The sequence below is a fragment of the Hyperoodon ampullatus genome (genome assembly GCF_949752795.1).
Source record: "Hyperoodon ampullatus genome assembly, chromosome: X".
Taxonomy (NCBI): domain Eukaryota; kingdom Metazoa; phylum Chordata; class Mammalia; order Artiodactyla; family Ziphiidae; genus Hyperoodon; species Hyperoodon ampullatus.
The window spans coordinates 12,529,946-12,602,034 of record NC_136913.1 but is presented as its reverse complement, the minus strand read 5'-3'; the positions used below and the strand labels follow the sequence as shown (position 1 = coordinate 12,602,034).

The following is a 72,089-nucleotide window of genomic DNA, read 5'->3' as shown; positions in this document are numbered from 1 at the left end:
TATTTGCTGCCTTTAAGCCAAAATAGTCTTAAGATAAACATACAGACTCACTTAGACATGACCATATGTGACACCGAGAAGCAGAATCATTTATTTTGCTCTAATGGAGTAAGTGAAAGACATTCCACTGGAGAAAAAAAAATACACTAAGTATAAAGGCAGAGTGCACTCTTTCTTTCTCTTAATTAAAAGCCACATTTTATCCAGATGAATAATACCAGTTATCCTAGAGAGAACAGAAGAGAAAAAAATCCTCTCTTTTAAGTAGGCAATTGGATCATCAAAGAATTTCTTTGATTTCCAAGAGTCTACTTGAATTCGAGAATTATGTCTTAATGCTCTTCATTCCTGTCATCATCCAGAAAGTAGTTTTTCTCTTTTAAAATGAAAGCACGATTTTTCCCTTTTCAACAAGAAAAGTTAGCAGCTGTACCCAGAAGAAGGTGAAAATGTTGAAAAAAACGTTTTTTAAAATTGGGCATAAGTATATTTTATCTAAATCATGACAACTTACAAAAGTTCTGATATGTTCATTTAATAAGTCTATATTTTAGGAAACTTGGGACATGTAATCCCATGCAAACTGTATGATACAAGGTCAAGACAATTGAAAACCCTATTTAATCCATTAGGTAGCTAAATATATTAAAATGTTATTATAGGGTTTCCCTGGTGGTGCAGTGGTTGAGAATCCGCCTGCCGATGCAGGGGACACGGGTTCGTGCCCCAGTCCGGGAGGATCCCACATGCTGCATAGCAGCTGGGCCCGTGAGTCATGGCCGTTGAGCCTGCGTGTCCGGAGCCTGTGCTCCGCAACGGGAGAGGCCACAGCAGTGAGAGGCCCACGTATCGCAAAAAAAAAAAAAAAAAAAAGTTATTGTAATTCCAACTAATTTCCATGTATTTCTGTGGAAAATTCATCCAGAATGTTCATATGATATGCCTGAAATCTGGCTTCTTGGCAGTAGCATCCTGAAACAGAAGGGCTCTAAGGGGTATAGTAGACAGGTAGTCCAAGAACAAATGTTTGTTAATTATTTACATCTGCATAGGTATTACATAGATATTTTTAATTTAGTTTTTTGAATACATACTAAACTTTCAGGATACTAAGTTCAAAGTTATAAAAGGGCATACAGCAAATGTCTCCACTCACCATGTCCCTACCCACCCATTTCCTCTCCCATGTTATTAGTTTCTTGCATATCATCCAAAGGTTTTCTCTGCACACCCAAGCAAATGTGAATCCATTTTTTCCTTCTCTTTTTATGTCCATATTGTATACCGGAATATCCCTTGCTTTTTTGCACTTAATGATAATGGTCTACTTTAATCAAAGGCTATTAATGAAGTCTTTGAACCTCAAATTTAATTCAGTATCAGAAGAGAAGATTCCCAAACTGACAACCACTGGACAACCAATATCCAAATTACCAAAAGCAGATGTCTGAGCTCAGCTTAGCCTAGAGACTCAGAAATGTGTACACACCAAAGTGTGCGATCTGAAGATATGAGCAAAAGAGCATTGGCTCTGGGTCAAGTAGATCTGCGTTAGATTCAAATCCAGTCTCTGTGTGTGTGCCCACCTTGGGCACTGGGGATAATGGTGTCTACCTCTGTGTCCCTGGGAGGAGTAGAGATGAGATGCGTATTCACATGAGGAAACCATATCAGGCTCTGATGTGTCAGCCCATAGGCACCCACACCAGCATCTTATAGCCCTCTCTCTGGAAGTTCTAGCAGCTCCTCCCACCAACCTCACTTCTGGCCAAGTAGGGAGCTTCTTTGCTGCCCCTCCCTTTCTCGCCAACTTGTTGCCCTCCCTTACCTTCCTTCACGACCCATTAACTGAAGAGATAGTTCATGAGTAGGAGGTCCATGAATAGAATTCTTCCAGCACATTCATTCAGGGGGGTAACAGGCACAAATAAGTAAAGTACATATTACCATAAAAACTGAAAAGCAGGGCTTCCCTGGTGGCGCAGTGGTTAAGAGTCCGCCTGCCGATGCAGGGGACAAGGGTTCGTGCCCCGGTCTGGGAAGATCCCACATGCTGCAGAGCGGCTAGGCCCGTGAGCCATGGCGCTGAGCCTGCGCATCTGGAGCCTGTGCTCCGCAAGGGGAGAGGCCACAACAGTGAGAGGCCCGCCTACCGCACAAAAACAAAAAAAAAAAAAAAAAAAAACTGAAAAGCAAACAAAGAAGAGATAAAGAAAGAGAACACTTTGGGGATGGTAGCTGAGAAAACCTCTCTGCGGAGGTGACATTTCAAGGTCACCCAAAAGATGACCAGTTAATACCAGACTAATTCTCATGCTGAAAATAATTATAAATGTTGAACAAGGTATAGAACACAACCATTTGAACGCACCGCAGGGCGTCCAAGCCAAGCGGGACTAGAAGCCTTGAGAAGAGAGGAGCCCAGGAAGTAAGCTCCACATTCACCCCAGCTTTTCCCTGACAGCACTTCACACTCATGGCCCAAGTGGACAGAAGCTGTGTTACTGAGCTGAGGAGATGGAGATCACAGTTTGGAGCTGCCAAAGTGGCTGGAACTTGAGAGGAAGTTTCAGGGACACTTTGAGCCCCAAACTCTGCACAAAATTTCCTCTCAAGTGATTGGCTGCCTCCTTAGCTGTCTATACACAGGATGAGACTCTAGGAAAACCATCAGAAAACAGCAACTGACAGGTTAACGAACCAGGCAGAGGTGGCAGCAGTCACACGGTACTAGGAAGACAGAAGTGGTGGCTGCAACTCTGCCAAGGTAGAGCGGCCTTGATAAACACCCTAGGCCTGGTAAACACTCCTAGGTCATGAGCTAGCACATGGAAATATGCTCTAGGATTAAGGGGAAAACTGAAATAGACCATCCCTCACAAAACCTAAAACCTGAGACTTGATAAGACCAAAGTAAGCCACTGGCACTTTATCTGCCTGCCCACAGAAAAGTTAACCCTCTTTGAAGAGGAGAACATCATTCAGAGCCTCTACTCTTTATTGCCCACAATATGCAGTATCCACTAAAAAATTACAGGCCATGCTGAAAGTAAAAAACAGGAGCAATTGACCAAAATCCAAGAGAAATAAAAGAAGCAATTTAAACGGAATGGTGGGTGATTCATGATATTAAAATCTTAAGATAATTAAGATTAATTAAAATCTTAAAATAATATGGAAAAGATGAAGATTCAATAGATGGGTTTAACATTAGGTTAGATACAATTGAACAGAGGATGACAGATGAGTAGATATATACAAATTGATGCACAGAATATAAAAAGATAGAAAAGAGCATAATAGCTGTGTGGGACATGGAGAATAGGCCTAGTACATGTGTAATTGGACTCCTAGAAAGAAAAAGAGATAAAGAGAATGGAACACAACCAATGTTCTAAGCAAAGCAATAACAGCTGAGAATTTTTCCAATATTGATGAAACCAGTGAAAGATACCAACACACAGATTCAAGAAGCTCAGTGAACTCCAAGCAGAATAAATACAAAAAAAACCATACATAGGCATATCTTAGTTTAACTGTTGAAGTAGAGGCTTCATGATGTGTTTTTGATCTCTGGTCAGGACAAACATCTCCCTCAAGGAAAAAGATGAGAGCTAGTACAGTCTATGTGTATCAGGTGAGAATATTGCAGTAGAACAAGAAGGTTACTATTACATGTGAGAGAGAAGTAGGGCAGGAGGAGGGGGAGCAGACAGATGATTGAAGGAGTGAAGAAGTGTTCAGCAAGGTATAAGGATGGGATCCAGAGCTCCAGTGCAAGGGTTGGAGGGAAGAGAACCACAGCAACCCAGTGGTCGGTCCTGTGTATTTCTAAGTGTGTGTGCATACGTATGTGGAGTGGGCTTGCAAAAGTGGAGTCATTCTATACATACTGTTTTGTATACTGCTTTTTTAACTTTATGCATTATGAAGGACTGTAGTAAATGCTATTAGGGCCTCTAGCCCTTACCACTTCAATGCCTGTAACCCAACTTCTTACATCATCTCCTGTATCTCCTTTCCCAAAAGGCTCTCTGTGGCGTTGTAGTTGCTTTGACCACCCATGGGCAGAAGTGCCAGGGAATTAATGCCTCCTGGGAGCAGCTCTCAACAAATGACTGATGGGAGTTGGTAAGTAAAAATACCCCAGTTCCCTTGCTCCTGAGCTTAGGTAACTCTGAGATGTGTTGGGTGTTTCTTTTAACATCTTTATTGGAGTATAAATGCTTTACAATGGCGTGTTAGTTTCTGCTTTATAACAAAGTGAATCAGCTATACATATACATATATGAGATACGGTTTTATACTGGCTGCCAGAATCTCATCAGTCCCCATTCATGGTACGTAACTTGTTAATCCTTCACTGCCTGCCTCTCCATTCACTTCTGCTCACTTCCCCACTCTTTACTAGAGTTTCCTTCACCCTGCAAATAAACTACTTGCATTTGAATTCTTGTCTCAAGAGTCTTCTAAGGGAATCCAAGCTAAGACGTCACCTGTCCATAATAGCAAGGTGGAAAAGGGTGTTATAAAGATTAAAGGAGTGAATATCTATAAATTAGAAAATTGCCAGATTATAATTGGCACTGTATGAGTTTGCTCTCATTATTACTACAATCTCTATGTTTAATGGTTGGGAACCTCACTATTAATAATTGTCCCAAAATGCCTCCTACCTTGTTTCACTAAGGACTAGTTTATTCACCAAGCAACTGGAATGCTCCATCATTTACATTCCTGTAGGCTACAGCAGGCCTTTATCCTTAGCAGAATTCTTAGAAATTGAATCGCCTGTATCTGAATTACATTTTTTGTTGTTGTAATCATTCTCCAAAGCCTTCACACTCCTCTCTCACTCACATATGAGGCATGCATTATTAATTAAATGACATTATAGCCAGTAATTGAATTACCCCAGAGTTCCTGCCTGTGGTAATTAACATCTATCAAAATAAAAGAGGAGGAGTTCTGTTGCCCTTATTACAGATGGTTTGGTTTCATGGGGTTTTGATCAAATTAAATAGAATCAAACTATCAAGTGATTGAATTAAGTGAAAGGCATCATCCTTGCATTGCCCTTATTTGTTCCCAAATATGACTGAATATTGAGAGTCCACTTTAGAGTCTACACATTTTTCCTTAACAAACTTCTTCCTTCTAAGTGCAGACTCAGGAACGGGCCTACACTTTTAAATTGATGAATGGTATTCTCATCAGGCTATATTTAGGAGCTGTTTTACACACAAGAAACTACTTAAAAGTAAGTCAAGAACAACCAATTAAATCTAAAAACTATTCTGCAGCCACTGTACCAATTATGGGCATAACCAAGGAGCAGTTTGTAAGCAAGAATACTCATAATATCAGAATGGTGTCAGAATCGGTCAATAGCTATCAATTTTGATTAGTGTAAAGCAAAACAGTAATGCGGGGAAGCGCTGAGCAGGCCACAGACTGAATCAAAGGGAAGTTTTCTCATGAATAGGCAAACAGATGGTCTCTCAAACAGCCACATGGTTGTATACAGAAAAATCAGTAAGAAGAAGACAGACCACCCCCAAAATAGAAGAGCTTTCTACCAAATCACATTCCCATGAGTATTCGGAGCATCATGAACCACAAAAATGTAATGAAATCTGTATCTGTAACAATATTCATGACAGCTGTGGACTTCAGCAGAAACATAGACTACTTTTCTCCTCTACCTGAACTCACAAAGACAAAACCTGCCTTAACTGGAATCTTCCTCTCTTTAGACAGTGTTCCGTCACTCCGGTGCACAGACAAGCATGCAACTGCAGCCCTCACTCGTTGGTTGGCTAAAAGCAGCTTAGATGAACTTGTTCTAGCCTAGACTGCCTGGCATAGTCCCGTTTAAGGCTGTTGTGCTAGCTGAATTAAGAATAGTACCCTTTTCCTTCTCAAAAGTGTCCTCATTTGGAAGAGAAATTATTTGGTCCTATGGTCTCCACATTGAAGGATTCCAACATATATTTTCATTCTCTTCTGATCTGACATAATAAACACTTCTGAATCCCAGGTAGCATTCCTGAATGCTATTCTCCAAATTTCCTTTCAGATGCTAGACCTCTCAGATGCTAGAGCATGGTAGGCTTAGAGAATAGATTAGGAGAGAAGAAAGGGATTAAGAAATGAAAGAACACCTCCTGATCCTCATACGAATTTGAGATAATTTATACAAGTTTCTTGACAAGGTTTTTCTTCTCTTAATACGTAAATGACGGTCTACTAGATAGAAGGCATGGATGAGTAGCATGCCTTTATTCTGAACTAAAGGCAAAGCATTATTATGGAGCTGAGGTGCTTCCATGCTTAAAATTTCTTAAATAATAAAAGGGAGTTGTCCTTAAAGACAAGTGAGTTTCACACATACAAACAGCACTTGAATTTGATCATGAATAATTTAAAAATCAAGCTACAGAAATATCAAATGATGGAGCAATAAGATCAGGTAGGTGAAGGAACATTCTAGAAGTCAGTAACCTCACTTTATCCTCAATATAACAGTATTCTATCTGGCATTTACCTGCCTCAGCAGGATCTTCTAAGCAGTCATCCATCAAGATGATAAAGTATTGAAAGAGGCTGGCTAAAGGAAGTGGTGGGCTCTCTGTACCTTGAGATATACCAGAAGAAAATAAATAACCACCTCTCCTGAGTGCTATGGGATTAATCTTCTGAACCAGCTGATTTTTCAAGTTACTTTCCAGCCTTACAAAATCTTTGCTTCATTGGAAATTTGAAATCTTCTGTAAGCAATAGGCTAACACAAATGGTATAGCATTAAGTACATCCAGGGAAAATGCGACCTTGTGTAGACCTAAATTTGCAAATGGCCAAATTAGAAAAATAGCTCATGAGATTAAACAATAAAACACTTTATTTCTTAAAAATCCATTCTAGTTACTCAAGAAATATGTGTTCACTGGGGAAAAGTTGGAAGACACAGTTACAGCAAATAAGAAAATCACTCAATTCCAATATGGTTAACATTTTGGCTTATGTCTTATGTACCATTGGATGATGAATGTATACTCCCATGTAACTTCCACCAGAAGCAAGTAGTAGAATATTTCCATTTCCCCCAAAAAGGTCCCTGATGGCTCCTTCTGGTCAATCCCCACCCTCCATAGGCAAACATTGATCTGATTTCTGTCACTGTAGATCAGTTTTGCCTGTAAACTGCATAAAAATGGAATCACACAACAAAATGTTCTTGAGATTCATTCATGTTGTTGCATATATAAGCAGTTCACTCACTTCTTGTATTGCTTAGCCATTTTCCACCATATGAATATAGTGGTATTCCACTGTGTGGCTATACCCCCATTTTGTTTACTCTATCTCATATTGATAGCCAAGGGTAAGTAGAATGTAGACTCAGTGGTAGAGGAGAGAACAGACAAGTGTCAGTTATGGCCTCAAACCAGCTGCAGAGATGAAAGCTATAGTACTCACTAACTTTCCTCATTAAGGATTTTGCAGGAAAAGAGACCAACCAGACTTGGAAAGAAGCCGTTCCCAGAACTTATTATAAGATGCAAGGACATCCGGGACTTCCCTGGTGGTGCAGTGGTTAAGAATCCGCCTGCCAATGCAGGGGACAGGGGTTGAGCCCTGGTCCGGGAAGATCCCACACGCCACGGGTCAACTAAGCCTGTGTGCCACAACTACTGAGCCCACGTGCTGCAACTACTGAAGCCCACACACCTAGAGCCCATGCTCCGCAACAAGAGAAGCCACCGCAATGAGAAGCCCAAGCACCGCAACGAGGAGTAGCCCCCGCTCGTGGCAACGAGCCCAATGCAGCCAAAAATAAATTTTTTAGAAATTACATATATATATATATAAAGATGCAAGGTCATCCAAGTGGCACAAAGGACGGATGCTCTGAGGCACCAGCCAGATCCCCACTAAGGACGGAAGCACTCATTTCCCCAACTGCTGGAAGTGCTAGTGGTTGATAGCCCTCAGCTGAAGTGTTGACTCACCCAAGGTTATAGTCCCTCCCTGAGAGAAGCCAGCAGCCAATGAGTGGTCAGATTCAGGGTATAAAAGCCAGGCCTCCCTTACCTCATGGCAGGGTAGTTCTAAAGGGCTATCTTGATTGCAAGGTTCCCTGAGAGGTCGACTGAGGCAGCTGTTTGCAGCTCTTCAGTTTCTCCCTCTGCTTAATCATACTTCCTTCGCTTCTTACAGGTATTGTTCCTTCCAGCTGTCTCCCATAAAGCTTCTGCATGCAAATGTCACAGTCTCAGAACCGTTTCCTCGTGGAATCTGAATCGTAACAAACAAGTTTTCAAGTAAGGTAAAGTTCTCCAGTTTTGTTCTTTTTCAAGATGGTTTTGATAATTCTAGGTCTGTTGCATTCACATGTCAATTTTAGAATGAACTTACCTATTTCTACCCAATAGCCTGTTGGCATTCGGATTGGAATGGTGTGGAGTCTGGATCAATTTGGGGCTGAGGTTAATCTTTTTCCACATGGATATCCGGTTCCAGGAATATTTGTTGAAAAGATTATCCTTTCCTTCAGTGAATTACCGTGGCATGATCATGTCATCTGCAAATAAAAACAATACCATGTTAGATGCAAACTATTATATAGAGAGTGGAGAAGCAAAAAGGACCTACTGTATAGCACAGGGAACTACATAAACCATAATGGAAAAGACTATGAAAAAGAATGTATATATATGTATAACTGAGTCACTGTTGTACAGCAGAAATTAACACATTGTAAATCAATTATATGTCAATAAAATAAATTTTAAAAAAATACAATGTTGAATAGAAGTTGTGAGAGCAGGTATACTTGCCTTTTTTCCAATCTTTGGAGGAAGCGTTTGCTCTTTCACCAGTGAGTATGTTAGCTATAGGTTCCCCCACCATGACCACCAAGTTGAAATACCATCTTTATTAAATACCAAATTCCCCTATATTCATGGGCCTATTTCCAATGATCTGTCTTTTTCTACAACAGCATCACCCTGTTTCATCACTATAGTTTTATTGATCATTTTTATATCAGATAGAACAAGTTTTTCTTTTTTATTATTTTCTTGGTTATCGTCCATTTGTTTATCCTTCTAGAGAAATTTTAGAATACTATTTATTAGTGCAATTTTTGTTGTTGTTCCTCTCTTTCTTTCTTGATGTCTGTTAGTCAAATATTGTTTTATTATTCCATTTTAATTCCTTTACTGACTTTTTATCTATAACTCTCTGTATTATTTTTAGTAGTTATTCTAAACATTACGATATGCATCCTGAACTTATCAGAAATTATGTAGATTTAACATTATACCACTACACATAAAATGTAAGAACCTTGTAACACTCGAATTCTATTAACCCCTCCCTTGTTATGTTGCTATATATATTACACTTATATATATTATTAATGCCAAAGTAAAATATCACTTTTGCTTTAAAAAGTCAGTTGTATTTTAAAGAAATTAAAATTAAAAACAAAAAGAAAGAGCCTTTTACATTTATGCAAATATTGATCATTTCCAGTGCTCTTTATTTCTTCTTTTGTATTTGAGATACCATTTTATGCCATTTTCCTTCAGCCTAAAGAAATTCCGTTTTCATTTCCTGCAGTTCAGTTCTGCTTGGAACAAATTCCTTCAGTTTTTGTTCTTGTCAAACAATATTTTTAATTTTTTCCTTTCATTTTTCAAAAACACTTTCTCCGGGTATAGATTTGTGTTGGGTTTTTATTTTATTTATTTTTTACCGAATATAGAATTCTGGTTGAATTTTTTTTTTCTTTAGGCTCTTTTTTTTTTTTTTTTGGCGGTACGCAGGCCTCTCACTGCTGTGGCCTCTCCCGTTGCGGAGCACAGGCTCCGGACGCGCAGGCTCAGCGGCCATGGCTCACGGGCCTAGCTGCTCCACGGCATGTGGGATCTTCCTGGACTGGGGCACGAACCCATGTCCCCTGCATCGGCAGGCGGACTCTCAACCACTGCGCCACCAGGGAAGCCCTCTTTAGGCTCTTTTAAAATGACATTCCAGGGACTTCCCTGGTGGTTCAGTGGGTAAGACTCCATGCTCCCAATGCAGGGGGGCAGGGTTCAATAACTGGTCAGGAAACTAGATCTCACATGCATGCCACAACTAAGAAGCCTGCATGCTGCAACTAAGAGTCCACATGCCACAACTAAGAAGTCCGCATGCCACAACTAAGACCCGGCACAGCCAAAATAAATAAATAAATTTAAATAAATAAATAAATAAATAAAACGTCATTCCAGGGACTTCCCTGGCGGTCCAGTGGTTAAGACTCTGTGCTCCCAATGCCAGGGACACAGGTTCAGTCCCTGGTCGGGGAACTAAGATCCCGCATCCCACATGCCACACAGTGTATAGCACATGGGTGCAGCCAAAAATAAAATAAAATGTCATTCCATTGTCTTTGGGTAGCTGTTATATCTGATGAGAAGTCAGACATAATTCATACCATTGTTTTCTGATGTATCTCCCTCCCCCAAGCTGCTTTTAAGATTTTCTCTTTACCTTTGGTTCTCAACAGTTTGACTATAATGTGTCAATGTGCCTAGGTGTAGTTTTCTTTGTAGTTTTCCTACTTAATGTCCACCGAGCCTCTTAGACCTATAAAGTGATGGTTTTCACCACTGGGAAATTTTCAGCCATTATTTCTTCAGACATTTTCGTCTGCTCCTTTCTCTCTAAGCCTTCTCAGATACCAATTACACATATGTAAGACCATTGGATATAGTCCCACCTGTCATTGAAGGCTGCTCATTTTTTTTCAATCTTCTTTTTACCTTATTCTTCAATTTGGATAATTTCTATTGATCTGTCTTTAAAATACATTTATCCTTTCTTCTGCCAATTCCAAGCTGCTGTTAAGCCCATCAGTGAATTTTTCATTTCTATTATTGTATTTTACAGTTTTAGAATTTCATTTGGTTCTTTTTTAGGTTTTATTTCTCTGCTTTAGTTTCCCAGCTGCATACTCATTATAATAATTTTTTATTGAAGTTCTTGGATGTGATTATAATAACTCCTTCAAAGTTCCTATGTGCAAATTTTCATCTGTTTCTATTCACTGCTTTTTTTCTGACCTTAGGTCACATGTTTCTGCTTTTTTGCATATCTTGTAATTTTTATTATATATTGGACATTGTAGATGACATGTTTTAGAGAATCTAGACTCTGTTATCCCCTATGAAATAGTGTTGATTTTCATCTTAGCAGGCAGTTAAATTAGTGGCTGATAACCTTGAACTTCTGGAGGCTTGGTTTTACACTTTTATCAGAGTGCATCTGTTTTGATTTGTCCTTAGTCTTAGGGTTAATTTCTTAGTCCTGTTACAAAGTTTTCACACCCTGGGCATGGCCTTTCTGGAGTTTCAGTGGAAAATCCAAAGTACTTGTCTCCCTTGTTGTGTGAGCAGGAGCTTAAATCTCTGCCCACATTTTTCAGCTTTCCAGCTGTTGCCTTCCACTAATATTCTTGGGTGCTCCCTCCTGATTCAGGGATCAGCCAAGGATGTCAGAGGAGATTGTACACACATTTGTATGCATATATGAGATGCATTTGTAGGATTTAAGGGGAGATTACATGCAGCCACCTCTGTGACTCCCTCCTTTCTAGAGTTTTACCACTCAAATTCCAGCCAGTCTTGCATCTCCTAATTTGGTCTTCTGACATCTCTAGCCAATATGATGTCAGTTTTCTGTTTGTGTTTTAGCATAGACTGGAGAATGCCTTTAGAGAAAAAGCTATATAAACTTGGATCTTACCCAGTGCAGTTCCCTTGTTTCAAGAGTCAAATCCAATTTCTGCAGCCTTTTTGTCACTTTCTATTGCCTTCAAATAGTTATTTTGTTAATATTTTGTCAAACGTTTACAATTTATATATGTAGGAGGGTTCGTCCGATCCAAGCTATTCTGCCATCACTAAAACTGAAAATCCTCTATACATACTGTTTGGTAACTTGCTTTGTTCATCTAACAATTTAGCTTGAACATTTTCCTTTACAGTTAAGATTTTCTTCCACAATGTAATTTTTCAGATTTAAGCATAATTTTTTCAAACAAACCTCACTACGTTTGTGTCTGAATCATGGAAACTGCTAAAATATATAACTTTAGTTTCCTCATAAGATTATGATGACAGTCTGGTTTGAGGTGCCGTGGAGATGCTGAGAAAATATTAGGTAATCTTTTGTGGAAATTCGGAATTTCACAAACTGTTCCACTGAGAGTTCAAATAACTTGTTTGTTATTTCTCTCTTCTGGCTGTACATTAACTGATAGACCAACCTTAGGGATATTGAAAAAACTGTGACTCAGGTTCTAAATGGAAACCCCCTCCAAAAAAGTAAATGTTCCCTGCACCTCTCAGATATTTTCCATTTCTCAGCATGTGCTCCCTTTACCCACTAGTATTTTCCTCATGGGAGCTCTAGGAAAAGGTGTAAAGAAGAAAAAATTGACACTAATGGCAACCCTTTACCACACATCAGAGCCCACCATTACTTTATATTTCAAGCACGATCTATGATTTACAAACACAGTAAAACAAGAGAGCTTGACAGGATGTACTAAGTCTGTGGGGAACTCTTCATATCTAATACTGACTTATAAAACCCTATCTATTCAGAGACAAACTGGGGTGCTTCTCTTAATGTACTCTTTGGCAGCCCTCACCACTTAGAGCAGATAAAAATCTCAAGCGTTAGTTATCAGCCCTTACAAGATTTATTTTCAGGGTTTTTTTTTTAATTCCAGAGTTTTCTAGGCAATTCCATCTCCTGGAAAAGAAAATATCTCTTTACAGTTCATGCCTGTGTTTATTATTCACCATGGAGAGTAAACAGCTGAAATTAAATGACTTCAAAATCAGGTTTCCCTTTAGTCATCAGAATGTGGAACACAGCTTTTCCTGGATTATTATTCTGCTATTGGGGTTTCAGAAGTGGAGCTGTGGTGGTGTTTACTCAAGACACCTGAGCCCTTGCATTAAAAATCTAAGCATACTGGAAAATATAAGATTCCCTAGGCCTCAAATCATTAAATCCTCAGCATCAGAATCTACAAGCATCCCGCTGCAGTTCTCTGTCTCTTGGATAGAAATGCTGGCTGAAAATTCAAGTAATAAATTTGACAAATTATGCCATCATACTTATACTAAGCTGTTCTTAAAAGAAGCATATATTTTGAGGGACAAAATGCATGTTTGTCTTTATTATGATCAATACACTTTCAATTAGCCACATATGCTGATGAGCATCTTGGACCAAACACACCACCACCCAGAGGTAAGGTAGCTGAATTGCAGGCAAGGTGGTCATTTTGTTTTGTTTTGTTTATGGATGAATAAAACACTTTCAATTTGAATCTTCAAACTTTAAGTTACCACTTTGTCCATGAGGAAAATCAGACATCTCTCTGATGACCACTAGAGTAGCCTGTACTCTCTGAATTTTTCAGGAGCTGTAATCCAAGTCCTGTGATTCTTAGAATTTTCCCAGCCTGCTCTCAGGAAGAGGCTTGATTCTTATGTACCAGAAGGATCTATAAGTACTCACTCAGCAACAAGAAGCAGGCTGACATAAATAAGAGAGGTGGAAGAAAGGTGCAAATAACATTTCAACCAAAGGCAAAATGTACTGAGTAGGTAATTAGTGACATTTGAGAAGCAGGGGGAATAAAAATGATTGAATATGAAGGTCATTATAGGAGAGATAAGAACAACTGATTGGGTAAACGAGACCCCCAAATAGGTAAAAATAGATGGAAGTTGGGCTCATCAATGTTATGCAATACTCCCACATGAGTTATAACAGAGAGAGAAAAATCTGAGATGGTTGTAGATAAAGATGAAAGACAAGCCTGGGCATTAGACAGCAACCCAGTATAAGTGCTGTACTGCCACAAAGTAGTTCACATCAGTTTGCTTTTCCTAAAAGTGATGCCCATATGTAATTGAGAGACTGGACAGAAGGAAACACCTCATTTTTTTCTTAAGGAGTTTCTGGGTCCTGTGTAGGTCTACAGTGTAAAATGATATAGCTGTCAAATAAGGGTCTGGAAGAAGATTCACTTCCTAAGAAGGAAGGAATATGGCATTTAAGGAATTCCAGCTGTGAACCAGGAGCTTTACATGGTATTTCACTTAATTTTCTTATTTAAAAAAGTGTGTTATGTTCATTTTAAACATATGAAACTGAAGTTTGAGTATCATTTATTAAGCTCTTACTATGTGCAATGCATATGTGCACTTTACAAACATTATTTTATCTTCACAATAACTCTTCAGGTAGGTAGTATTATCCCCAGTTTACATATAATGCAAGTAGTAGCTGGGATGACCCTTCCTTCTGAGATATATATAAGCTTGGTGTGAACCTCCATTTCATGAAAAACCAATGCTAGTAGCCCCTTGATTTCTAAAACTTCTTTGGGGGCTTACTTTCTCATTGTTTCCCCTGCCTCTGAGCTCCTGCTTTTGCTGGATGAATTTAGCTTAGTGACTGTCTGATCATTCCATTTTTTTCCCTTTTCTATTCAGTTCTACTCTAAACATTGGGCCCATTCACTTTACTTAATTCACAGGCGAACACAAACACATACATGTAAACACACACACAAATCCAATCAAGCCATTTGTGTTTACAGCAAATTTCACCAAAGATTCAGAAAGATGGAGTAAGTGTTCAACATGGTAACAGAAGTAAAGGAACTATTACTACCACTCTGTGTTTCTAGAATCCTTTTGGCTACACTTTGTGTAGCCCCAACCTTTCTTACTGGCTCCTCTTCCCCCTTGTTCCTTACTCCTTCTCCTCAGGGCCAAAAATAAATTAATAATTTCTCCCAAAATGACTGGCCTTCCCTGTAGTCTGCATTTCCTTTCCAGACCCTTCTCTGAGGCCTATATTTTCGTAGCCAAATTTTCCATCAAGGTATTTTCCCAAGCAAAGAAAGTTCTGTCCCCAAGGGGAATTCTGGTACCAGATAACAAGAAATACAGATAAGGGAACCAAGGCTTGAAGAAGTTTAGAAATTTGCCCCAGGTTAAGCAGGTAGTAAGTGACAGAATCAAGCTGCATTCTTTAGAGCTGCACTGTCCAGTACAGAAGCCACTAGCCTCATGTTGCTACTTAAATTTACATTGTACTTAATTAAAATTAAATAAAATGGGGCTTCCCTGGTGGCACAGTAGTTGAGAGTCCGCCTGCTGATGCAGGGGACACAGATTCGTGCCCCAGTCCAGGAAGATCCCACATGCCGCGGAGCGGCTGGGCCCATGAGCCATGGCTGCTGAGCCTGCGCATCCGGAGCCTGTGCTCCACAACGGGAGAGGCCACAACAGTGAGAGGGCCCGCATAACGAAAAAAAAAATTAAGTAAAATGAAAATTTTAAGTCCTCACTCTCACTAGCCATATTTCAAGTGCTGAAGAGCTCATGTGGCTGGTGGTTATTGTACGGGACAGTCCAGATATAGAACAGTTTCATCACCCCAGAAAGTTCTATCGGACAGTGCTTCTTCGGATGCTGTACGGTTCCCAGATTCTGCTATCTCTTGCCCAGATGCCACCATTGGAGATGGGAACAGATCCGTCTTTTTTATGTTGGACTGCCATCTGCTGTGCCATTAGAAATGAGAAGAAACACAGTACAGATTTACAAGTATGGAGTCTTTGAAAAAATCAGCCTCACTTCTCTGTCAACTGTGTGAAGGCTGCCTCTCACTCTGCACAGGTGTCCTACCTTTAGGTGAGGAAATCGCCAGACCATGCTCTTCCGATGTTTCCACTGGCCCTGGAGGACTGTTGAGATTACTTGTCCTCCATAAACAAAAGTTTCCCTTCATAATCAAGGCACTGGCCACTTTATGAACCTTACAGAAGCAGCAGGTCTTTTAAAGAGTTGTGTTTCCTGCTCCCCCTAACCCCTTCAGTGATCAAGCACAGTGGTCTCTGAGAGGAGGAGCTCTTAATGGTGTCACATTGATAATAATGTGCCTAGCCCCTCCCTCTAGAACAGTCCACACTGGATTCTTTCTGCTTTCTCTCAATTCTCTTGAATTCTCTGATTCAGTTACTCATGCTGCCACCATTTCTGTGTGTGTGTGTGTGTGTGCGCGCGTGCGCGCGTGTGCGTGCGCATGCGCGTGTTAATCAAGAGGGTGACATAATCAGATATGCCTTTTTTTCACTTTTTTAAATTGAAGTAGAGTTGATTTACAATATTATGTTAGTTTCAGGTATACAGCATAGTGATTCAGTCTTTTTATAGATATACTCCATTATAAGTTATGAGAAAACAATGGCTGTAATTCCCTGTGCTGTACTATATATCCTTGTTGCTCAAGTCTATTTTATACATAGTAGTTTGTATCTCTTAATCCCCTACCCCTATCGTGCCCCTCCCTATTTCTTCATTCTGAGCTTTGGTAGCAGGAGGGATGATTCATCGGGATTGAATGCCTTTAAGCCAGTGGTTCTCAACTTGGCTACCCAGGGCAATCACCTGGGGAGCTTGGAAAAATCGCGATGCTCAGGCTTTCTAAAAAGGGAAACTGAAATACAGCTGGAGTCTAGAGAATCCTCAGTTAGAGAATCCCTATGCAGTGGACACTTCCATTCATAATACAACTTTTCTGCCTCAAAATTAGTCTTTCTCGCTAGCACCCACCCCATTCTGTAACTGAGTCCATGGTCCCAGCATCTTGCCTTATACACTGTAGGTACTCAGTAAGTGTTTGAATATGAGTAGCTAATGTGTAGAAGGATTCCTATTTTCATAATTTGACATTCAAAGGTTTTTTTTTTTTTTTTTTTTTTTTTTGTGGTACGCGGGCCTCTCACTGTTGCGGCCTCTCCCGTTGCGGAGCACAGGCTCCAGACGCGCAGGCTCAGCGGCCATGGCTCACGGGCCCAGCCGCTCCGCGGCACGTGGGATCCTCCCGGACCGGGGCACGAACCTGTGTCCCCCGCATCGGCAGGCAGACTCCCAACCACTGCGCCACCAGGGAAGCCCCCAAAGGTATTTTTAAAGGTCTACTTTTTACAGTCAAAACAGTCCCTTTTGTAACAATCAAATTAGTTCAGTGGCACATCTTTGCATACAAAAGTGGTAAAGTAGAACTTAGGGACATTATTTAAATTAGCAGAAGATGGACCCTGCAAGCTGTCTAATTAATGCATTGGGAATTAATATCATTCCAATTTTAAGTAAATTCTCTGAAGTAAGTGGAAGAGCCTACTGAAACTTTCTTCCACATATCTGTATGAACTTTGCTCTCAAATACCTGTAAACTAACCAGAAGACCAAAGAAAATAGAAACAAATGTTACTTTTTTTCCAAGGGGATTTCCTTGAAGAACCCCTGGCAGTTTCAGAGCGGGGGGTGGGGGGAAGTTGGGGCCTGGCATTTATTAGAACTGCCTGCAGGTGGTTTTTCTCAGGCTTAATCACAGAAGTTTCAGGAGCTCAGAACTGCTAATAATTCAAAGGTGCGCATCCAGGGACCCTGTAGAAAGAGGCAACGGTTATTCCCAAAGAGGAGGATCTTTCCTTCCTCCCTTTTGCTTATATTTTCTGTCATACAATAAAAATCTACTACTAGGTAATAATACATTTACATCTACCAGCTCAGTAGTGAACACTGGGAGTTCTGTTTTTATTCAAGTGGAAATTAGGACCTTTTCATCTCTGTTCAAAGGTGGATTAAGTGGTCAAACTAGTGCTCACTACTTGTTTGGAATCCTCCTCTTTATTGGGAGCTTTCTGCAAATTTAAACCTTTGATGATAAGTATTAATCCATGATAGGATATTTTGTGCATCACACAAAAATTTCCAGTTGGGTATTCCTTTATGCATTCTTCACAGATAAAGACTTCAAAATGGATCTTGAAAGTAGCTTAAGAAAACAATCTAGGGCTTCCCTGGTGGCGCAGTGGTTGAGAGTCTGCCTGCCAATGCAGGGGACGCGGGTTCATGCCCCCGTCCGGGAAGATCCCACATGCCACGGAGCGGCTGGGCCCGTGAGCCATGGCCACTGGGCCTGTGCGTCCGGAGCATGTGCTCCGCAGCGGGAGAGACCACAACAGTGAGAGACCCACATACCGCAAAAAAAAAAAAAAGAAAAAAGAAAATAATCTAAACACTGAAATTCAGTATGCCAGAAAATCTATTGATAATGGTAAAAATGTGGAAGCAAACATCCCACGACAGAAGAGTGGTCTAGGAAATTATACTATAGCCATTTGAAAGAATATGTTGAAGCCATTTTAAATGTTGATTATGAAGGATAGCAACCTGGAAAGTGCATATCAAATAATGTTTTTTAAAAACAATATACAATCAACACCACACTGATATGCCACTTCATAACCACTAGAATGACTAAAATCAAAAAGACAGGTAATACGGGACTTCCCTGGTGGCACAGTGGTTAAGAATCGCCTGCCAGTGCAGGGGACATGGGTTCGAGTCTGGGAAGATCCCACATGCCGCGGAGCAAGTAAGCCTGTGCGCCACAACTACTGAGCCTGTGCTCTAGAGCACTCGAGCCACAACTATTAAAGCCCACACACCTAGAGCCCGTGCTCTGCAACAAGAGAAGCCACCGCGATGAGAAGCCCACGCACCGCAACAAAGAGTAGTCCCCACTCGCCACAGCTAGAGAAAGCCCGCGCACAGCAAAGAAGACCCAGTGCAGCCAAAAATAAATAAATAAATTTATTTTTAAAAAAAGACAGGTAATAACAAGTGTTGGTGAGAATGTGGAGAAATTTGAATACTCATACATCGCTGATGGGAATGTAAAATTGTACAGCCACTTTGGAAGGCATTCTGGAACTTCCTCAAAAGTGCCATGTGACCCAGCAATTCTACTCCTAGATATATACCCAAAAGAATTGAAAACAAGTGTTCAAATACTTGTACACAAATGTTCATAGCAGCCCCATTCACAAGAGCCAAAAGGTGGAAACAACACAAATGTCCATCATCTGACAAATGAATTGAAAAAAATGTGATCTATCCATACAATGGGATGTTATTCAGCCATAAAAAGGAATGAAGTACTGATACATGTTACAATATGGATAAACCTTGAAAACTTTATGCTAAGTGAAAGAAGCCAGACACAAAAGATCACATATTGAATTAATCCATTTATATGAAATGTCCACAATAGGCAGATCTATAGAGACACAAAATCTCCAGAGCTGGGAGGATTGAAGGGAAATTGGGAGTGACAGCTAATGGGTACGGGATTTCTTTGGGCAGTGATGAAAATGTGCTCAAATTGATTGTGGCAACAGTTACGCAACTCTGTGAATATACTAAAAACCATTGAACTGTATACTTTGAATGGGTGAATTGGGTGCTATGTGAGTTACATCTCAATAAACTTCTTGTTAAAAACACTTAGTTATATGCACACTATGACTAGAGAAAAGCACACGCATAGAGAAAAAATTCAAAGTTTAAAATGTTTTGTAATGTGATTATATAATTATAATGACAAAAGTTTTTAATGAATCCAATTAATGGAGAGCAATTAGCACAGGGATTTCCAAGTTAATTTTGTGAGCATTCCATACAGTCTTCAGTAAAGATTCATTTTATCAGTTTCAAGCCAGACTTAGAACATCTGGAGACGAGGACTGGGGGAGTAGGAGACAATCTCCCGAAAAGTCAGATGTAGGTGATCGATTGGAAAGATGACTGGCAAGCACACAGTAGGTCTGCGTTCATATTAGCCAAGCAGAGGTTTCTTGGGTTATAACCTGAGCCCCTTCTCTCTTCTCCCTACACCCCCGCCCTTGCAGTTTCATTCTCTCCTGTAACTTTGATTCCTTCTGAAGTCATGACCCCCAAATCTGTTTCCAGCACGGAGCTCTTCCCTGACTTTCAGACTCCTGTAGCTATCTGCCTCTTGTTAATAATAAGTTTATTAATAAGCCATGTTCATTGCTATTAACTGTCTTCCCTTAGAATCAGCACTTGTAAGAATATCTCTGACTTTTCTTTGACCCATTGCAAGCTTTTTTATTTGAACACTCCACCTCAACACAAGGGTCATGCTAGTGGTAAGGTGCGAGGGCAGCGTGCAAGGTGGGGGAAGGAATTCAGCAGTCTTCTGGGGGACTCTCCTTTGAATTTCCACTTGGAATCCAAAACATGTGCATGTTCCAAGACAAGTCCACCCTGCAACCTCGTTCCCACTCCTGCCGTCAAATAATGAAGTATTAACATTGAGATCGTCAAGAATAGGGTCAAACAAATGATCTCAAGGATGCTGACAAGAAGCCATAAGTGCCCCAAAATAGAAGGAGACATATTTTGGAGATAATTTGCTCCCTGGCACTGTGTTAATGTTTCACATGCATTAGCCCATTTAAACCTCACATCAACTGCAAAGCGAGTGCTAATAATATTCATACTTCCAGATGGATTCAGGCAGGCATAGTAAGTTGCTCAAGGTTACACAACTAGGAAGTGCGAGAATGAGAATTCGAATACAGGCAGTCAGACTCCACAGCCTCACTCTGTAGATCAGAGTTCCTTCACCTCGGTACTAGTGACATTTGGTGCCAGATAATACTGTGCTATGAAGGCTGTCCTGTGCATTGTAGGATGTTTAGCAACAATGCTGGCCTCTACCCACTAGAAGTCAAAGGCAACACCCCAGTGGTGACAATCAAAACTGACTCCTAGGGGGTAAAATTACCTCCAGTTGAGAACCACTGCTATAGGTGGGGAAAAAAACAAACCTAGCTTACAGATTAAATAAATTGCCGATCTATGATAACTAGTAAACAGCCTGTATTCAAAATCTAGGATGACCTCATGCCATATGCTATTAGGCTACATTGATCAATATAGCAGAAAAACCAAGAGCAGGGAAAAAAAAAGGAATAAAAGAAAACATATAAGAGTATTATTTTGGAATGATTTGCTTTTATTTAAAGCAAAAGAAACAGAAAGGGTCCCTAAAGACTATTAAACACACTGTTAAGAGTGTTCAAGAAAGAGCCCCTAACCTACTTAAGCTTAACTGAGAGTAAGCAGGGATTTTCTGTAATGCAGTGTTTCCCAAACTCAGCTACATATAAGAATCACCTCGTGAGCTTTGAAAATACTGGTAACTGAGTCCCAGCCCCAAGAGATTCTAATTTAAATGGTCTGGGATGCGGCCTGGGTTTGGGGTTTTCTAAAGCTCTCCAAATGCTGCTAGTGTGAATTCAAAGCTAAGAACCACTGCTATAAATGATTCAACTAGTACTTTATTTCTATGGGTCTTACCAACTATGCATATTCAATTGATTGCATTTGTTTAGCTTAAAAGAAAACCACTGGTTACCTAATAAATTGAGTACATACATTATTCTCAGCAATTATTGAGCTACTGATCATCAAATTTGTAGATATTCCTAGCATCCTATAGGCAGAAAGGAAAGTATTCTCTAGTTCCTAACCTTTTGGTCATCTTGTCTCCTGTCATCATTTCCAATAGAAAATGAGCAAAAAAAGATGGAAAGATTATTGATTATGTCATAATTTTTTACAACACTCTAAACATGTGATGGAAGAATTTTTAAATTATTGAGTAAAATGTGGTTTGGAATTTTTTCAGGGCTCTAAATACTTTCTTTTTGATTATTCCAATATGTTTGATGAAATTATTTTTCTAAAAATTAACCTTGTCCCTACCATCATGAAAAATCCAGAATTCAATAGATGTATCAGTTTCCAATGTGCGATTTATTCAGATAACAACAGGAAATTGCAGGTTTTCATTAATATAGCTTTCAAACTATGGAAAAGATAACCATAAACTCAACTTTCTATCACAATGAGCAGCCAATCTTTTCTAATCTAGACACAACACTGCTGTTCACTCCAAATATACACCCTTTCATTCCCTGGACAATCTACACCTGCCCATAGTAAGCAATAAAAGAATATAGACCTTCCCATCATTTCTCCAGTACTCATGACCATTTCTAACGATGGTGAACAAAAATTTGTCCAGCAATTTGCATTGATGCTTAGAAGATGGTCACTTCTCATGCACTGATCTCAGTGTAAGTCGCTTCTCACACACAATCCGTGGAATCTGCAAGTTTCTTCAAAACTAAGCAAAGGAAACCAAAAATTATGTCCCATTGCGAATTATCTTTCAACCACTACTCTGAAGATTACAGGGTGGGTTTGCTTATTTTCTCTCATGGTTATTGACAATTTTGTTGTGTATTTTTTGGAATGAAGAGAAGGCTTGGAAGTGTAATAAGTTTTCCCAGACCCAGGAAGTCCATAAATACCTTCAAGAGTGGGGTGGAATTCAAAAATTATGGTAGAAACTCTCTTCGAAAGAATGGCTACAGGGCTTCCCTGGTGGCGCAGTGGTTGAGAATCTGCCTGCCAATGCAGGGGACACGGGTTCAAGCCCTGGTCTGGGAAGATCCCACATGCCGCGGAGCAACTAGGCCCGTGAGCCACAACTACTGAGCCTGTGCGTCTGGAGCCTGTGCTCCGCAACAAGAGAGGCCGCGACAGTGAGAGGCCCATACACCACGATGATGAGTGGCCCCCGCTTGCCACAACTAGAGGAACCCCATGCACAGAAACGAAAACCCAACACAGCCAAAAATAAATAAATAAATAAATTAATTAATTAAAAAAAAAAAAAAAGAATGGCTACACACCCAGTGTGGCCACCGTTGAGTTGAAGTCTTACTTTAGACACAAGAGCTAAAAGAAAATAGCACTGGCCCTGGGTAGCAGAAATAACTGAATTTATATAACACATATATTCCCAGAGAGTTAAGTGTTATTTAATTTAATTAATTACATTTAATTACATTTTAATTGAACAAATGGTCCACTCTACTACAGTTCGTTATTTTGCAAAAAAAAAAAAAAAAAACCAGTCAGAGGAGGGAGCATAAATGCATAGTTCTTTTGAGTCTCCGTGGCATCTAGCAAGCTGCTTTGTATGTTAAAAATATGCCTTATATGTTCAAAATCTGTGGTATTTATTAGTTGGCTAAGGGAAAAGATCCTTGAATCATGTAAATTATTATTCTCTAATTTGTTTTGTACAGTTTCTGCTTTGCCTTGTTCCATTGTTCCTTTCTAAACTGGAGGTAAATTTGTACCAGGAGGAAGTCTATGAATAGAAAGGATGACGTGACACAGAAAAAGAATGAAGCAGATGCAAGGGTGGGCTTTTGATGACTATTGATGGAATGACTCTGCTTTCACTTTCCATTGATCTGTTGGCATTGCCTGGATTTACAACTACTGTGCTTTCTTTTTTTTTTTTTTTACTTTTTTTTTTTAACTGAAGTATAGTTGATTTACAATGTGTTAATTTCTGCTGTACGTGAAAGTGACTCAGTTATATACACATTCTTTCTTTTTTTTATATTCTTTTCCATTATGGTTTATCCCAGGAGATTGGATATAGTTCCCTGTGCTATACAGTAGGACTGTGCTTTGTTTCTGAGAGCCAGTATTTTATTTTCCCTGTAGCAACATGTCTCTTGTGCATAGGTCATTTCCCTGAGACCTCAGTGTATCCAGGAAACAGCCAAGAGCTGAGAAAGAAGCCAAAATACCTTTGAGCAACCAAAATAGATATGGCTGTGTCTCCACTGTCCAAACACTTACACAAAACCAAAAGCCCTTTGGAGCTCTCTGCACATAATTGCAGTAAACTCGATTGTGTGATTTTCTAACAGGGCATATTAGAAGCAGCAAATCTGTAGGGAGATTAGGAAAGAAAGGCTGCCAAAGACTGAGACACTGGCAACCACAAAAATGACACCTGATAGCCTGCAAGAGAGGAAAAGACCAAACAACAAAAAAGAAAACCCGTCAAAACACGAATCAAGGAAATCAAAACTCAGCAGAGGTTAGATCATGCCATGTAGAGGCAAATAACCCTATACCTGAACTACACACGAAGACATCATTGTATTCTAGGGTGAGAGAGAAATTGATATTCATCACGGTAAATGTGAGATAGAAAGAAAAGAATATGATATGTGCAGGAAACTGTAGGAGAAGGCAGGAAAATATGCAATACGTTTTAGAAAGATTTCTAGCCAAAATGGTTTTGTTATTGTTTTTGTGTTAAGAGGAGTAAGAATCAGTTAACAGAAAAATATCAGATTCATAAGTCGTTTACGTATGCCACTTCTTCCCTAGCATACTGGATTCACTAGGCATTACTGTATTTCAAACAAAGCATGGAAATCTCTTTAGAAGTGTCAGGTTCTGCAAATATCACTATGAGAGCAATAATGTCATTTAGGAAGGAGAGAGGCACACACAGAGATAGAAATACAGAAGGAAAGAGACTGCTAACTCTCTGACATGTCAGGGGTTAGTACCATTCCGTCTTTCCTGCCATTTTTTCACAGCCACATATGCTCTCGATTTCAACACAGTTATTAACATGACACATAATTCATTCTGCTTTTAAATAAAAGCATTAGGGCTTCCCTGGTGGCACAGTGTTTGGGAGTCCACCTGCCAGTGCAGGGGACATGGGTTCGAGCCCTGGTCTGGGAAGAGCCCACATACCATGGAGCAGCTGGGCCCGTGCACCACCACTACTGAGCCTGTGCTCTAGAGCCCGTGAGCCACAACTACTGAAGCCTGCGCGCCTAGAGCCCATGCTCCGCAACAAGAGAAGCCACCGCAATGAGAAGCCCGCGCACCACAACGAAGAGTAGCCCCTGCTCGCCACAACTAGAGAAAGCCCTCGCACAGCAACAAAGACCCAACACAGCCAAAAATAAATAAATTTATAAAAATAACAAAATAATAAATAAAAGCATTATTATCATTCACTAGACCATGCACTTATATAATATTCATAATGTTCTTTTTTTTAAATTTTTTTTTTGTCCACACCACGCTGCATGCAGGATCTTACTTCCCGGAACAGGGATCGAACCCGTGCCCCTTGCAGTGGAAGTGTAGTGGCTTAACCACTGGACCACCAGGGAAGTCCCCATAATATGCATTTTGATGCCGGCCTAATATTCCATGTTCCTAAATCACTTCCAATTTCACTAATTATCCATAAACAGTACTGCAATAAGCATCTCTACATATATAGCCATAATGGCCTTTTATTGTTTTGAATTCCTATCAAAAGAGAAATTCCTCAAAATACAATTAGAAATAGATCTAAAGTAAACTAAGAAACATATGTGAAGAGTGACCTACTTTACAAGGCTGCGGTAAAAGAGAAGGTTGGGACACTCATCAAAGCCTTCTTCCCAGATAAGCAGAAATCTAACCTCTCACCTGGAGCCTGCTTCCTTCCACTGCCCTGAATTGCCCAGGAACCCAGAGACTGATTCAGTCAACCTCTTCACAGAGGAAACTAGAGACTCTGGCCGCCATCTGGTGGACACTTCGTGACAGCGGCTGTTGCTTCAGATCCTCTGTCCTGTGGCACAGATGACCCCATGCATCTAAGGAGCACGTATCTTTGGCTCTTACACGTTGAGCACACATCGCCCAGCTGGGAAGAGGGTCTGGTGGGCATCACTGTTCCTCTAGTAACAGATGAAGATAGACTTGGAGAAGTAGTGACTTAAGGTCACACAACCAGTAAGGGACAAAGCCAGATCTTCTGTCCCCTAGAACAATTCTTTGTCCATTTCATGAGCTCTTGTGTACAATATCCATGCCAAGCAAAATCTGAAAATGTTGCGGGGGCACTATGAACCTGATTTTCTCTAAATCTCTAAGAGGGATAGTGCACAGTATCTGTAGGTGGATGTGCTTTACTGCTGTGTCATGACCTGTAAGATATCTTGTGAGAACAGAGAACATGCCATATGTGAACTGATGCTCTCAAAAACCCCTACACGTTGTTGGGCGCCAACGATTTTAGCCGGGTGAAGTTAACAGTATTATTTAGAGATTAACTTTTACCTAATCCTGAGCTTATTGAAGATAAAATAACTTTTAAAAACAATGTGAAAGAAGAGAGCTGGAAGCTCAGTCAACAAAAAATATTTTATGGAACTTTTGATGTACAGTTACACTCATTTATGTGTGATGACATATGTCACTGTAGCATGTGGCCGTGAGAATAACACACTTCCTTTTACTTTAAAAGTGTTTCTCCGTCAATAACTATGTACAGTGTGCCCTCTGCTGGGTGAAGATGGGTACTATTTTGTAGGTTTATCCATAGACATAATACAGTGCTTTATAATCATAGCTATTTAAGCAAAAATTTTTATTACTTGAATTCTGGATAACCTTTCAGAAATTAGTTGGTTCTATCCCACACCAATCCCCTGGTCCTCTTTAAAAATTACTGATAAAGAATGTCATCTACCAAAGATTCAAAACACCGTTAAAGATAAGCTCAGAAAAAAATTAAAGGAAGTGTTTCCAAAAAAAAAGATAAGCTCAGAATGTTTAGTATGATCAGTTGATAGGGACCCTTGTTACTTCTCAAAAAAGTACTGGTCACTTAATATAATAATATAAACAGGGATTAATCTTTTGGAAGTTTCCCACATCTCAGAAAATACGTAAGAAGCCCTTCATTATAGTATTTAAGTTTGCAAATATCCAAATAACCACAATTATTGTCCCATTTCATTTCTTTTTTTTAATTTTATTGATGTATAGTTGATTTACAATGTTGTGTTAATTGCTGCTGTACAGCAGTTATCCATATATATACATTCTTTTTCATATTCTTTTCCATTATGGTTTATCACAGGATATTGAATACAGTTCCCTGTGCTCTACAGTAGGACCTTGTTGTTTATCCATCCTATATAAAATAGTTTGCATCTTCTAATCCAAACTCCCAATCCATCTCTCCCCCACCCTGTCCCATTTTATTTCATTCTTGCGTTTAACCAGTATTCATTCCCAGGTAGTATGGTAGGCTGTGATGACACAGAACCAAATGAGGCCCGACCCTAATTCTCAGGAGCTGTACCATTGAATGGAAGATGGTTTTATATGTTCTTATACACAGGAAAGAGAGTAGCATGCACATGCTTAGATGGATTAGTCTAGAACAAAAATGGGAGGACATACACTCAATATAAAGAGTGGTTATTTTTATACCATATGATATCCCTTATATGTGGAATCTAAAATATGACACAAATGAACGTATCTATGAAACAGACTCACAGACCTAGAGAACAGACTTGTGGTTGCCAAGGGGGAGGGGAGGTGGGAGAGGGATGGATTGGGAGTTTGGGACTAGCAGATGTAAACTATTATCTGTAGGATGGATAAACAACAAGGTCCTACTGTAGAGCACAGGGAACTATATTCAATATCCTGTAATAAACCATAATGGAAGAGAATATTTTAAAAAGAATGTGTATATGTGTATAACTGAGTCACTTTGCTGTACAGCAGAGATCGGCACACCATTGTAAATCAACTACACTTCAATTTAAAAAAATTAAAAGATCTAAGAATAAATCAAAAAAACAAAAGTGGTTACTTTTAAGTAGTGGGAGTGTCTCTTGTTGTTCTCCTTCATGCTTAAGCACATGTGTTTATCTAGCCTTGTATTTTTGTTCTTGTGTTTGTTTTCTTCTTGTGTTTTGTGCATTGAGCCCAGGTTACTTTTGCAGTTTGGTGAGGGAAAATGTGGTAATTGCAAAGAAAGAGGCATGATCAATAGTATGAAACACTGCAGAGAGGCCAAATGAGAGTGGAGAGTAAATAGGAAAAAGTCCGCAGGGAGCCTGGGTCAGACAGATATCCTGTAACGGACGCGCCAGAAGAGAAATGGAAGTGAGTTGAGTGGAAAGAAGGCAAGAGAATCAAAGTCGCCCACTTATTACAGAAGCAGGACCCAAAGGAGAAGCAGAAAGAACAGGACAGAGCGAGAGGTGAAAAATCAACCAAGACTATTGTAAGGATCAAGGAGCCTGAGTGAGGTTGCTGCTGAGGGGGAAGGGAAGCGAGGAATGCTAATATAAGAGAGAGGTGCATAACTGAGGGAGCGAGGTGCCTGTGAGGACGCAGGCCTGGATCCAGGGAATAAAAGAATAGGACCAGCCTAGGCGGAAGCCAAGATACTTCTTTCTCTAAAACAAGAGGACAGTGAATGCGGAGTTCAGATGGCAATATATTTTGAAGTGATGGAATCCGCACCTGGGCACCTTCATTTTGTCCTCCACTGAAAGGGAGAGTGTGGGTGGTGGGACAGGGGCTTTCGAAGGAGGCGAAATCAAAGGGAAATTGGAGGAGAGACCTCAGAGGGGCCGAAAGCCGGGTGTGCTAGGGGATGCTCCTGGGAAATTGACCTTTTCCCAGCTTCCAGGAAAAGACTCGGGACTGTTTCCAGGCAACGGAACTGGCTCCCAACCAGTTTCTCCACAGTACTCAGGTGACAGAGGGGTGCCCGAGGGATCCACAGAGCCCCACAAGATTAGCTATGGCTTCCCAAACCTGGCGGGACCATCCACACCTGCGCATCCCTAAGGGGGACTCTGGGGCTGAGTGTCACACTCTGGGATGATTCTGAGCTACTTCCGGCTTTAGGCGTTGGCGTGTGTAGATTTCATCGCCATGGGGTTTAAAGAAAGGCTACACCCTCTCACCAGGCCTCTTGGCATCTCTCAGTCAACCTCATCTCCAGCTCTCGGGACAAGCAGAAGCAGAGCTATCCAGAGTGTCCACAACAGAATGTGTCATGCTGCAGCTGGAGCTGGAGTTTTCTCCCAGCAGTGTCTTCCCATCCCTCCCAGGCACACCGGTCCCACTCCCAGGATTCACTGACATGAGACTGCCATGGCATATGGCTTCATAGATGGTGGAATTTAGATACTCTCTTTCAAGGAATGGTTCTCAACTGGGGGCGAATTTGTCCCCCCCCAAGGAAGATTTGACAATGTTTAGTTGTCACAAATGGTGCTACTGGCCTCCAGTGGATAGAGGTCAAGGATGCTGCTAAAAATCCTACAGTACAAAGGACCTCAGAAGGTCAGTCATGCCAAGGGTGAGAAACCCTGCTTTGAAGAGTCCCTCCTCTTAAAGGACGCTTTAAAACTTTGCTAAAATCCAGTTAAGGGTTATTTATAATTTGAGGTTTAGGGCTGAGACTAATGAAAGAAAATACCAGACAAGAGGGTGAGGAACGGTAGGATTTCTATATTTCCACCAGATGGCGCCAAAGCACAAGTCAAAAATCCAACCTCCAGCCTCCATTTCAGAATCCAGTTTCTCCTCATGGTCAGCTCTCTGGAGTAACAATGTCCATCCTTTCCAAAAAGATTGTTACTTTTTACGTGCTTAGTTTTCCTCAACATCAATATTTTCGTGCAAGTGAATCACAATGAATGATGATGAAAACTCTGCCTGGAAGATGAAAAAAGCAGGGCCACCTCCTGAATCAGCTATGGAATTTCCATTCCCTGTAGCAACCAGGGTGTGGGAGAATCAGCTAGCTTCTCGCCTTCTTCTTGAGCTCGCTTTTAGCTGGGTACCTGGCCAGCAGACAGTGCCAAGATTCCTTTACCCTTAGGATGGCTGAGTGATGAAGTTCTGGCCATCAGCGGGATTTGAGCAGAAGTGTTGTAGGAAAATAGTTAAAGCGGTGGTTCTCAACTGCTGTGGTGTGGACGGAACGTGGCGCGGACGTGATGTCAACCGCCGGTGGGGGGGCGTCATTTTGCCCCCAGGGGACATTTGGCAATGTCTGGGGACATTTTTGGCTGTCAAAACTGGGGGATGATGCTACTGGCATCTAGTGGGTAGAAGCCAGGGATGCTACTAAATATCCTACAACACACAAGAGAGCTCCCAGAACACAGAATTATCCAGCCTCAAATGTGAATTATGCCAAGGTGGAGAAACCATACTTTAGACGGAAGTGGCATGTCCTGGCTTCACCTTTCTCCCTTCCCACCGGCTAGAAGGTGCAGTGAAGCACCATCTTGGACCATGTGTGCCAAGGCATCAAACCGGGGAGTCTGGACCTACAAGGTAGGTGGAATTTGAGCCCCTGGCCTGGTGGGTCTCCCTTTCGACTCTGAACACCTTACACCCAGAGAGAGAGAATATATACACACACTCGTAGTACTGTTGTATATGAATCATAGTACTCCAGTAACTACTCAACCTGAAACACGTCCACTCCAGGCCTGCTTTGTTCTGCTTTTACCAGGGGCCCCCTAAGCTCTTTCTCCCTGGTATCTTACCCCTCTTCTCTCTTCCCTTCCTCCCGTGATGTGGTTTCTTCCCTCTGGCAAAGACTCCACCAGGACCCAATTGATTTATCAGCCTCAATCCATCCCTGACTTCTTCTAGAAGGCACCCCTGCTATCCCCCCACCCTTCTATCCACAAATATCTTAGTTCCTCCCACATCCACTTTCTGGAGGACGAATCTTGTCTAAAATAACCACCCTCAAAATAAACACACTTTCTGGCCCTTACCCTGCTATATTTTCTGCAAAGAGCTTATTACCGTGCTGTACAATGATGTTATTTACTGTCTGCACTCTACTCAGTGGTGCTCATTTTAGGAGGTCAAAAACTGTCCTGTTTACCACCATATATCCAGTAAATGGAATACCGCTGTCCAATAGACATATATAATTATATATTGCGTGCCCCATATAGAATGCTGAATGTTCTAGTAGCCACATTAATAAAGTAAAAAGATAAAAATGAAATTAATTTTAATCTTATATTTTACTTAACCTAAACAGTCCTTCTCTAACATGTTGTTACTATTTTAAAATGAGGTATCTCACATTCACTTTTTCAAACGAATTCTGTAATAGCCACTGTGTAATTTACCCTTCCAGCCCACCTCAGTTCAGACTACATCTCAAGCTCTCAGCAGCCATGTATGGCAAGTGGCTGCAATGGACAATGCAAATGTGGAATAATACTTGACACACAGTAGGCATCCAGTACTAATTTGTTAATATTCTTCTATAGTATTTGATTCTTCTTGAGTATAGGAATAACATGGTAATAATGTTCACACCATTGATAAAGTCTAATTGAGTTAGCCATTTACTCTTATTAGGCATTTAAGTTGTTTCCACTTTCCACTTTTTGAAATAATTCTGCAATGAGCATCCGGTTTACGTCTGTTTTTCCTTGGAATAAATTCTCGGAAGTGAACATTCTAGTACAGAAATATGCCCCCTTTTAGGGCTCTTGGCGCAATTTGCCCATTTACCCCAGAAAGGATTATGCCACTTAGGCTTTGAGTGATTTATTCTTGGTTATTATTGATCCTCTGCGATGCTAACAGGACAGGTATTGCTGATCATGATTGTGATGATTTAAAAAATGTTAATTAATAGGCACCAATTTTTGTCAACTATCACGCACCAGGCCCTGTGCACCAGGTATTTCTCACCTCTTCGGGGCGAGAACCCGAGGCTTAGGGTGGTTAATAAACTAAGCGCTAGAATCGCACTCAAACTCAGATCTGGGTGACTATTTTCAAAGCCTGGGCCACGACCACCCTCCGTTTTAGTTTTTTAAAAAAGCAAAGGCTAACTAAACACAAGGGAACGGAAGTGAGAAAGTTCAGAGCGAAGAGTTAAATGCCAAGGAACTGTAGCGGAGGCGGAAGCCGTGCAGAAACGACCGTCGTCTTCCCGACCCACCGCCCGACCCCGAGGCACAGGAGTGCCCCCCCCCCCACCCCGCGCCCCGAGTGCCGCGATCTGGTCACTACACCCTGCACCGGCCGTCCCCACGCTCCGCCCCGAGAGGCGGAGCCCCCATTTCGCGCCACTCCCGCTGCGTGGTGCGGAACGCGGCGAGGACGTGACGTCAACCACGGGGAGGGACTTCCTGCGCGTCATGGCCACGTGACCCTCACCGGACGTTCACGTCTAGTCGCCCCGGCAACAGCCTCTCCCACGCTCCACGTCTCCTGTTTCCCACCGGAAATAGGTCCCTGCTCGCCCACCGCCCAGGATTCGCAAGCTACGCGCCCTCGAGGTGACTCCGGGGGCGTCTGGGTTTCATTTGGGGAGTGAAGGAGGACCCTGGAGGCCCCTGAGCCTGGCGGCCTCTGAGCCTGACGGCCTCTGAGCCTGACTTTCTCTGAGGCCGGGAGAGGAGAGGGCTTGCCTGTCACGTTATCGTCGTAATTATCAGCATCCCGCTAATTGTGAGAGGGAACTGGTTCCAGAGCCCCTCGGCTCTGCCGTGCGCCAGAATCACTGGATGGCTTTTAAATGCCCGGGCCTCCATCCCAGACCAGTTAAATTCGAATTTCTAGAAGTGGGCCCCCGGCATCGGTATTTTTATGAAAGCTCCCCAGTGTGATTGTGATGTGCCAGGTAATACTATGTCAAACTAGGTCTGGAAGGTGAATTCGGACTTTGCCCATCCAGCCCAGAATCAGAACAGATCACCCAGGTCAGCCTCATCCTTAGAGGGAAGTCTAGGATATTGGCCCGTCTATTCAAAAATTGGGGGTTTCTTTTCCTCTCTTTTCCCTCGCACGTTGACCTCTGTGGGAGGTCAGAGGTTTTGATGGCAGTTATCTGGAGAACATTTGGCACCTGCGGTCTTCTGTGCGCCTTACCTGTGGAGGTGGAGAATGTCTTTTCTCTCTGTTCTTCCTCAGTAGTTAAGTGAAGTTGCACCAGTGGCCAACGAAGTACCTTTTAGCTCTGAAATCCTGAGAGTCCCTTAGTACAGACCAGATGGTTCTGAACAATTTTATTTTTTTCAGGAATGATTTTTAAAGTTGTTTCACAGGTTAGATTCTGTATTCAGCTGTTTTGCACCTTAAGTCAGAATAACATTACTTGAAAGTTTAGACTGAAGATTAATAACACAAATAACATTTCTGGAGTTACTCTCAGAGTTCCCATGAATTATGGGGTGGGGGTAACCTTTACACGTACAGTTTTTACTAATATAGTTTATAGGAGTAACAGCCCCTTTGGGATGGCAATGTGAACAGAAACCATATATTTTCCAAGACTGCTAGCTAGTAACTATGGATAGGCATAACTGAAGGCAAGTTCACAGTAAGGTGTACAGATCTCCCCTGAGTATTCGTTGTTGTGCTGGGAAAAGATATAAACTGACGCTCCAGAGAGAATTTTCATTCTAAAAGTGTTTTCCAGAGGGTGAAGGATTATTTTGGTTTTTAGGGTGCAACATTTAAGGATAGGGTGAAATGAGAAGGATAGGGAGGAAAACTGAACAAGTAAGCATAGAGTAGAGGTTGGAGAATTCACAAAATAGATGCGGAACTCTGGAAACTTCCTTCCGCATTCGCGGATACGTAGGGCCGACTATACCACGCCATTTTATGTAATGGACTTGAGCATCCGCAGATTTTGGTCTCTTGCGGGGGGAGGTCCTGCAACCAATTCCCCACGAACACCGAGGGACGTCTGTACTTCTCTACAATAGGAAATCCAGCTATAGAACAGTGTAAAAAAGTGAACAGGTGAAAAAAGAGCATAACTTGTTGATCAAAGGTCAGATGATCTGAAAATATCTTTGAAAACATATTAATGTATTTAGATATCTACTTTCCGAAAAGATTTGGAGCTTTATAGCCAGAGTTATTTGAGTTACTAGCTACTCAATGATTTTAGGGAGGGTAGAGGTTGGAGGAGAATGTTAACAGGAAATGGCGATCCCAACAGCATCCAAGGGCAGGAAATATTAGCTATGATTTTTTTATGCTGGAAGGAAAAAAGGAAATTTAAAAGGAACAGATGGCAGAATCCAGGCCTACAAGTAACTGATTAAATGCCCAAATGAGAGGGGCATAGTGAGTGCCGTTTAAATTCAGAAAAGAGAGATTAACGTGGAATTACCCTGTATGTGTTTATGGAAGGAAAATTTGAAATAAGGTTCCTGACATCCAGTGGTGACTTCAACCACTTTAAACCAGTCGTGGTTTATGCTCTTAACTTGTGTTACCTACCTGTCCAACCCTTATTCCTTCATGGTCACACTAGGTTTTGCTGTTTGAAGAATATACTTGCAGTGAAGGGAACTTACCTGTTTCCTCTTTTGCGTTGTATTCAGTCCTTGTCGGTTACCCCAGTTTTCAGCTTTCACATTGCCTGTTGTGTTCAGGAGTCAGGGGCTAACCTTGTTCTGGGGCTGTCCTCATATTTCACTTCTGATTCTTATGTTAGTCACATAGGGATTTGGTGAACCTGCAAATAAATCCATTCCCAAATCCATCACCCTTGCTCACAAATTAAACAGTGCCGTTCTATGGGTAGAATATGGTTTGTATGAAAAAGAAGAATTGTTAACTACGTCCTTTCGGCCTTCCTCCTTCCCCATGCTGTGCCTTCATTGTGACATTGCTTCTTATTGCAACAGCCAGAAGGGTAAATTGGGGCTTGGGGTCGAGAGAATGAAAGGGAAATGAAACTCAAGTTTGAGGCTCCCTCACCCATCAGTTTTAACTGTTATAGGTGGACAGAGGCAGGCCTTCTAAACACAGTAGCTTGTGCACTTGTAGGAGGCCTGTGTCTGGAGGAAAGACGGAGCTTGGACTGCTGAGGGTGGGCAAAGGCCGTTCAGACTTGAGCCATCTCTGATGTCTGAATCACTAAGCCGGGACCACGCCAAGCCACAGGAGGGAGCCTCTGAGGGCAGCAAGCCAGATGAACTTGCCAGCCTCAGATCGAAGCTGGGGGTGATGGCAAGAAGCAGGGCTCTCCAAAACACCTCATTTTCTCATTTGTCTTAGTTGAGGAAGTTCCTACCAGTGTGTGTGTTTATTGGGAGACATGTTCTCTGATAGGGTTATTACCGCATATACCGAGATTCCGTAGAACTGCATATGACTCAATGAATGTAATTCAGATTTCTCACCATACCGTCAATATTTTGAGCCATCTCCAACAGACCCCGTTCCTTCTACCTTGAAACCGTGTGTCCTGAAAGCCTAATTAGATCCCCCCAATTCTCTGGTTGGCTCAGAGAAGCAAGTTAGGGAGAGCCTTATGGGCAAGTTGCGTATCTTATTTAACGACCAATGTTGAATGTGTTTCTATGCAAAAATCAAAGCCGATGAATTTTCATGTATTTAATTTTCAGAATTCTAGTGGAAAAGGAGGATAGAGAGGAAAATCCAGTTACAGAGGATACGTTATCATTTCGAAGGGAATTTGTGTTTTATTTATCTGGTTGCTATGATGCATCCTAGATCCTATATTTATAAGAATCTAAATAGGCAGTAAAAAGAATTTGTACAAGGAATTCCTTGGTGGTCCAATGGTTAGTACTCCGTGCTTCCACTGTCCGGGGCACAGGTTCAGTCCCTGGTCGGGGAACTAAGATCCCACAAGCTGTGCAGCTCGGCCAAAAAAAAATAAAAATGGAAAATGTCACTCCCTTTCAACAAAGCCACATTCCTTATTGGTGGAAATGTTTAATGACTCAATGGAAATAGTCACATTTTATCCATTGAAAGCCACAAAGCTCATGTCTGTTGTTGTTCATGTATATTTATGCGTTTAAAAATGTGTCTCCCAGGATAAGCAGAGTCACTGAAGAATGAGTGCAGTTCTTAAGAAAGGCTATACGGAAAAATATACCATTCGAGACTCAGAGGCACTGCCTTTTGCCTGTGGGCCTCGGCAGTGTTTCGTGAATGACCTCAACGCTGTTTTTTTCCTTCCTCTTCTGGTGGCTGAGGACAGACAATGAATTCGGTCTCTGTACTAGCCCAGGCTCAGCTGGGCAGTGACTGTCGTGCCATTGTCCTCCCTGGGGAGGGCTGCCCAGTTGGTAGTGCCGTGAATCCCGGCCTTCCCTGACATTGACCCTCTCTTTTCCTTCAGCTCCCCCATCCCATTAGGAGAAAAGGTGCTGCGCGGTACACGGAGCTGGGTGCCAGAAAAGAGTAGGAGACACTCCGGGGAGGTGGGAATGAAAGATAAAATTAAAAACCATTGAAAGGGCAGCTCAATCTGCTGCTACCTTAAGCTTTCTTTTCTTTGAGCTGGTGGTGGTGTGTGACAGTATTGCTGTAGTGTCTAGAATTATTTTAATGTTGGCTTTTCAGAAGCCCAGGCATTTTTATTAGGTCCTTAAGCTCCTTTGTGGAACCCAGCTTTGAAAAGTTAACAGGGCCCATTCTTAGAGTAGGGTCTCACCTTCCCTTGGGTGCTAACTGATGCAGTCAGCCGGGAAGGATATGGGTTCCTTCTTCCAGGGAATAAACACTCGGAACTCTCTCCTGCTTCCCAGTTCCTGCTTCCCGTCCTTGTTGGGTTCCTGCCTAGCCCAGGGCAGCTAGTAGAATCTCCATCAGAAATCATGGCCCTACATATGCTTCCTAAGCCCTGTTGATTGATCCTGTTTTGCAGGAGTTAGGGTGGGGTTTTTTTTGGTTTTTGTTTTTCTTAATTAAGTCTTTAAATGTCTATGGAGCTCTTTAAGAAATGGTCCGATTTGCTTATTTAGTCACAGAGAGGATTCTTTTGTCCCCAGTGTTAGGAACTGGTCACCAAATTGCTGTTGGTCATAATCACAGTTTTCTCGCTTCCACTAGTCTTATTCTGAGCCTAATAACTTATGAGACGGGTGAGAATCTCAGAGTTCCTCCACTGATTTCCAAGTGCAAAGCGAGGAACAATTAGGATGCTCAACACACTGAGGGCAGAGTCTATGGAGGCTCGTAATGCATTAACATAAAGCAGGGGTGGGCAAGTGATGGCCCACGGCTAAGAATGATGTTTACATTTTTAAAGGTTGTTTTTTTAATTTAAGAAAAAGAGGACGGCTATGTAACAGTATATGTGACACACAAGCCCGGAATATTTACTATTTGGCTCTTTAGAGAAAAAAATTTGCTGGTATAAAATACCAACAGTAATACTGGAAATAGCGAGCTCATAATAAAGTTCTATGCAAGCTGCTCTTTCTTTAGATGTGTTTTTCTATATATATTTTTTTTTTTTTTTTTTTTTTTTTTTTTTTTTGCTGTACGCGGGCCTCTCACTGTTGTGGCCTCTCCCGTTGCGGAGCACAGGCTCCAGACGCGCAGGCTCAGCGGCCGTGGCTCACGGGCCCAGCCGCTCCGCGGCATGTGGGATCTTCCCGGACTGGGGCACGAACCCGTGTCCCCTGCATCGGCAGGCGGACTCTCAACCACTGCGCCACCAGGGAAGCCCTATACTTTTTCTTATTTGATTTGAGAGAGACTGATTAATTTGTCATTCATTCTCAGGATTATTTTGTTCAACTTGAAGAAAATTTTATTTATTTATTATTTTTATTGAAGTATAGTTGATTTACAATGTTGTATTCGTTTCAAGTGTACAGCAGAATGATTCAGTTATATATTCTTTTGCAGATTCTTTTTCCTTATAGGTTATCACAGAACACTGAGTAGACTTCCCTGTGCTATAGAGTAGGACCTTGTTGTTCATCTATTTTATAGATAGTCGTGTGTACCTGCTAATCCCAACCTCCTAGTGTATCCCGCCCGCCCTTCCCCCTTTGGTAACCTTAAGTTCATTTTCTGTCTGTGGATCTCTTTCTGTTTTGTATACAAGTTCATTTATTATATCATTTGTTTTTAGATTCCACATATAAGCGATACTCTTTTTAATTGAGTATCTACAGGAGTTTAGGAATCTTAAAGATACTTAAAATGTACAAGGATATGATACATAGGCTTTGGAATTTGGGGAGGGAAAATAATAAATCCAAGGGTGACATGAGCAGCATATTGAACATAGAGCCTGAGGACTCTAAACATGCTGTAAGATGGCAGCAGATTTGATTATAAGTGTCCCAGTGGCCAAAGCAGTGAGGAAAGCATAATCAGAAGAAAATCGATGACAAAGGTGCCTGTGTTCCATGATTAATGTAAATTCATCTTTCCTTAATGGCCTGGGTCTTAAAAGAGGTCAGCATCTCGGCAGATTAGTTGATATGCTTTATAGGTAGTCAGCAGCCTGCGCTGAATCTGAACGGCTTCCGGTCCAAATGCTGGGACTGGCTTTCTTCAGCCATCCCAGCTCTTAGTCCTGGCTGCTTTCTTGCAAAAGTGCTCAGAGTGCCTTTCGTGATTTCTGACGCAGTGGAACGTGGCAGCCGTTCTATCAAATTATTTGTTGAATCAAAGGCATAAGTAAGTAACCACTCCTCAAATTAGCACTCCCATCCCTTTTTAATCACAGCCATTGGCATTTGAACAGCCTGGGGCACTCGTTGAATTACACTTGAACCTCTTAAACAGTTGTTTACTCTACCACGCATGCCTAACTTCTAGCTCTGCAGAAGGGAGCCTCTCATAAGCCATCTTGTGCATTTTCAGAATACTGGTACTACTGCTTCTAAAGCCAGGCTGGATTTTCCCAGTTATAAATAAAAACAGGATCGTCTGAGGTCTGTAGTAGTGTTCAATCACAATAGTATTTATTGCATATCTGAAGCTGTCAGATCTCCCAGTTCGAGATAAGTAATATTTACATTGATCTGGTTCTAAGTACGTATTTTATAAGGCATAGAAGTCTGGATTCAAAACTCTTAATTTCCCCAAGATGCACAGATGTCTCATAGGCTTTTTTAATTTAATTCCTATGTTAATTGTTAATCTCTAAAACAAATTTGATTAAGATACACATGGAGTTCACTTTAATGTCATTTTGTGCTTCAGGCACTCAGAAAGCTGTTCAGATTTCAGTGGTAGACATATAAAACCTGGCTGGAGTGAATTAGCCACTTAAAGGCTGCACCTTACACTTTAGCACTCAAGTGTATACTGATTTCTACTGTAATTTCTTTTGTGTTGGTTTTACTTGTGTAGGTGGTTAGCCCCTTAGTTGTATTGACTGTTTTTATATGTATTTCTTCGGTAGCCTATAAAGCACATAGCAGTTAGCCAGGTTTTCAGGTAATTGTTTATGTTTTAAGCCTTTAAGTTATAGTTGTAAAGTAATGTGAACAATAATTTACACTTGTATTTTCACTGTATTTGTTAGCTTTTCCCCGGTTTACATTCACTGCATGTGTGTGTGTTTGTGAATTTAGAACAGGGAACAGGAAGTGTGGGCTGTGTTTAAGATAAATTTACAGAAGACCGTGTCAGCCCTCTTGGAAATACCCTCTTTGAAAGCTTATTATATTTAAAAAGAATGTGAATCGTTCTCTTTAGGCTAAATCTTAAAAGATGTGGTCAATTTAACATCTCAGTGTTCCACATTAACCATAGCAAAACATCTGGTGGAGATTACAAAATAAGTCAAATTTATTTCTTAAGGCTTGGAGATTTTAAAATTCTACCCTATAATTAAGTAAAGTAGGAAAAATAGGACTCCTTCAGTATCTGATTTCCAGAGTTTCAAAACCTAAGTACCTGTTTGCTCAGCATCACATTGTGTTAGGGGTTTTGTCTCATAGATGCTTAAATTCTCATGCATTTTAGGCTATTGCTTTTGTTTAACTTTTAAAGTACATTCTGGTGTCGGCTGGCACTTGAGCATCTCTGAACCCTTGAACAGAAGGGAAGAAATTGAAGTGTGTTTTAAATAGGTTGTAAAAGGTGCAGATGCAGATTAAACTTTACCTTGAGGTGTTTCCTGCCATATCAGTAAATCACAAGAGGTATATAGTACGGAAGGGAGTAAATCCTGGTAGAGCAAGGCTGTTGGGCAAAGGTATTCTACGCGATCACTTGGTGGAGTCTCCAAGTGACCAGTTCCTCCTCCCGCAGAGACGCAGCGTGAGTAGGCAGGGAGTGTGTAGTGTCACACGCTGGCTGGAAGATGCTTTTTGCAATCAAAACCAAAGCAAGGTGCATTTGGGGGGCTTAAAGCCCAGGGTACAACCCAGCCGAGAGAGTTGTTTTATTTAGAGAGGCTTCTCTCCAAGTCCCAGGCCTGCAGCAAGACCCAACAAAGGTTTCCAGTGAGTTGGCAAGATGTATCCTATTCTACTCAGGCCTCTGGGAGATCCAGGGTTAATTTATTTTATTTTTTTATGAACTTTTTTTTAATATATAAATTTATTTATTCATTTAATTTTTGGCTGCAATGGGTCTTTGTTGCTGTGCGTGAGCTTTCTCTAGTTGCGGCGGGCGGGGGCTACTCTTTGTTGCGGTGCGCGGGCTTCTCATTGCGGTGGCTTGTCTTGTTGCGGAGCACGGGCTCTAGGCACGCGGGCTTCAGTAGTTGTGGCTCGCGGGCTCTAGAGCACGGGTTTCAGTAGTTGTGGCTCACAGGCTCTAGAGCGCAGGCTCAGTAGTTGTGGCGCACAGGCTTAGTTGCTCCGCGGCATGTGCGATCTTCCCGGACCAGGGCTTGAACCCGTGTCACCTGCGTTGGCAGGCGGATTCTTAACCACTGCGCCACCAGGGAAGCCTTCCAGGTTAATTTAAATAGGCATTGGCATGAACTATGGGTTAGTAAATAAAGTAATAGTTGTACATTTTTAGTTCATGTTCCGCGTATTATTTTTTACATACATATGACTAGCTATTTATGTGGTTACTCTCGTGGACTTTACTTTCAATAGGGAAACAAGTACTATACTTGAAAAATGCAGTGTCCTTTGAGCCACTGAATCACACCTAAGGGGATCCCTCCTTTTCAGACCACTCGCCCAGGTGTCAGTGCTGTCGTGGTGTGTTGCATGAAGATCAGGCACCGTCCTGGGGAGACAGCAGCCTCTGAGGAGCTGCTGTGCAAACCGCAAAATAGCTACAAATATCACAGCCCTGGACTGACCAGACGTCTGCACTCTGCTTGTTCTTTCCTAGTTTCGGCGCTCGTTTGGACTTTCACAATCAGAGATGGCAGCAGAGGTAAGTTTTTTTTTTAACTGATGAGAGAAAAGGTAAGTTTTAGTCTTTAAGGTCTTGGTGTCTCACTGCATGATGGAGAAGACCAAAGAAATACATCAGAAAACTAAAGGGAGAGCACCATCGGGTGTGTTGCTCGTCATCTTCTGTCCCAGGCACTGAGGAGTGGGCCGCCAGCATGTGTTTAGGGGGCAGAGAGGGAGGGACTGGAGAACATCATGTTCACCAGTCCATGTGGTTCTTGGCAGGCGTTTCTAACTTGGAATTAGTCATTTAATCACAGTGGGTAGAAAGGCCCAAGATGATAGACATCAGGTCCTCTTGCCCCCTGTGTCTCATCTAGAAATGATCATTATTAGCCTCTGTCCCCACTTTATAATGGGCCGTAACCTCAAACTAATTGTTCTGTGTGTGCCTCATGTGCGTGTACTTCAGAGCAAGTGTGCACATGCCTGGCGCCCCTCGTGGGCGTGGACCCGTCTTATATTCTCCTTGGCCCCGTAGCACCCTCGTGGAGAGGAGATATTTACTAGATACCCAGTAAACACACAGTTAGTTGATTGAACATTTGAAGGTTTCTCTTGAAGCTGAACCATGTGGTGTCTAGCCTACATTTCTTTTTGTTTTGTAGCCAGCAACAGCGCAAGCTCTGGCGTCTTGGTCCTCTCATCCGGTCTACGCAAGATACTGGCAACATTACCATCAAGCGATGGCGTGGATGCGCAGCCACCAGATTGCCTATCGGAAGGCCATGGAATCTTTCTTCATGTCCCCGTGGTACTCTTCCGCCATGGGCCTTCCCCAGAGCGCTTATGCTAAGGAGGGCAGAAGGCCTCAGTCCCGCTACGAGCGTCCCCCGGCCTCCCGGGGCTCCCACCACAGTCGTTCACATGCTGGCGGGCGTGGACCACGTCCACGCGGCAGAGAAGAGCCAGCTTGGTCCGCAGAGGAGGAGAAGGAGAAAGAGAGCGAGTCCGACGATGGTGGCATAGAATGCGACGTGAGCAACATGGAGATCACGGAGGAGCTACGCCAGTACTTCGCCCAGACCGAGAGGCACCAGAAGGAGCGCCGTAAGTGCAGCCCGCCCCCTCCGCGGCCCCGCCCCGCCCCGCCCCGCCCCGCCCCGCCCCGCCCCGCCCCGCCCCGCCCTGGCCTTGTCTCCTGCCCACATTTATTTTTATTTATTTATTTATGTTGGCCGCCCTGGCTCTTACTTGTTGCATGCAACATCTTCATTTCAGCACTCGCTGGCCTGCAGGCTTCTTAGTTGTGGCATGCATGCCGGATCTAGTTCCCCAACCAGGAATTGAACCCAGGCCCCCCTGCTTCGGGAGCGTGGAGTCTTACCCACTGGACCACCAGGGAAGTCCCGTCCGGCCCTCATTTATAACCTTCTAAGTCCTCCCTTGGGTACAGATAATATTTCAAACCCAATCCTAAGCCTGGAAAAGCTCTGGTGATGTGGTACCTCACTTATATTAGTTTTCAGGGTTGTTTTAATATAGGACTTTTTTTTTTTTAGTTCTAGAACAAAACTTATCCGAATAGTACCTCTGCCATTTACTGAATTTCAGACACTACACCAGATGGGGTGTGTGCATGCATGTGTGTGTGTGTGCATTCCCTACTCTACACAACAGTCCCTCAAGGTTTTAAGCCCATTTCGCATATAAGGAAAGTGAACCTTCAGGAGCTTCATTGACTTGTTCTGTGGTATCAACTAGTAATTTGCTGTTAGGATTCAAAGCAAGGTGTGTGCGACTCCAGTTCCTGTGCTTGTTCCTCTAGCACAGACTCAGGGCTTAGGGCCACTAGGTGCCTAAAATGCTGCTGCCGCCTCACTGGTGCACAGCTCAGAGACTGCCCTGGTGTTGCAGAGCTACCGGCTCTTAAATCTCAAGCTCCCTCCAGAGTAGACACCAGTGGGAACCTAAAAAGAATAACAAAATGCCTGGTATTTAACTTCTCCGGATTGATCCTGTCCCGTGGCTGTCTGTTCCTGGGGTTAGAGAATGGTGATAATGGCCTTAAATCTTCAGTCGGAAAGCAGGAATTTTATTTTTTGAATTTCTTACTAACTTGCCACAAAAAACTAAAACTGCTTTTTGTGCTTTCCTTACTGTTAAGGTTCACCAGCCCATTTACATTTTCAGTGTCTCTAACAGACATACAAATGCTTTTCTCCCTATTACGACATGCCGTCTCAGTATTGTTTTTATTGAGTTCTAATTATATATTTTGCCTAGAACTTTCTAGTAAACGGAGACGTAGAAGCCTGGGGATGGGTGCATTTCATTTACATCTTGATTGATCTGTGTTTTCCTAATGATGGGTGAGCATTTATTGATTCCCCCACTGGGTGCCAGGAACTGAGCAATGGGCTGTGTATAAAGTCTCATGCCTTTTAGTGTCTGCCTATGATTCTTCACTACTCATTCAGCTTTACTTCCCTTCTTTTGATTAAACCTTTGACTTCTTTGATGCATATTAGAAAGTATATGCAAACAAGTATTTTTAAAACAGTACTTTCTATTATACATAGAATGCATGTCTTTCCTTGATCTTCGGGAATAAATTTTACCTTTTTTCAAAATACAGTTGAAATAACTGTTAGTCTCGTTTAAAAGTATGTAACAGATGAGGGAGACTTGGCATTGGAGCGTGTCCATGTGTGGTTGGAATGCTGTTTGTTACAGCTTTTGAAAAAGAAAATATGATGGAGACAGGGCTTGTTTCTGTTGTCCGTACCCAAAGGCAGAAGAACATGTTTTTCCCACGAGGGAGAGTGCCACATTTATGATAGAAGTTGTAATTAAGGATGGGAGCAAACCCCAGCCATCTAAAAGGCCATTTTGAATGACCTGCTAATTTAAAATAAACCTGACAGAGTTATTTAGTGAAAAATAGAGATGAATGACGTGAAAATAGAATAATGAAATGTGTCCTTCACGTGTCAGCAGTTCAGTTACAGATGTCTGGTTAAGAACCATCCCTGTTTCTCCGTCTTGCCATTGTCAGGTCGAATTCTAGGTAGGTTAAGAGAAAGTCATGAAAATTGCCTGCTAAGTTTTGCCTGGCACTTAATATTATTTTGAATGAATGAATGAAGTCTTTCAGTATTAATTATGAGCCTTAAATCAGAACTTTTCAAACCTTATCCCATGAAGTGCTAAACTTGCTGTGGTTCTTTGGGCCATTTTACAAGGTGAGGTAGGCATTGAATATTTTATAAACTTGAGGAACTGCATGTTTCATTTGATATCATCCCTAGATCTGCTTAGTTTACGTCAGGGCTCCAAGTCCTATTATTATCATCACTGTTATGGGTTGAATTGTGTCCGCTAAAAAAAGATTTGTTGGAGCCCTAACCCCCACCCAGACCTCAGGATATGACCTTATTTGGAGAGAGGGTCTTCACAGAGGTAACACATTAAAATGAGATTAGGGTGGGCCCTGATCCAGTATGACTGGTGTCCTTATAAAAAGAGAAAAATTTGGAAACAGAGGCAGATGCGCACCCAGGGAGAGTGGGATGAGAGGACTGGAGTTCTGCTGCCACAAGCCAAGAACTGCCAGAAGCTGGGAGAAAGGCCTGGAACAGACCTTCCCTAGCGCCTCTGGACTGGCACGGCCCTGCTGACAGCTTGATCTCAGACTTCTGTCCTCCCCAGCTGTGAGACAAGACATTTCTGTTGTTCTAAGGCACCCAGTGTGCTGCATTTTGTTACAGCAGCCCTAGGAAACTAATACAGTCACCCTGTCAGAATTTTCTTTGTTTCCAAATGCAGTCTGTGAGTGGGACGTAAAGTGAACCACACAGGTCTTGTCATTGCTGTGAAGAAAATCTGGTACATGTTTGTTTTACCGTGATCTAGATAGCAAACCAACAAAAAAGGGAATTTTATGGAAACTATTACAACCTCCATCCCTACTCACCAATACTTACATTATTGTTAGTAGAATTACACAGGGGTAGCTGTGGCAGGACTGCTGGAATCAGAGGCTTCCAGCCCCACTCCAGCACTTACTAGCTGGAGGTTCTTATCCTGTGCACCGCTACCCTGTGCCTCAGTCTCCTCATCTGTGAAATGGGGATTCTAATGAATGGGGTGGTAACTATGAAGATTAAATGAGATAAGAAAAGTTATACAACAGTGCTCTGTGAGGAAGTCAGTGCCCAAGAAGTGTTAGTGTTATGGTTTATTGCTAATAACTCATCCTTTAACATGGATTATTAACCGTGAACTGGTTTTACTCTGATACTGTCTTGATTAGTGCTTGATTGTTATTTTTTTAATTGAAGTATAGTTGATTTACAATGTCATGTCAGTTACTGCTGCATAGCAAAGTGACTGAGTTGTACATTTATATATTCTTTTTCATATTCTTTTCCATTATGGTTTATCACTGGATATTGAATATAGTTCCCTGTGCTCTACAGTAGGACCTTGTTGTTTATCCATTCTATATAGAATAGCTTACATCTGCTAATCCCAAACTCCCACTCCATCCCTCTCCCACCTCCCCTCCCTCTTGGCAACCACAAGTCTGTTGTCTATGTCCGTGAGTCTGTTTCTGTTTCATAGGTTCATTTGCGTCATATTTTAGATTCCACATATAAGGAATATTATATGGTATTTGTCTTTCTCTGTCTGACTGACTTCACTTAGTATGATCATCTCTGGTTGCTGATCAGTGAGTGCTTGATTGAGATTCTGCATATTTTTAATAAAGTATTCTCTGACTTCGAAAAAAATGAAGTCATATATTTCTGCCCTAGGCAGCACTTTTCAAACTCTTAAATTGATTTAGAATATTTAAAACATAAAAGAATGAAAAGCTTTGATATCTGTCGAATTGAGCCACTAATACAATTTTGTCAAAGTAGTCATTACCACAACTTTTAGTTCTGTTTCGAGGACATTCTTGCTTGATAAAGTTAATATAGTAAATTACACGGGCTGGGGAAATGAACCTGCTTCCACCTTCCTCATAACAGCACTAAACGCATTGAGCTTCCGCTACTTTGTGCTTTAAAAATGTGTAATTGTAACATAATTCAAAATTGCTCGTGCTGGGATCTCTGGTGCTCTTGTGTCCTGCAGTCCGCCCTGAAAGCTTTATCAGGTCCCCGGGAGACATGAGAGTTGTCTGGCGAGGGTGAGAACAGGCTTTGGTGTCGGAATCTAATCTTCCTGCGAAAGATGCGGTCTCTGTGAGAAGCAGCTGCCAGGGCCTGACGCTGCCCCACCAAAAATAATGGGCAGCACTTCACCAGTGCTAGGTTTTTCACCAGCACTTTGAGTGGCTTATAGGATCAATTCGTGTTCCTTGGAGCAGTCCTGAGTGATGGCATTCAGACATAAGGAATCGGAATGCCCGTGGCGCTTTCCCAATCCGTTACCTTCGCTGGAAATGCTCACAGAGGTTTAGTTACATACACAGTTGGGAAATGTTTGAATAAAGAGATGAGGGACCTGAGTCATGTGAATACTCGGTTCAAGTTGTTTTGCTCTTTGAGCCACTAGAAACTACTTATTCAATTAGGACAAATTCAGCCCTGAACATGAATCATTTAGAGAACACAGATTGTATAAAATATTACTAGCAAAGGAAGATGTAGCTAAACTTGAAAGATTTCGCTTTTCAGGACTATTCACCTCCAGAGGAATGTATACGTTATATAATTCATCATCATCTGAGTCTTATTTAATATTTTCTTGGGATAAAATCCTTTAGACTGGACAACGTGTTCTTGTTTGTGATTACTATTCCTCCAGACAGTCTCTCATTTCACATATTTCAGCAATAAAAACCAAAAAAATATTAAGTAGCGTAAACAAAGAACTTTTTTGTGCAGCGGTAACAGGCATGCTTTTGATTATATTATATGTCATCGTTTCCTAGCGAGATATTGCTGTTATTTAAAACTTCACTGGTAACATTACTTATGGGAAAGTAGACAGTTGTGAAGTTTTAAAAGGTCAGCTGTGCTGTCAGTTATGTCTTAGGAAAAATGTTTATTGTTAGGTTAAGGAAGGTATCATTTTTTAGTCATAAATATAACCATCAGTTGAGACTGCGAGGTCCTCGTCCCAATACTTAGAGGGAAAATGAGTGAAAGTTCTCATTCCCCGTAGAGAAGCAGGCGCCCCGAAACAAACCCTTGCCACTGTTGTCTCGGCACGAGCCAATCAGATAGTTGTCACCTGTGTCTTGGGGGTAGATGTCGGGCCCAAACAGGGACATTTCTCAAAGAGCATAAACCCATGTGGGAAGAGAAGACAAAATCAAGTTTAAAATGACACCTACAAGAGCCCTTTATGGTGTGGGCCACGGGTAGTTTTGCAAATGAGGGGACGAGCCAGTGAGTGGGCTCAGTGGTCAGAGGAGCTCCACGGGCTGGTGGTGGAAAAACGGAGTGCACACTAGGCTTTGAGGGATGGGGGCAGTGTGGAATGAGAGGGAAAGAGAGAGCTCAGTGCCCTCCCTGCCCAGCACTCAAAGTGCTGATCTTACCAAGGGCCCAGGTGTACCTTGTAGACACTTGATGGGCGACGTCTGCTCCTTTACGTCATGTCCACCCGAGCAGGAAGGTTTAGACTCTCGTCTTCCTAGCGAGCCTTCAGTCAGTCTGCTGGAACCCGTCCCGCTCTCCCTCATTCCACCCTCACAGAAAACCTAGAAGATGTAACGAAACCTACGGCCCAGCGTTTAGGGAGCTGGCTTAGTTTCGTCAATGAGATTCAAGTGTGGAATCAAACTGATTGAGCACAATTCCGCCATGTGTGTATTTCATCTAGTCCAGATGTTCGGGGCATCAAACCAGTCCGTGAGAAGATACGTGTGAATGGCCATAGAAAAATGGAAGGGAGGGATGGAAACGCACTTTTGTTCTAAAAGTAAGCATGGTGATTGCACACGGACTTGGGGATTACATCTGTCGTTGAGTGAGGGATGTGGGGTGAGGCTGGAAGACCCGTCAGTAATGGCTCCAGCTCTGCTGGCAAGCACCTGTGTTCTGGGTGTGTTGCTGACAAGCCAGAAGCGAGGCATTCGTGATATAAATCAAGTCTGTGCTTTCGCTCGGTTGTGCTGAGGTCATTAATTCTGGCAACACAGCAGAGAATATAATCAGACATGCTAATCCTAGGAAAATGGGGGGAAATCACATTCTTTAACACTCATTTGTCTTAGTGCTTTGTCCTCCAAAATGTTCTGCCTTTGAGCTAATTATCTTGGAATACTGAATGAATGTTTTCCTGCTATGTCAGGGTCTCTGAAGTCCAAGTCACTTCCCATGATTGTTTTTTCCTTTATAGACTTTAAGCCTACATTGGTAACACCATGTAAATGTATAGATTGAGGCAAAAAATATCAAGGTTATATATCCTGAACACAGATGGAGTCCAGTAGAGTTTCTCCTTAATAGTATAATCCTGTTTTTCCTGTTTTAACTCTGTATGCATGTTAACCCCTGAATTAGTTTCCTAGTACTGTTGTAACAAATTACCACAAAGCATGTGGCTTAAAACTACAGAAATTTATTCTCTTACAGTTCTGCAGGCCAGAAGACCAGAATCAAGTTGTCGGCAGGGCCACGCTTCCTCCCAAGGGCTCTAGGGCCTGCCTCTTCCAGCTTCTGGCAGCTCCTGGCTTTCATTGGCTTGTGGCAGCAAGGCTGCCATCTCTGCCGCCATCTTTACATGGTTTCCCCCTGTGTCTGTATGTGTCCTTTTCTGTCTCACATAAGGACACTCTCACTGGATTTAGGACCCACCCTAATCTAGAATCATCTCATCTCAATCCTTAATTACATCCCCAAAGACCCTATTTCCAAATAAGATCACATTCTGAGGTTCTGGGTTGATGGAAATTTGCGGGGAGGCTATTCACCCCACTACAACCCTGTTTTAAAGCTGAAATTGAAAAAGATACTCTGATTTGTGTTAACACAAATTGCCTTGGTCAAATATCCTACAAGAAAAAAGTGCTTGGTAACATTGAGTCCCACAGCCGTTTTGGGGAAAAATGACCGACCTCTGTATGACAAGGCCCCTGTTCAGCTATTTCTGAAGTGTGTTGTTTGACTTCTCTGCTTCAGTCAGATGACTCTCCATCTGGCTGGCTGAGTCCTCACCTTGTTTTGACAGGAAGAAAAACTGCCAGTGATTGAGAATCCTGTCTTTCATTGGGAGGGAGGAAGCAATAAATAGAACCTAGAATAAGTGGATGCCTTCAAATGAGTATTGCATCCTAAGGCTTGCTTGGTCCCCTAGGTCGGTATACGCTAAAGTACTTTCACGTGCTACCTGTAGCCTCCAGCGCGCAGCTAGCCTGAGGGTCTTTAGTTTTAAGCTGACTGGTTTTCAAATTTATAGTCTAATGTTAGAACTTTGTGTGTGTGTGTGTGTGTGTGTAAGTAGAGGCAAAGCAACTCGAATGTAAGGGAGCAAAATCAGACCCCCAACTCAGCGGTGTCCCGTCCTTCCCCCTCCCCCAACCTCTCCCCCATGGAGACTCAGGGACCTGCGGGAGGGGGCTCTACGTAGCGCCTTTTGAGAGTTGAGCATCTCTTTCTCTATCCCTGGGTTGTCATTTTTCTCCAGTAGCATCTGGAAGGAACAGCTGTTTACAAAAAATAATGTCTGGCCTTTGTCTGAGCTCTCTTTTGACAACCTCTGAGCACCTGCTTTGGGTCGGGCATTGCGGCCTCCCCCAGGGCTGGGGAGACGGTGAGTAAAGGCCACAGTGCCCTCCCCCGTAGCGGACTCCCGCGGTGGGCCGCTGGTGCCAGGGGACCCGCTTCCCGTCCCTCCGCTCTATGTTTGAGGGCAACTACCCGCCGTGCAGGAAACCAGGAAACCTCCACACTTCTTGTGAGACTGGGAGGGGACCAGGGTTTGGGCCTTAAATTTTCATGAGGAAACCTGGATGGGAAGGAGATAAAAATAGAGAACCGAGAGCAGAGGGCCGTGTCTTTTATTCTTTTATTCTTACACCGTATAAAGTCTATTAAGAACTAAAACCCTGTGATGGTTGCCGTGATGAGCACATGCTGAGTGCAGACTTGGAAAACAGCACAGGCTTCACTGACGGCCAGCCAGCTGGGGTTGCTTTGGCGTCACGTAGCATTTCGTCCACAGCTGTCAATAAGAGGAAAGGGCTCTTGGCGTATAAATTGTTAGACCGATTGAACGTCTGCAAGATAGTTTTTGTCAGAAGGGCAGCAGAAAGAAGCATCGTTATAACCATGTTGAGTTATAAGGAAAAGAAAAATAAAGATGCAAAAGTAAAAAGGTTAAATTCACATATCCTAACGGCAGAGAGCAACACTTACTAAGACAGCCAAGATTCCAGTGTTTATTAAAACTTTTAAACTGAGACACTGATTTCAACAGGAAGTTGAACATCTGTTGTGTCACTAAATCTGTCAGTGAGGATGATGATAGTCTTGGGACAGATTCGAGAGTGAAAGGCCCGTGGTCTGGGAGCCTCTGTCGTCTACATGCAGAGGCTCTGAGGGATCACGTGGGATCGTCTCCTCGGGGCCGAGGATTGGTAACGTGTCACAGGTGGCAGAGGGGCTCCTCTGTCCCTGGCTAGGGTGGAGATGCCAAGCCTTTGGAAGAGTAGTCCCCAGGGGAGGAGGGAGTACAATTCAGACACCCATGAGAATTGAACGTCTTAAATCCTGAAGTTTCAGATTTACCAGAAAGACCAAAAATGAGAAACAAATGCTTGTTGACCTCCCATTCATTTGCATATCAGGCCAATATTTTGGTTTAGTTCCGCCTTTCACCGTAGGTCAATTCTGTCTTTTTCATGGATAAGGTAACAGTTACATTGCATGTCTTTTGCTTGACAGTCATTTGCCTTGTTCCCATAGTACTTCCTTGTATAAAAACAAACTGCAGAAGCGACGGTGGAGGTCAGTCCCAACCTCCTAATTTTACAAATGAGAAACTCCAAATCTAGTGAGGCAAAGTGCCTTTTCTAAAATTGTAAGCAGTAAAGCTTGATGTAGAGCTGGAACCTTTTATCTTCATGTCCCGCGTTCTTTTCTCTGTTTGCAGGGGAGCAGCATCACCAAGTGTGGGGGGAGATGGTGGCACTGACTCCAGGGGGAAAAAGTTTTTAATTAAAAATAAACTGCAGATGTGCTAAGAGACCAATGGTCGTATGCATTTTTAATAATGTTTCCAAGAGTATAAAACTCCTTCCCTCCAGCTCCAAGGTGCGATTTATAAAGAACGGGATTTGTGAGTGTCTGTGCCTAGCCACATAAATAGCATAGCCATGTAAATATCTTGCCAGTCACTTGATTTGCTCACTGTTGTGTTCCCTTCCATACTCAGCTTTCATTCTACTACTTTTTTTTTAACGAAGGAAAGAATGATTTATATCATTGTTTTATTCCCCTACAACCATCTTCACTCCTTAGTATTTCTCTTGCTAGCGGTGGCTACAGATGTGTGCATTCTGCTACCAGTTTCTCTGTTCTTGACAGTCACAAAATCTGTAAGTTGGCTAAATTTGACCTTATGTTTTGTTGACATTTTTATGTTGTTTCTATTTACATAAGAGTACAAGTTATGATACTAGGACTTGTTACAGTAAAAATCGAGAGGGGAGAATAACCTGAGTAAATCTGTCTTGCTTTACAAGAATCCATTTAAATTCGTAGGATTGGAGCATATCACCTCCCACCTGAAGTTTAGCCTAAGCTGACCTGGCAGGTGACGGGGCAGGTCCCATCCCTCAGTGAGGAAGGGGGCCGGCTGCTGCGGGCAACACAGCAGCAAGACGAGGTGGCCAAGGCCTCCCTGCCATCTGCAGAATTATCCTTTCTTGGCCCTTTTACCTTCGACAAGGGTTGGATCGGTTAGCCTTTCCTTGTGTGGTGTGGTTTGCGTTTGCGACGCACGCAGGGATCATGATCATGGTGGAGTTCTCTAGCTGCTAGCCTTGCCCTTTTCCGGATGACCTCAAACCCATACCTCTTGCAAAGAGGTGACTTTTTCCCCCACCATCTCATTTGTGGTGGGAAGTACTACTTCTTGCAACACTGGACTTTTCCGGGAAGCGTTTCCTTTCCCTACCGGCCTGGTGCAGTGTTTGAAACCATGGGAGCGCCACCAGCCATGCCCCACTGGGCAGCTTGTGGGCAGCGGTGTAGATGAAGAGAGAGACCCACATGGTTGCATTTCTCTCCTCTGTTTTCAGGGCCCGTGGCAGAGGTTGGATAACTTGGGCTGACACGTTTCCTGGTGGCTTGTTGCCACTTCTATTTGCCCGTAGCCCTCTGATAAGTGAGTGAGCGATGCGCCTCCTAACTAAGGAGACAACGATAATCCAGCGCAGGTCACGCCGTAGAGTCCGAGAACCACCCAGCCGGCGGGGCAGGCGCGGGGCACTTAGAGGGGGAGGGCGGAGGGGGCCGGGGGCCAGCCGAGATCACCCGGCTCATGGCGCCGGCGCGCGTGTCACTTGCTTCCCAGGGCGGCAGCAGCAGCTGGACGCAGCGCGCCTGGACGACTACGTGAACGCGGACCACGACCTGTACCGCGACACGCGCCGCCGCTCCGCGCTGCCCCCCGCTGAGCGGCCGGGTGAGCGGCGCCGGGCTGAGATGCGGCACCTGTACGGGGCCAGCGCCGCCAAGATCCAGGCCATGGAGGCGGCCGTGCAGCTCAGCTTCGACAAGCACTGCGACCGCAAGCAGCCGAAGTACTGGCCAGTCATCCCGCTCAAGTTCTGAGCCGCGCCCCTTCCTCTCGCGGTCCCCCTGTCCCCCCGCTCCCGTGGCTCTTCTCTGGGTAAGGCTGACTAATGAGCGTGTTCACCAAAGTCCCCTGGGGGCGGGGGTAATGTCAGCCACCTGGGGGTGGGCAGGACGTGTCCTGCTGCCAACATGAGAGATCTTCTCTTGAGGTAAAGTGAGAATTTCATATACATCCCACTGGTTTTTTTGTTTGTTTGTTTGTTTGCGGTACGCGGGCCTCTCACCGTTGCGGCCTCTCCCGTTGCGGAGCACAGGCTCCGGACGCGCAGGCTCAGCGGCCATGGCTCACGGGCGCAGCCGCTCCGCGGCATGTGGGATCTTCCCGGACCGGGGCACGAACCCGCGTCCCCTGCATCGGCAGGCGGACTCTCAACCACTGCGCCACCAGGGAAGCCCCCCACTGGTTTTTAATGTCAATACGAGCGACCAGTTCATTAAAGTTCTTGCTTGGAGATATTGCCTAGTTGCTGCGTTTCTGTTTTCTTGTATCTTTAACCCAACCGAACTAGGCAGAGGCCTTCAGTGAGTCAGGTGTCCTCTCCCACTCCAAGTCCTTTAGCCCCGCAGAAAAGGATGCAAGCCCGCTGGACGGATACAGCTTCTCCAGCACAGAGCTCAGCGTGCGTGTTCTGTCAAGGGCCTGAGAGTTCCTAGTTTTGGCTTTCAGGCCAGGTGGGCTGTGTCCTGGCTCCTGCGTTCTGCCCTTGCAGCAGGAAAGCAGCCAGAGATGGTAAGTAAACAACCGGGCGTGGCTGCATGCCAATAAAACTTTATTTATAAAAACAGGCCGCAGGCCAGATTTGGCCTGTGGGTGGTAGCTTGCCAACTCCTGCTCTAAAGGAATGAGAATCCCTGTCTGATGTCCTTCTGGTTATCTGCTTGTCTCTACAGAGCTTGAATGTCATCCAGAATTGAGAGCCGAGGACGGTAGTTCCCAAACCTGCTCACCTCTGCTGTCTCCTCTGTTGTAGAAAAGGTATAATTGAGCTCTTACTACAGGGAGCGACTATTGTTTTGATAAAAGAATACATTTCTGAGAACGAAAACCTAAAAATGGACGAGACAGTCCATTTGTAAAAGCCACCTGCCTTTTAAATAAGTTATTACAGTGTGTTGCCGGGTGAGCCGCGCTGACCTGAGAATCTTACCGCGTCCATCAAAGGTTGGTGAAAAGATGTAGTATTAATATGCTTCTCCCTCGGAACACTTAGCTGCACATTTCAGCCCCTGCCCTGAGACAAATGCATTACTTTCATCAGCCCTGGGTGCTTATTTTTCCAAGTTCCCGTTTTATTACTGGAGTTGCAGTTTGTGCTTGGGTATTGCAGACAAAAATCAGAATTAACTTCCCCTGAGGTGACACGTGACCAAAATTTCAAATCTTTACCAGTTCTCTTTTTTTATTTGAAACCCGTACGCCTAAATAGAAAATTAACGTGACTGAGGCACACATACAAACCGAAGTCTATAATTGCAGCAGGTTCTTAGCTATTTGAGAGTGAAGTGTTTCTCTTTCCAAAGGACTCTCCTACCTTCCCCCAGAGAAACCACCAGGCTGGTCCCACCCCTGCTGGCTAGTTACTTCCACCTCCCAGTGCTTGGTGTTCCTCACTCTTGAGGTGGGCATTCATGATTCCCCCACATGCGGTCCTTGTGCGGACCACCTGGAGTTAGTGCCTGGAAAATGCATAGCGCTGGCCACACGGTATATACTCAGTCAGTGTTGACACTTATTTATTCCCTGTCTTTAATTTTTATTTTGGTTGCTCTGGGTCTTAGTTGCGGCTCGTGGGCTCCTTAGTTGTGGTTCGAGAGCTCCTTAGTTGCAGCTTGTCAGCTCCTGAGTTGTGGCGTGTGGGCTCCTTAGTTGCGGCACGCGGGCTCCTTAGTTGTGGCACACGGGCTCCTTAGTTGTGGCCTGTGAACTCTTAGTTGCAGCATGCATGCAGGATCTAGTTCCCTGACCAGGGATCGAACCCGGGCGCCCTGCATTGGGAGCACGGAGTCTTATCCACTGTGCCACCAGGGAAGTCCTATTCCCTGTCTTTAAAAATTGCCAAAGAGTGCCAGCTATGGAACTTCTTCCAGATATGGAGACATGTCTCCCTGTCAGCAATTGGAATGGATGGACTGGCTCTTGACACCTGAGTCCCACCTGTCCTTCTTCCCTGATGTCTCATTTGTGATAGGAGGGACTCATGACTTGTTCATTCATTTACACAGCAGGTGTTTAGTCCTTTCCATCCCAGTTAGCTGGACCATGGCCTCTTCCCTCGGGGAAGTGGCAGCCTGGGAGGGGCAGACAGGTGTGCGATGGTTGTAGTGTGTGCACAGTGGAGAGAGAGGTGAGGGCAGGCTTTGTCGGCCTCAGCATTGGTGACATTCGGGGCTGGATCATCCTTTGTTCTAAAATAGTACATACCATGGATGCATACATATGTACTTGAATTGAGAAACTCTCTTCAAAAAGATTCACACACACCAGCTTCAGAATAGAGGTTAGTTCTGAGCAGGGAGAGGATAGGAGTGCCAATCCAAAGGGGTTTTTCTGTTTCCCTGATGTAATTTCTTTATAACAGAAAAGCTATGGCAGCAACCCAGCTTTGATGGAGGCCCCCAAATTCATCAAACTTCTGACACAGAATAGTTTCTCTTTCACTTCATTTTTAGGGTTAACTGTAACATGAAATGTTTATTTATCAAACACTGATACAGGGTTTACTATGGGCCACATACTTTTCTAATTGCTTTACAAATATTAACTTCTTTAGCAATCAACCTATGACACACCTATGAAGTAGCTATTATAGGTATACAACCTGTTTTCCAAAACTCTTAGGTCAGGTGTGTTTCAGAATTCAGACATTGTACTTTTGAAAAGTAGAACAGCATATTGTGGAACTTGTCCCAGTGGGCTGGGGCAGCAGCCTGCCATCAAAGCCAGTTGCAGTAAAATGGAAGAATATTCTAAGTGGGATAAGTAAAGACCATAAATATCCCCAATTCCATTCACGTCAGGTTTTGTCATCAAATCCTTATAGTCAAGTCAGGTTTGGCTGCCAAACAAATTATTTAAAAACAAAACGTAACACAACTTCCAGTTTCCAGAGATTTGGGGATTTCAGGAAAGTGGTGGAGGAATATTATTTCCATTTCACAGATGAAGAAAGTGAAGCACAGAGAAATTAACCAACTTAAGTTTGCTCTCAGTGGTGGAAGTGAGGGTCAAACCCAGATGTTGTGACTCCTGAACTCCCCACTTTTAGCTGCTCTACCCTGCTGAACTTGGCCTCTACAACCATATTCACAATATGTGTAAAGCACAGTGTATCCAGAGCACGGTGAAGAATCTGGAGCTGATTATGGCCCTCAGCAAGATTCCAGTGTGTTCCATGCTGGAGCACGGGATTAGGCTCTAGTCCTGCTGGAGAATGTGTGACTCTGGATAATGTACTTGTTCTTTGTCTGAATTTTAGAAATGAGCCTATAGCAGCAAGAAGAGGGGACACAGTCGAGCTATGGAAGAAATGGATGTTCTGGGGCTTGGAAATTTGGGGCAGGTGAGGAAAAGTCTAGGATGGCTTGGGTTTCTGTCTTGGATAGTGGTTCTCATCATTGAGCTAAAGAAAACACTGAGAAACAGGTTTAGGAAGAAGGATAATTAACTCCATTTGGGGACACAGTGAGTTTGAATAGCTCACAGGATATCCAGTGACATGCTGTCGGTCACTGGATATTTGGGCTTGGAACTCAGTGGAGAGGGTCCGCATCAAAGACACAGACTTCTGGGACTTCCCTGGTGGCACAGTGGTTAAGAATCCGCCTGCCAGTGCAGGGGACACGGGTTCGATCCCCAGTCCGGGAAGATCCCACGTGCCGTGGAGCAACTAAGACCGTGTGCCACAACTACTGAGCCCGCGTGCCTAGAGCCCGTGCTCCACAATAAGAGAAGCCACCGGAATGAGAAGCTTGCACACCGCAACGAAGAGTAGCCCCCGCTCACCACAACTAGAGAAAGCCCATGCGCAGCAACGAAGACCCAATGCAGCCAAAAATAAAATAAAATAAAATAATATATATGTAGACTTCTGAGTCCTCAGCCTTATGAATATGGAAAAGGGGACCATATACAGACTAGGAGGAATGGACCAGTGACAGTGGGGCCCTGAAAACAATGACTTTAACATGCAGGTAAAGAGGAGTCTGTAAAAGGAACTGAGAAGAAATGGCAAAGACAAAGAAGAGGAGAACCAGGAGCCAGAGGCGTTTCAAAAGGGAAAATTATAAGTGGGACAGGTGGACAATATGGCTTCTACTGTGATGCATTAGGAAGTTGACTTACCCACCAATGAAGTATTTTTGTAAATATATATATATAAATAAAGATACAGATAAATTGATTTATGTATCAAACATATTACAAATATTTTTGTAAATATGAAAATCTAATTAAGACTTTACATCGAATTACCAATTTATAGGAAGTTCAAGGACTAGACTAATACGTTACAAGGCACCGTGAAGACACAATCAGCCAAATCCAGAATTGGGAAATTTGATAGGACAGAAAACCCAATTTCTTCAACAAATGGACTTTTAAAAAGTGTGTGTTGGGGCTTCCCTGGTGGTGCAGTGGTTGAGAGTCCGCCTGCCGATGCAGGGGATACGGGTTCGTGCCCCGGTCTGGGAGGATCCCACATGCCGCGGAGCGGCTGGGCCCGTGAGCCACGGCCGCTGAGCCTGTGCGTCCGGAGCCTGTGCTCCGCAACGGGAGAGGCCACAGCAGTGAGAGGCCCAAGTAACGCAAAAAAAAAAAAAAAAAAAAAGTGTGTGTTGGAGAAGGGGTCATGGCGGAGGAAGGGACTGTCAATGAGATGTAATGTGTGGCATGAAAGGATGCTCAACATCACTAATCATTAGAGAAATGCAAATCAAAACTACCATGAGGTATCACCTCTCACCAGTCAGAATGGCCATCATCAAAAAAATCTACAAACAGTAAATGCTGGAGAGGGTGTGGAGAAAAGGGAACCCTCTTGCACTGTTGGTGGGAATGTAAATTGATACAGCCACTATGGAGAACAGTATGGAGGTTCCTTAAAAAACTAAAAATAGAACTACCATACGACCCAGCAATCCCACTACTGGGCATATACCCTGAGAAAACCATAATTCAAAAAGAGTCATGTACCACAATGTTCATTGAAGCACTATTTACAATAGCTAGAACATGGAAGCAGCCTAAGTGTCCATCGAGAGATGAATGGATAAAGAAGATGTGGCACATATATACAATGGAATATTACTCAGCCATAAAAAGAAACGAAATTGAGCTATTTGTAGTGAGGTGGATGGACCTAGAGTCTGTCCTACAGAGTGAAGTAAGAAAGAGAAAAATAAATACCGTATGCTAACACATATATATGGAATCTAAAAAAAAAAAATGGTTCTGAAGAACCGAAGGGCAGTACGGGAATAATGACGCAGTCGTAAAGAATGGACTTGAGGACATAGAGTGGGAAGGGTAAGCTGGGACGAAGTGAGAGAGTGGCGTTGACATATATACACTACCAAACGTAAAATAGATAGCTAGTGGGAAGCAGCCGCATAGCACAGGGAGATCAGCTCCGTGCTTTGTGACCACCTAGAGGGGTGGGATAGGGAGGGTGGGAGGGAGATGCAAGAGGGAGGGGATATGGGGATATATGTATGCGTATGGCTGATTCACTTTGTTGTACAGCAGAAACTAATATAACATTGTGAAGCAATTATACTCCAATAAAGATGTTTAAAAAATTAATAAAAATAAAAGATGTAATGTGTGGACTTTGTATGGATCCTAACTTGAACAAATAAATTATTAAAATTTGGGAGGAAATTTGAATATGGACTGAGTATTAGAGGATATTAAAGAATTATGAATTTTGTTACGTGTAATCATTGTTTTGTGGTTATATATTTTTTTAAAGTTCTGAGCTGTTGAAGACACAACTCTTTACAATTGAACTCATATGATGTTCTTTACAGTTGAACTCATATGATGTCTGGGGTTTCCTTTAAGGTTTGTATTCCAGTGGCAGAGCATGGGAGAGGTGAAACGAGTTGAAACAAGGTGGGCAAAATGCTGAGAATTGTTGAAGCTGGGTGATGGATACATGGAGATTCATTATGCTCTTTTCTCTAGCTTTGTTTATGTTTAAAAATTCCATAGTACATTTTTAGAAAATGAAATGGAATTTGAAGGAAAGAGATTAATAGTATTGTCACAGAAAGGTCTGCAAACTAAGAACAGACAAATAGCCTTTGGCCTGACAATCTAGAAACCATTGTAACATAAAAGACCTTAAAGCAATTTCAGTGGATAGGTGGGGAAGAAGACCAAAGTTTACATCAAAAGCTAAGATACTGGGGAAAAAAAAGGATTGCACCATGTCAAAGGGACATGGGAGCCAGTCTGAAAGATCTCCCACTGGCCAAACTGGAGCGATTCAAGCAAAAAAATATATAACAGAGAATTGGATTATAACCCAAATTATAAAAGAAATACACACAAGTCCATACGGATAAGTGATTAAATAAAAAATGGCAAGAAGAGACACATCTTCCAGAATTCTAAATAATGGCTGTAGATACTGCCCCCTCGAGGGGGGCTGACCTTCCTCTCCCTCCCCATTGAGTAGGGGCTAAACTAGTAACAATTCCAAAGAACAGAGTACAGAAAAGGGAAAATAACAACCTTCAGTGGAGAAACTTTGCCGATACCACATTATCCAAGTGTTCGAGGTCAACATCACCAGTGATAAGTTCTACAGGTACCTTGTCCTACCACCTGATGTGATCTGATGTAATGAGAAGGGCACTTCACCCCCGTGGTAGCCTCAAAACCTATAACTGCAGTCTCATCATAAGAAAATATCAGATAAAACCCAACTGAGGGACATTCTACAAAATACCTGACCAGTATTCTGAAAAACCCTCCAGGTCATGAAAAGCAAAGAAAGACAGAAACTGTCAGAGGAGACTGAAGAGACATGATGACGAATTGCAGTGTGGGAGGCTGGTTGCATCTTGGAGCACAAAAGGGTATTAGAGGAGAAACTGGTGAAATCCAGATAAAGTAGGTAGTTGTACTGAATAGCGATGTGCCAGTGTTAATTTCTTACCTTTGATGAATGTCCCATAGTCAGGTAAAAGGTTAACAATGGGGGAAACTGGGTGAAGGTTCACAGGAACCGTATTATCTTTACAATTTTTCTATAAATCTAAAATAATTCCAAAATAAAAAGAGGCTTAAAATAAAAACAAATTTAATACAGGTTTTTGCTGATGGTCTTTAGAGCAGTTACTCTTCTTCCACCTTTCAGAGGGGAAATACATTTTTATTTTTCTAAAGAAAGGAATTTACAAAGCCTTTTTTCTTCTGAATGCTGTAGACTCTGACATCCAGGACACCAGAATGACGAGACCGAAGGCAAAGTGAAGGAAGGATCCGACCTTTACTAGGTACCTGATGTGTGTAGTGCTGGGCAGTTTATACACATTACCTGCGTTGTTTCTCTTAACAGCTTGATAAAGCAGGATCCCCAATTTTCTTAAGAGCAGATTGATTCAAAGTAAGAAGTAGTAACATGTCTAATGGCTGGGGGGTTGGATGGAAATTCGGGGGGGACTGCAGATGGGAGTAGGCTTTCCTTTCGAGGTGAGGAAAATATTTTGGAACTTGAAAGAGGTGGTGTTTACACAACACTGTGAATGTATAAATGCCACTGAACTGTTCACTTGAAAATGGTTACTTTCATGTTATGTGAATTTCAGCTCCCTGAAAGAAGATGTAATATTTTAAAAAGGTTGAGAAGCTGTGGTCTGGGGATGGGAGAAACATGTGGAGAGTGACGTGCAGAAATCACGTGGTGTGTAATAGTTCCAATTTTCATTTTTTTGGCCAAAGAACAGTCCCACAAATAAGTATTAGTATATGACAGAACACTACTACTACATAGAACACAGTTTGAGAAACACCTTTTCATTGAATGAGGCCTCATTTTAACAAAGAGAACAATGTAGGGGTCTTATTTGGCTGCAAGTGCCATAGAAGCCACCCACGTGGCTTCAGGAAATAGAAGAGGACCCAAGACCAGTTTGAAGAGAAGCTGTACTGGGGCTCATTCTATTCCTAGAACCGATATGTCAGACAATATGGAGATGGTACGGACACACACTCCAGGTAGAGCGACCAGCGACAGGCAGAAATTTTGGTTGTGTATGGGAAACAGAATGGAGATCCATCTGCCAAACTTCTAAGGTTCTCAGACCTGGGGGCATATTAGGGTCACTTGGATCCACTCCAGCCGATTCCATCAGCATTGCCAGGGTTAGGGGCCCAGGCACCGGTATTTTATTGGAAGCTCTCTAGGTGATCCTGATGTGCAGCCGGGGTTGAGCCCACTAGTCTGGATCAACTGTTCTCAAAATATGATGTAAGAACCTAGTGATGTTCGATTTGCGGTGTGAACATCTCCAAGTTTAGCATGTGTAAGAATCACCTGGGGAGCTCGTTACAACACAGATTCCTGGGCCCTACTGTCAGATTCTGATTTCGCGGTCTGGGGTGCGGCCCATAAACTTGCATCAGTATCAAGCTCCCAGGTGATGCTGCTGGTCCACGGACTCCACATCGCGTAGCACTTATGTAAGCCCTGTGATACAACAATAAAGGAAGTTTGCCAACGGTTTGCTTTCTTCAGGTATATATAACAAAAATAGATTAAAGTGAATGGGAGACAATGTGGTGGTTTAAGGGTCACCACGCCAGGATTTGCAAATACCCCACAGCTTTTCATCCTCCATAGTATGTACATCACGATGGCGAGGACATGAAGCCCTGGGCGAGACTGATGGGTTCATGAAGGTGAGTAATGACCCAGAAGTGGGGGAAAGGGCCAGTTTATGAAGGGTCTTCCACGCTAGACTATGGACTCTAAGCAACCGTAAGGTCTTTACAAAGGCCTGGACTGAACAAAGCCATTTCTCAAGAAGAAGGTGTTTGCAGCATCTGTTTGAAGGCAGTTACAGTAATGGGAGTTAATGGGGCGTGACTAGAGAAGTGGCAGTGGAACTGGAGAGAGAAGCTGGGTGTGAGAGATGGGGCAGAAATGGCAACTCCATCCTTCCAAGTGCTCAAGTGACTCTTTCACTCCTCCAACCAATCCATCAGAAATCCTCTCACCTGCGTTCATTCAGCGGCTTCCTAACCACCTTTGCCCTCCTACAATTTGTTCTTAACACAGCTCCTGCAGAGATGCCTTTAAAACATACGCCAGATCACATCACTTCCCGGCCCCCATCTACTTCACAATGACAGCGCAAGTCCTCACAGTGTGCTCTAAGGCACGGCGAGATCTGGTCCTCTATTATCTGTCTGACATCCGTTCCGTTTACTTGCCCACGCTCTCATTTTGCTCCAACCCCACTGATGATCTCTTTCTAGGACCTTGCTCCTCAAAGTGAGGTCCCTGGACCAGCAGCATCAGTATCATCTGGGAGCTCGTTAGAAATGCGGTGTCTCAGGTCCCATCCAGACCTACTGAATCAAAATCCGCATTTTAACAAGACCCCCAGGGTATTCCTCTACACAGCTCTGTGCACACTGCTGTCCACAGGATTTTCCATTTGTCGTTCCTCTACCCAGACGGCTTCGCCTCTGAGTATCCACAAAAATCATTCACTCCTTTATTCATATGGCACCTTTTCCGTGTCCTATTTAAAGTTGCAAAACCCACTCCACCGGGAGGGCATTCCTTAAGCCCTCTGTTGCCTTTCTTTCCCCGACGTCACTTATCACCACCTGAAAATTGTGGCCTCTGGGGAGTGGAATCAGGTGTGGAATGATGGGGGCTAGGTCTGTGACCTTTTTGAGCCCGTCTTGCAGGATTATTTGACTTTTAAACTCCGCGTGTATACACCTTTCATTTGTTGAGATTAAAAACTGCAGAGTCTGGTTCCACGTGTAAGGAGGCTGGGAGTCCCCACTCCGTCTCAACAACAAGTAAAAGCTGAGCAGCCTGAAAAATCAACAGTTCTTGGATCTGTAAGAGAGGGGAGGAAGCAGAGCAAACCGCTGCCCCCGGGATTGGAGAGACGAGCGAATGCAAGGAGTCACGGCTACCGCAGCAGAGACTCAGGAGCGGAAACCTCGCGGGAACCAGTGTCGGGGTAGGAAAACAGGAACTGCAGCTGACAAATTGCTGGAGGCTCCGTGTGGACAAGTCTGAGGGTTAAAAACTCCAGGGGGTCCAGTCATAAGGGGGTCCCCACACTACATGGTGGTATTTCTCTCCAGGAGCTTGACCAGATTCCCACAGTGAATACTGGAGAAGGATCCCCTCGGTTTCCAGCCGGGGAAGAGGAACCGTTGTGAAATTAGCCAGAGTACTTCGTTTTTCTTTGCAAGGCCTGCCCTCAGGGCAACGAGTTAGCCACAGCCTAACCTGCTGGGGTGTTATCAGAGCCTAACTGACCTGGGGATGGGAAATAACCAACTCCAGCCATCCTGTGCACCTAAGGGAGGAGAAAAAACTGAGAAGCATTTGTGAAGTTCACAGTCCAGAGACATAGGCTCATTGAAAGACTGAGACCTAATCACAGGACTATAGAATGCTTCCCCTCCCCCAGCTCCTCACCACATTACTAAAGGCCCACTTATAGCATTTCCTTTTACCCGGTACATCATGTCCAACTATCAAGAAAAAATTAACGAGGCGTACCAGAAGGCACAAAACATAGTTTGAAGAGACAAAGCAGCCATCAGAACCAGACATAGCAGGAATGTTGGAATTATCAGCCCAGGAATTTAAAACAACTCCGATTAATATGCTAAGGAGTCCGATGCATAAAACCGCATGTAAGAACAGATGGGCAGTGGAAGCAGAGAGATGGTAATACTAAAAAGAACCAAAAAGTAATGCTAGAGATCAAAAAACACTGTAACAAATGAAGAATGCCTTTGATGGGCTTGTTAGTAGACTGGACACAGCTGAGGAAAAACAGCTCTGATCAATAGAATCCTCAAACACCAAAAAGCAAAGAAAGACTGAAAAAAGCGACAACATAATATACAAGGACTGTGGGACAACTAAAAAGGGTGTAATACACACGTAATTGGGACTACCAGGAGGAGGAGAAAAAGGAACAGAAGAAATATTTGAAACGATAATGACTGAGAATTTCTGCAAGTCAATATCAGACATCAAGCCATAGATCCAGGCAGCTCAGAGAACACCAAGCAAGACAAATAGCCCCCAAAAACTACAACTTGGCATATCATCTTCAAATTACAGAAAATCAAAAATAAAGAAAAAATCCTGAAAGAAGCTAGACCAAAAAAACAGCTTTCCTATAGAGAAACAAAGATAAGAATTATGTCCAAATTCTCTGCAGAAACCATGCAAGCAAGAAGAGAGTGAAGTGAAATATTTAAAGGATTGAGAGAAAAAAACTCACCAACTTAGATTTCTGTACCCAGAGAAATAAAGAATTTCTCAAACAAAAATTGGACAAATTTGTTGCCAAGGTACCTGCCTTGCAAGAAATGTTAGAAGTTTTTTAAGAGAGAAGGAAAATAATACAGGTCAGAAACTCGGATCTACATGAAGAAAGGAAGAGCATCAAAGAAGGGATAAGTGAAGGTAAGACAAAACGTTTTTTTTTTTTCATTTCATAGTTGGGTTATTGTGATGCAATTTCGTTGTTTAAGGTGGTATGGCTATGTTAAGTGGTTCATTCCCATCCTGAAGAAAACACTAACAGCCTCTATCTTATGTAATTTTGTCAAATTCAAACATGACTCTTTGGCCAGTTTTTTAAAAATATTTTTTTACATATCTTGATAAGGTTTTTCTTCCTGGAACTTTTTTTTTTTAATGTTCATGGATCATTTTTTAAGTCATCAAGTAGTTTGGAAACATTTGCTGATTTGCTCATTCCTCTGGCTAGAGCGTGTCAGAGCATTTATCCCACCTGTACTGAACATCTAGGACAGCTTGATGGAGGTGATCAGGGAGAAATGAGGAGTGAGCAAGCTTTATAAACTGCTTCTAATTCTCTTAATCAGTAGGCTCTGATCCACCCCAGCTTCTGCAAAATCAGACCTGAAAATACTTGGCTAAGAAGCAGGATTCTAACTAGTACCAAAATAAATTTTAAATAAAATAGAATCTCTATAGGAAAGAGAATTGGATTATGCTTCCCATTCCCACTCTTGCTTTAAGATATCTGTATATTTAAGTCCAAGGGGGACTTAGAAAGCTGTTCTGCCTCAAGTGAAAATTTGGAATGTCTGAGTACATTTATTTTGCAAAGTTACAGGGAAGTTTCTTTGGGAAACGCTGCAGCACGTCCCCCCAAAATGGTTGGTGATTAGCGATACAGTTGGTGTGCAAACAAGTGACATGTAAGACTTGGAGGTCAAAGAGGATGAGGCCTAATCATGGGCTAAAAAACAATTCTGAAATGTGATCATTTGAAAACTTGAGCTGATTATAAAGCATCATCATTTAACAGCATGTCTTGTTAAGCTATCCAGCTACCTCTTTTGCAAGCTGAATTCCAACATGGATCTTACTTAGAATTTTCTTTTTACTTTTTATTTTACTTAAAATTTCTAAAAATTTTTAATTGCGATGTAGTTGATATATAACATTGTATTCATTTTTGGCGTACAACATAATAATTTGATGTATGTATACACTGCAAAATGATGACCACAGTAAGTAGTTAACATCCATCACCTCACCTAGTTACATTTTTTTCCTTATGATGAAAACTGAAGATTTATTCTCTTAGCGTATTTCAAATATACATATATTATTAATATTATTAATATTACAATTAATAAATAGTTAACTACAGTCACCACGCTGTACATTACATCCCCAGGACTTATGTATCTTATAACTGGAAGTTTGTTCCTTTTGACCCCCTTCACCCATTTTGCCCAACCCCCATTCCCTGCCTCTGGCAAACACCAATCATTACTCCGTATCTATTAGTTCATGGGTTTTTTAGATTCCCCATATAAATGAGATCATACGGTATTTGTCTTTCTCTATCTGACTTATTTCACTTAGCATAATGCCCTCTAGGTCCATCCATGTTGTTGAAAATGGCAGGATTTCCTTCTTTTTGTGGCTGAATAATATTCCATTGTATATTTATACATTTTCTTATGCTTTCATCTGTCATCACGTAGGTTGTTTCCATGTTACAGGTATCATGAATGATGCTGCAATGAACATTAGTGTGCAGATATCTCTTCAAGATAATGATTTCATTTCCTTTGGATATATCCCCAAAAGTAGGATCCTTAGATTATATGGTAGTTCTGTCTTTAATTTGAGGGGAGAACCACCATACTGTTGTCCATAGTGGCTGCACCAATTTACATTCCCACCAACAGTGCACAAAGGTTCCTTTTCTCTGCATTCTCTCCAACAGTTGTTATTTCTTGTCTTTTTGATAGTAGCCATTCTAAAAGATGTGAGGTGATATCTCATTGTGGTTTTGATTTGCATTTGCCTGATGATTAGTGATGTGGAGCACCTTTTCATGTGCCTGTTGGCCATTTCTATGTCTTCTTTGGAAAAATGTCTATTCAGATCCTCTGCCCATTTTTAAGTCAGATTGTTTGTCTTCTGAGTTGTATGAGTTCTTTATATATTTTGGATATTAACCCATTTTCAGGTATGTGATTTGCAAATATTTTCTCCTGTTCAGTAGGTTGCTTTTTCATTTTGTTGATAGCTTCCTTTGCTATACAGAAGCTTTAGAGTTTGATGTAGCCCCACTTGTTGATTTTTACTTTTGTTGCCTTTTGGTGTCAAATCCAACAAATTATTGCCAAGACCTATGTCTGGAAGCTTACCCCCTATGTTTTCTTCTACAAGGTTTGTAGTTTCAGGTCTTACATCCAAGTCTTTAATACATTTTCAGTTGATTTTTGTGTATGGTGTAAGATTATTTTACCTTTTACTTTTATTTCTTACTTTTTATTTTTCTTATTCTTAATTGATCTAAGAGATAACAGTCCAAAATAAGAGCAACAATGTATTCAATTACATATGTCTGTGTGTGTGTGTGTGTATATATATATATATATATATATATATATATCGTGTGTGTGTGTGTGTATATGCTTATGTATGCTCATGTATGAGTGAAATGAGTGACAGCAATGATACTAGGGATGAGAGGAAGGAGTTAGGATTATTTTGTTATTTAAGGTACTCACACTACCTGTAAAGTGGTATAGCGTTATTTTAAAGTGGATTTGGAGTAGTTGTAAAATATTGTAAAGTCTAGGGCAACCACTGAAAAAAGTAAAAAACAAAAAAGTGGTATAGCTGATGTGAGAAAGTAGAGAAATTGGAATCCTAGAAAATGCTTCATTAAAATCACAAAAGTCAGAAAATAGGTGGAAGATAAAAATTGGAACAAAGAACTCTAAGAAAGAGAGGCACAAATTACTAATATCAGTAATGAAATAAGGCACATCACTCCAGATCCTATGGAAATTAAAAGGATAATAAAGGAATACTATGAACAGCTCTCTGCCCACAAATATGATAACCTAGATAAAATGGACCAATTCCTTGAAAGACACAATCTTCCAAAACTCTTAAAAGAAGAAATAGGTGATCTGAATAGGCCTGTCTATTTAAAAATTGAATCAATAATTAATAACCTTCCAAAACAGAAAGCACCAGGCCCAGATGGGTTCACTGATGGACACTATCAAACATTTAAGGAAGAAATTATACCAAGTCTTTACAATCTCTTTCAGAGGATAGAAGCACAGGGAATACTCCCTAACTCATCCTGTGAGGCCAGCATTATCCTAAGGCCCAAACCAGACAAAGACACTACAAGAAAAAAAAACTACAGAGCATTATCTCTCATGAATGTAGATGTGAAAATCCTCAACAGAGAAGATATACAGATGGCAAATAAGCATATGAAAAGATGTTCCACATCATATGTCATCAGATAAATATACACATCAGAGAAATGCAGATTAAAACAGTAATGAGATACCACTTCACATCTGTTAGAGAATGGCCACAGCCTAGGCCACTGACAACACCACCTGCTGATGAGGATGCGGAGCAAAAGAAACTCTCATTCATTGCTGCTGGGAATGCAAAATCGTACAGCTACTTTGAAACACAGTTTGGTGGTTTCTTACAAGACTAAATGTACTCTTGCCATACAGTCAGTCCAGCAGTATATTGGTATTTACCCAAAGGAGTTGAAAAGTTATGTCCACACAAAAACCTGCACATGGATGTTTGTAGCATCTTTATTCATAATTGCCAAAAGTTGGAAGCAACCAAGATGTCCTTCAGTAGGTGAATGGATAAACTGTGATACATCCAGACAACACAGTATTATGCAGCACTAAAAAGAAATGATCCATTGGTCCAGGAAAAGACATGGGGGAACCTTAAATGCACATTACTAAGTGAAAGAAGCCAACCCAAAAAGGCATATACTGTGCCATTCCAACTATATGACATTCTGGAAAAGGCAAAATTTTGGACACAGTTAAAAGACCAGTGTTTGCTGGTGGGAGTGGTGGGGGCAATGACTAGATACAACACAGAGAAATTTTAGTGCAGTGAAAATACTCTGTGATACTACAGTGATGGATAGATGTCATTATACATTTGTCCAAACCCATAGAATGTCCAACTCCAAGAGTGAACCCTAAGGAAAGCTGTGGACTTCGGATGGTAGTATGTGTCAGTATAGGTTTATCCTTGGTAACAAAGGTACCACTCTAGTGAGAGATGTTGATAATGGGGAGGCTGTGCATATGTGGAGGCACGGGCTTTAAGGGAGATCTCTGTACCTTCCTCTCAATTTTACTGTAAACCTAAAACTGCTCGAAAAAAAAAAAAAAAAGCTAAGTCTTTTGAAAACCTGCCAGAGAATGGATACCTCTAAGGGCCTCTGGTTCCAGCAGAAGCTGGAAAAGGGACAGTTCCACCACTATGGCACTGCTCTGGCTATCGTGATGCTCAGGCATTGAGTGCCGTGACAACAAGGAAGGAGCAGCAGCCTGGAGGCTCAGTGAATGTCAGTCTTCACGCTTATAAAACTGTGAGAAAAAGAGCTTAGCCAAATGTGGGATGTCCATACCCACCGAAGTGTAGAAATGGAAGAAAGGAATGCACGCAGTTGGTTGGACATCTGAAGGAGTGTGTGCCTCATCAGTGCCATGCACAGATATTTCCAGGCCTCCTTCCACCCAGCGTAGGACTGGAAGGTAGCCAAGCCACGTGATTGCTTTGGCCAATGAAATGCAAGCAGAAGCTTTTCAGAGCCTGTGCACACTGATTCCTTTTTCCTTGGCCCCAGCAATGCTAGTGCTTGGATGATGTGAGGCCCTGGACAGTGAGCCCCATCAGTCTGCGTGAGTGAGGCTGTGGAGTTCAGCCTGCAGCCGCCCACATGGTAGTGCAGTCCCACAAGGGACATGGAGAGTGAGCAGGAAGTAAACCTTTGCTGTTAAAAGCCATGACCTTTTAGAGTGATTCGCACAGCCTAACCTAACTTCTCCTGACTGGTGCAGGAAGGGACGGCTGAAGAGCGAGATGCAGCTTTCGAAAGGCTCAATAGGATGAGGCTTAGTAAACGGTCACAGCAGTGCCATTTCCTCTACCTGGAAATCATAACTCAAATTTTTAGGATGCACACTCTTGCTGAAGGGCTGCAAGTAGCCCACAGATATGCTTTGTTTGGCCAGGTTAGTATGATATTAGTTTAAAGGTTTAAATCTGGGAGATGGGATGTGAGTGATTTATTTCCTTCTTAACTATATTACTTACAGCATCCTCACTTGACTCGTGTACTTGCCTACGTAGCCCCTGAAGGCGCTTGGGTTTACAACCCCTGGTGGTCCATGCATCAAACCCGTTGAGAGAGACTAGGATAGGCGTGACCATGTTCACCTAATAGACATGAAAACAGAGGCTCTGAGAGGTCCAGAGGCTTCAACAGTGACCCAGCAAGTCAGTGGCAGAGCTCAAGCCTGAACCCGGGACTCCCGATGCCTCTGTGCAGGGCAGGCTGCGGATGCCCGACCCCGGAGACTGCTGCTGCTGCAGTCATCCCAGGAGGTTAATCCATTGATTGCATCCTCTACTGTCTCATCAGCCCACACACTGCCTGAGTTTATCACCAAGCAAATTCCCATTTGTTTTTTTTTGTTTTTTGTTTTTTGTTTTTGCGGTACGCGGGCCTCTCACTGTTGTGGCCTCTCCCCTTGCGGAGCACAGGCTCCGGACGCACAGCCTCAGCGGCCATGGCTCACGGGCCCAGCCGCTCCGCAGCATGTGGGATCTTCCCGGACCGGGGCACGAACCCGTGTCCCCTGCATCGGCAGGCGGACTCTCAACCACTGCACCACCAGGGAAGCCCCCCATTTGTTTTTAATGGGAAAATCACGCCATCCTGAAATGCCTTGAACCAAGCTCTGCAGCCTCAACAAACAGCTTGCCTTCTAAATCCATAAGCTAAACACAAATCTCTTTGCATTCTTTCAGCCAAGCCATTGCAGCTCTTTTTCTCTTTAAGTCCGAATTTTTTCGTGATGAAGACAGCCAAGCGGAGGAAATTAAGGAAATGACTACAAGGAAATATCTCCAGGATACATTGTACTATTAAGTGCAAAAAGCAAAGTGCAGAAGAGTATGTATGGAATGGTCCCATCTGTATAAATGAAAAAAAAAGAAACATGTTTTTACATATATGTATTTCTATTTATAGATGCAAAAATGTCCTTAAGGATATGCGTGAAATATTACGGTAGTATCTGGAGAGCAGGCTGGGGTCAGGAGTGGCAGAGACAGGCAGTGTCCATGCCCCAAGCACTCAGGCCTTGGCAACCCTAACCACTGCCCTGCATGACCCGGCCGGAAGGCTCCCTCTGGCTACAGAGCCTTCTGAGTCCACGCCCTGAGCAGGTGGAAGTGCCCAGGAATGAACACCCCTCAATCAATCCTCAGTCAATGACTGACGGGATTTGGTGGAGAAACACACCGACTCCTTTACCTCTCTGGCGGGGTGATTCTGAGATAATCGGTGTGTGCTCTACACTGGCTCCCAGAGTGCGGACGTGCCTTCCTTTCCTGTCTCACCTTCCCACTCCCTTATCCTTTCAAATCCACGCCAAACCCTGTGTCAGGGCTGGTTTCTGAAGGAACAATGCCGTCTAATAGAACTGTCTTCGATGATGGAAATGTTCGGTGTCGGCACTATCCAGTTCAGCGGCCACGAGCCAAGTGTGGCATGTAACTTTAAATTGCTTAAAATTGAAAATGCAGTTCCTCAGTCCCATGGGCCACATTTCAGGTGCTCCACGGCAACGTGGACAGCTCAGAGTGGAACACTTCCAGCATCACACGAGTTTCTATTGGACAGTACTGGTTGGCAGTCATCATTGGAGGAAATGAGTGTAGATCTGTACCATATGCACCGAGAAGCAAACAGATGTTTTTAGAGGGGGAAAAGGTATGATCTCACCTCTGTGAGGCCCTCTGACATCTATGTGTGGGGTCTTTTGGTGAAGCCTGATTCTGACCCAAGCATCCTCCTGTCTACTGCCTAAACCTAAACCCTTTCCATTCTCAGCTAAGGGAAAGGCTGCTGCCAGCCCATATGGCAGCTTTATGCACCTAAGACCAAAGCGCCCCTCCCTCCCGGTGGATGCGGGCCCATGCCAGTGCACGCCGGACTTCAGCAGTGCCATCAAACAGGGCAGTGAACAGGGCAATGAAGAGGTTCTTCCTCGTTCTTCTTTCTGCATTTCAAACCTTCCCTTGGTAATGAGAACAGGCAGAATGGCAGGGCTTGCATGTACAAATTGGCAGGAGGAAATACCAAGAACAACAGTTTTTAAAAAGCAACACTAAGGGCTTCCCTGGTGGCGCAGTGGTTGAGAGTCCGCCTGCCGATGCAGGGGACACGGGTTCGTGCCCCGGTCTGGGAAGATCCCACATGCCGCAGAGCGGCTGGGCCCGTGAGCCATGGCCGCTGAGCCTGCGTGTCCGGAGCCTGTGCTCCGCAAGGGGAGAGGCCACAATAGTGAGAGGCCCGCGTACCGCAAAAAAAAAAAAAAAAAAAAAAAGCAACACTAGTAATACTACAAGTAAAAAATATGATCTTGGGACTTCCCTGGTGGTCCAGTGGTTAGGAACCTGTACTTCCACTGCCAGGTGCCTGGGTTCGATCCCTGGTCGGGGAACTAAGATCCCACAAGATATATGGCATGGCCAAAAAATTTTTTTTAATAAAATTTAAAAAATATATATGATCTTATCATATTACTATTAATTTTCAAATAGCTCAGATATTCTACTAAAGGAATTAATGGTTGTCTCAACTTTTTTCATATACGCCTTGACAATGGCCTGATTATGTGATTGTGC

General features: G+C 42.7%; 1 protein-coding gene across 1 annotated transcript; it reads left to right on the top strand.

Annotated features, from left to right (window-relative positions):
• Positions 1 to 39,566: 39,566 nt before the first annotated feature.
• Positions 39,567 to 53,056, top strand: GEMIN8 (gem nuclear organelle associated protein 8; the record flags this gene model as incomplete). The annotated part of the gene is made up of 4 exons (XM_079727958.1): positions 39,567 to 39,740; positions 40,776 to 40,820; positions 41,449 to 41,890; positions 52,322 to 53,056. 4 exons carry the CDS (start codon positions 39,567 to 39,569, stop codon positions 52,579 to 52,581), a joined length of 921 nt encoding a protein of 306 aa, XP_079584084.1. The 3' UTR covers positions 52,582 to 53,056.
• Between the last annotated feature and the right edge of the window lie 19,033 nt (positions 53,057 to 72,089).